Here is a 60,948-nt window from a genome sequence, read left to right on the forward strand (position 1 = left end):
GTTTTTTCAGCTTTCTGGTTGTCCTTGGAAAAGAGACAGATCTCACATGTTCAAAGTACATGGGGCCCCTTTTGTGCCATGGAACACAGAATATGCAAACGTTCTGGCAGCTGCAGACTCCCGCAAACAGTCACACCTCCCTTCATACCGAGAGGGGAAATAGCTGGAAGACACAAAGAAGCAGAGAGAACGAAGGGAACGGCTCCCGCAGAGCTGATAGGAAGATCAAGAAGGGGTGTGTGCAGATGTACCTTCATTTGAGCCCCCTCCCCGGGGGCCAGGGGGGTTGTCTTCGGATGTACAACTGTGTTCTGTTCAAATGCACCATTGTCTTTTCAGGATTAAACTTCAACACAGCAGTACTGTTGAGTCTGAAGCAAAAACCGGTTTTGCACAGCACTGATTGGCCGGTGCCTATTCCATCACGTATTCACCTCCCATCCACAGAACATCTTTTAAACTGTGCTTTTTCTTTTCTTTTCTTTAGCAATGAAATATAGCAACACGGGGAATTAACTTTTAAAAGACAATCACCTGGTGCCCACGTAACTGGCTTTCAGGGGCTTGGCCAAACTATTTTTTTGTCCGCTCAGGTTTTTACATGAATTTCATCTCCTTGCTCTGTTCTCACCCTGCTATCCTGAGGCTTTTAAACGGCTGGTTGTCGTTTTAAAACACCGATGATATGTTTTATTGACGCTGTTTTAGCTTAACTGAGTTGTTACACTTTTATTGTAAATTGCATTTTTATTGGTTTACTTTCATCGTTAGCTGCCTTGGGTACATTCTGCAGAACGGGATATAAATCTTTTAAGCAAACAAAAACAAACATGCAGGTTTGTTTGTTTTTAAGTGGACAGAGCTCAAAGCAGCATAAGCAGGAAGAGAAAGACTCAACCTGTGCTTAAGCTGGTGAATTCCATCGCAAAGATTAGAGGAACTGAAGCTTTCTGTGATTCTGATTTCAATCTCATGCCTGTATATTATGCAGATAAGCTGCCACTGGATCTGTTTTACTTTGCAAATCAGGAGTCTGCATTTAGAAGAAGAATTGGTTTTTATATGCCGACTTTCTCTACCGCAAGAATCAAACCAGCTTATAATCACCTCCCCTTCCCCTCCCCACAACAGACACCCTGTGAGGCAGGTGAGGCTGAGAGAGCTGTGACTAGCCCAAGGTCACCCCACTGGCTTCATGTGGCGGTGAGGGGAATCAAATCCAGTTCACCAAATTAGCCTCTGCCGCTCATGTGGAGGTGTGGGGAATCAAACCCGGTTCTCCAGATGAGAGTCCGCCACTCATGTGGAGGAATGGGGAATCGAACCTGGTTCTCCAGATTCGAGTCCACTGCTCCTAACCACAGCTCTTAACCACTACAGCAGTGTTGGTCTGGGACCGTATTAAATACACTACACCAGAGAGCGTTGCCTTTTTTCTCACCAGAAAATACGCTCACCTCGTCTCTGAAATAATCCATGTTTAGCCCATTTTTTAAAAGTCACAAGCCTGCCAGTTCCTAGTTCCAGACGGTCCCTTCCATTTCCGTTAAAAGGGTTCAGCGGGATTCGTTTTCATGCCGTCATATAGAAATTTCATTCCCGCACGGGGAATTTGCAATGGCTAATAGCTCCACCTGCCTTCTGTTCTCACAATGCTCATGTTAGGGTGGTTTTGTGTCAGCCTTCCTTCTGGCTGCCGACTCTCCTGTAGAGAGTAAATCTGATCACTGTTAGCATGCTGCCCTCTCCTGGTTTCTCCTCGGATCCGCTAGAATCTGTCCACAATATCAGCGGCAGTGAAGTTGTACCCTTTTTAAAATTCTGGCTATCTCCACTCCAGGTATTTGCTCCGGGTTCAATGCAGTTAGGAAGCAGTTCTTTCTTTCCTGCTTCCCCACAGCATCATTGTACATGACAGAGCCAGCATGGTGCAGTGGTTAAGAGCGGTGGACTCTAATCTGGAGAGCTGGGTTTGATTCCCCACTCCTCCACATGAGCGGCAGACTCTAATCTGGAGAACCGGGTTTGATTGAGGCAGTTAAGGGGAGACATGATAGAGGTCTATAAAATTATGCATGGTTTGGAGAGAGCGCCTAGTTGGCCGCTATGTGAACAGACTGCTGGACTTGCCTTGGTCTGATCCAGCATGGCTTTTCTTATGTTCTTTGAGACTCCTTAGAACACTGGTTCCCAACCGGGGGTCCGTGGACCCCCAGGGGTCTGCGAGAACGAAATTAAGGTCCGCGAAACAAAGTTATAAACCCATAATAAATTAATATTTTCAATTAAAAGTTCTCTATTATAAAAATATATATTCAAATATTATTCTAAGTTTAATGTTTAACTAACAGTTATGATTAAAGTTTATTTTCAAATTCTCAGAATGTTTATTTTGAACCTTGGGGTCCCTGCACCGAAAAAAAAGTCCTAGTGGTCCCTGGTCAAAAAAAGGTTGGGAACCGCTGCCTTAGAAGGTAGAGAAAGGCGGAGTATAAAGACCAACTCTTCTTCTTCTCCTCCTCCTCCTCCATGTGGAAAATATCTTAGAGACGCCTGCAACTGAACGGGTTCATTCTTGGGAGCTAGCGCACTGGAGTGGTTAGAGTGGGTATCACTCTGAAAATTTAAAGACAACATACATTGCCTTCATTGGCAAGCTTTGGTTTTCTTGGTCTGCATGAAAACCCTATGGGGTCGTCATAAGTCAGCTGTGACTTAACGGCACTTCCCACCACCAAAGAACGCTGAGCTAGGTGGACGATTATAATTAAAACACACTCACAGACTCACATTCCTTTTAACCTTTCGTATTTTAAAACAACCCAAGTGATCAGCTTTCGCATTCGTACGCGCATTACCTAATTATCGCTATCTTTCCTATCTTGTTTAATATCCAAAGCTCATTTAAACGAACCTAATTAGTTAATGGGCCCTTGCCCTCCCCACACTGAAAGGGCCCAAATCTCAGAGTGCAACCAATGCTGTGAATCATGGAGCTCCACCCGCTCCTGAGAAATCTAGTTCACACAGAGGCAGTCTAACATCCCCGATCGTGCCTTCGGCGCTTCTTGTGTGGGCTAGAAATGCAGTATTTGTCTCCACTGAGACAGGAGATGGCTGCACTCCACAAGCTCAACCCGGCTCTTTTGCTTGGCCGGCGCCAAGAAGCCACTCTGGAGAAACGAATTTTTGCCACAACCTACGTCCCGTTTGAACAGTGATGCTCAATGCCAGGTTCACATGTTTAGGAAAATCAATATGCATAACAGGACTGTCCTGATCCAGATGGCCCAGGCTGTTCCGATCTCGTCAGATCTTGGACTCTAGTTATTTATTGGTACAGTCAATCAGACCAGTAAAAACTATACAACAATAAACCTTGCATGAACAATATAAAAAAGCATTAAAAAAAAAATGAGACATATTTATCTAACTTTTAAGAACACTTGACATAAAAGTGGATGGAGTAGAAAAAAGTGCAACAAGTACCAATAACATCATTCTAGCAGAAGTCTAAGAAGCTTCATAGAGACAGCACAGAATTTGGCAACCTGAGTTGTAACCTGAGGGTTCTCGCCGCTTAACAATTTCGCAACCCTATCCGCTGAGTCCCGGCCTGGGAATCTTACCAACAATGGAGAAATCATTTCAGCACGAGCATTTTCATGAGGAGGGCAGAATAGTAAAATGTGTTCCGTGGTATCGACTTGCCCGCTGCCACACAGACAAAATCTTTGAGCCCTGGGGATTTTCTTATAACGACCCTCAAGTAAGGCTGAGGGCAAAGCTAGGCATCTGGCAAGTGTGAATGCTCTTCTATGTCTATTTGCTTCAAGGGAAAGCAAATATGTGGCTGGCGCCAACAGGTATCTAGTTGTGGCTGAGGCAATAAAGGATGGTGTTCTAGTCAAGTCTAATGGTCATCCAACGTCCTTAACTCTCTGTGTAACTGATGTTTTAGCCTAATCTAAGCTTAGATCTAATATAAAGTGGGTAGAAAAACCTAAACGTGCTAATTTACTTTGGACACTTACAAGCCATGACGACTGAAATTTGTCGTGTAGATCTTGGACTCTAAGCAGGGTCGGCCCTGGTCAGTCCTTGGATGGGAGACCAACGAGGAAGTCCGGGGTTGCTGCACTGAGGCAGGCGATGGCAAACTCCTTCTGTGTGGCCATTTACGCATGGGAGGTTTTCCTTGGATATGCTGCTCTCTAGATCCCAACAGAAATTGGTTTCAGGTAGCCGGCTTAAGGTTGACTCAGCCTTCCTTCCTTCCAAGGTGGGTAAAATGAGTACTCAGCTTGCTGGGGGTAAAGGGAAGATGACTGGGGAAGGCAATGGCAAACCACCCTGTAAACATAGTCTGCCTAGGACACGTCGGGATGTGACATCACCCCATGGGTCAGTAATGACCCAGTGCTTGCAGGGGATTACCTTTACCTAGATCAGTGGTTCCCAACCTTTTTTTGACCAGGGACCACTAGGACTTTTTTGTTCAGTGCAGGGACCCCAAGGTTCAAAATAAAAATTCCGAGAATTTGAAAATAAACTTTAATCATAACTGTTAAACATTAAGCTTAGAATAATATTTGAATATATATTTTTATAATAGAGAACTTTTAATTGAAAATATTAATTTATTATGGGTTTATAACTGTTTCGCGGACCTTAATTTAGTTCTCGCGGACTCCTGGGGGTCCACGGACCCCTGGTTGGGAACCAGTGACCTAGATGCACCTGCTTTGCTAGACTCCCACACCTCCGAAGCGGAACGTCTCCGTTTCTTGGCCCCCATTATCCAGAAATGTTGTTAAACAGCTGCTAGTAGCTGATGCCTTTGCCTTCCAAATTTCCAGTTTGAATTTTAAACAGCTTTGCCAGAACTGGGCAAAACAAAGTAATTACTTAGCACCAAGAATGGGCATGGCTGCAGCCACTCCCGTCTCAACCGGAAGTCCTCTAGATGCCCACTTTCCCCATCCGAATTCTCAGAACTCTGCATGGGGGCTGACTGTTGAGTTTTGAGAATCTGGATGAGGAGAATGTGCATCTAGAGAGCGGCAAAGCCAAGGCAAAACTGCCCATGCATAAATGGCCGATGTCTTTTGCCCTGACCTGGATGGTCCAAGTTAGCCGGATCTCATCCGATCTCGGAAGGTAACCAGGATCAGCCCTGGTCAGTATTTGGATGGGAGACCAATAAGGAAGTCCAAGGTCGCTATGCAGAGGAAGGCAATGGCTAACCACCTCTGAACGCCTCTTGCCCAGAAAACACCCTACGGGGTCGCCATAAGTCAGCTGTGACTTCACAGCACTTCCCACCAACAGCAACAGGACGGCTTCACTTCAGACTGCAGGTGGAAGGTCGCATTTCAGAATGTTGCCCTATAATTAAAAAATTAATAATTCCCTACATCTCGAGCCAGCATGGTGTGGTGGTTAAGAGTGGCAGACTCCAATTTGGAGAACCAGGTTTGTTTCCCTGCTGCTCTGCATGAAGCCTGCTGGGTGACCTCGGGCCAGTCACAGTTCTCTCTGAACTCTCTCAGGCCACGCGGAGGCAGGCGATGGCAAACCACCTCTGAACGTCTCTCGCCTTGAAAACCCTTCGGGGCCGCCAGAAGTCAGCTGTGACTTGACGACAAAAATTAATTAAGGCATCAGGCAGGCACAGATAAAAGGAAGAGATGTGATATTACATCGGTAGAAAGCCTTGCAGCAACAACAGGAGAAAAACACGATATCAATACATAAATAACGGCCTTTCAAAATAGGTATGACACTTGCAGTTTTTAAGTCAGCATGTACCAAAAGAAACCTTTATGACACGCAAAAGAGATCTTTCGGTATGTGCTGACATAAAACTGCAAGTGTCACACCTATTTCAAAGGGCCATTACAAATGTCATGTACTAAAAGATCTCTTTTGGTATGCGCTGACTTAAAAACTGCAAGTATCACGCCTATTTTGAAAGGCCGTTACAAATGTCACGGGTGCACCTATTGTTACCAGGCAATTCAGACCAAATCTTTCATTCATCCCTTTACTAAAAGGGCCTCTACTTTAAATCGTTTTTCCAATTGCTCACCATTTAATGTGGTTCACATTCTTATTTGCCCTTGGGATCTTTTATACGTGGGCGCTACCACACGTCCCTTGTGATACAGGCTCTCTGAACATCGCAGCAAAATCAGAAATTGCCACCTACAAGATTCTTTGGTAGCTCATTTCATGGAAAAACACCATTCACCATCTGATTTCAAGTTTTTAGTTATTGACAGGATATTACCCAAACCCTACCCAGCTAATAACATGGAAAAATTACTGTTACAAAGGGAAGCCCATTGGATTTCCACTTTAAATACATTGGCTCCATATGGCCTTAATGATCGATTGCTTGGACTTATCTCCTTTTTTATAAACTTTGCTCATGTTTGAGGTTTGCACGTGGAATCTCTCTCTGTTTGCTCCTGGCCCCTTTAAGGATGTATTTTCCTACATGCATATAAGCCTGGGTAATACAATGCACTGCCCTTCAGCCCATAGCCGTCTACACTGCGCATGTTAATTGAATTTATGGCTTCATTGTCCCATTTAAGTTTTCTTTCTTTCTTTTATTATAAAGGAAAAGGGTAAGGTAAATGCGGGAAAAGGGAACACACATAAACATTACATATCTGCATGAGTAAGGACAGTTACTCAACACAGAAATATGGTTTATAGAGATATCAGAATATTATTGATTCTAACCTTCTAACATCAGTTATTTTGCTACTGTGTTAAACCTTTACATGTTAATATACATTGCAAGAATCTGTCCGTTTCTTACAGAATAGCCTACACAAATCATTTGCTCTACGTGAATTTAAAAAAGGACAATTCTAACCTTCTAGCCTCTGTGCTCTTCTATCGTTAAACCTTTGCATATTGATAATAAAGTTTCCATTAAAAAAAAACAGCTCGTAGTGTTGATCTTTGTTTACTAAATTGGTCATTTTAGCCATGATTGCGTATTCAGACAGTTTCTCCCACTCTTCTATATCTGGAATTAGTGTCAACTTCCACTTCTCATATTGTAAGTTTTCAAACTGGCTTTGGGAGACTTTCCATTTTATCACTATGTACCTTTGTTTACTAATTGTTATGTATTTTATTTTACTCATTACAGACCTATGTGTCATAAAGGATAATTACCTGGTTTCTGATGGTAGTTACAGTAAGTCCCATGTAACCTGTTGCAAACAAGTTATATGTAATTATTGTGTGATATTTGTATCAGTTATACTTCTGTTTGTTGTTGAATTTCAACGTTACAGTCCGAAGAAAGATATCAAAACAGGATACTAGCTGGCCGACCTGTCAATGTTGTGGTTCTATGTTATATTATCAACACTTTTGCTTTTTGCATTTGCTCATTATCTGTATACTGTAACATATGTTTTGCAATTTATTTGATCCTTTGTTGTTACGAGTATTTTGAAATTTTTTGGAGTAGCTACAAGTTATTAGATAAGCGCCTTGTAACCTCTGCTGCTTTGAACATCTTTTTCCTCTAACCTCCAGGCAGTGCCTGGAGAGCTCCTGGAAATGCATCTGCTTGGCATGCAGAAGGTCCCAGGTTCAATCCCCGGCATCTCCAGTTCAAGGGACTAGGCAGGTAGGTGATGTGAAAGTTTCCTGCCTGGGTCCCTGGAGAGCCACTGCCGGTCTGAGCAGACAGTATTGACTTTGATGGACCAAGGGTCTGATTCAGTATAAGGCAGCTTCATGTGTACCAAGATCAGTTCCCCAGGAGAAAAGGGCAGCTTCAGAGGTTTGACTCTATAGCATCACATCTCTGCTGAGTGCCCTCCCCTCCTAAAGCTTCCCCTTCTTCAGGCTCCACCTCCCCACTGCAAATCTCCAGGAATTTCCCAACCAAAAATTGGCAACCCTAGTGATCAGCCCCGATGCCTTGAAAGGGAACCTCCATAGCCAGAGGCAGTCTACCTTCAAACGCTTTGACGGCTGCAGGGTGGGAAAGGGTTGCTGCCGTTCTCCCCTTGCTTGTGGCAGATGGAGGCCACAGGGGTCTCGGGTTGCCAACCTCCAGGTGGGGCCTGGCGATATCTTGCCGTTACAGACTGTAATATGATCTGCAGACTGCAAATATCAGTTCCCCTCCCAAACACAATTCACAGTGGGTCGCCGTGTTAATCTGTCTGCAGTAGTAGAAAAGAGCAAGAGTCCAGTAGCACCTTAAAGGCTAAAATAAAATAAAATAAATAAATATTTTTGTTAGTCTTTAAGGTGCTACTGGACTCTTGCTCTTTTCTACCCCTCCCAAAGCTTCACCTTCCTCAGGCTCCCCTCCCCGCAAAAAAAAATCTCTAGGACTTTCCCAACCAAGAGCTGGCTGTCAGGTCTATGTCTCAGTTAGTTTCGTTTTCCCACCAAGTAGCCTTCAAGGTTTGTTTTGCATTTTTGGACTCTTTGAAGCCGACAGTAACCCGTGTGAACCACGGCGCCTTTGTGCTGTTTGTAATCTGTAATCTCCTGAAGCTGTACTGTGCTGGTGAATGCCTTTCCCCCCCCCCCCCAATGCTTTTATATTATCAAGTGCAAGCCAATTTGCTCCATTGCTGTCTTCGTTTCTCTGTGCTCTGCTAACCTATATGACCAGTAAAACCAGCTTCTTTGGACAATTTCGTCTCCTGTTGTGGTTTGTGGTTCTTGTTAGGCCAAGTGCTCACATTAAGACAGCAATGGAGCAAATTGGCTTGCACTTGATAATATAAAAGCATTGGGGGGGAAAAGGCATTCACCAGCACAGTACAGCTTCAGGAGATTACAGATTACAAACAGCACAAAGGCGCCGTGGTTCACACGGGTTACTGTCGGCTTCAAAGAGTCCAAAAATGCAAAACAAACCTTGAAGGCTACTTGGTGGGAAAACGAAACTAACTGACGTGGGGGGAAAAGATTAGAAAATGGAAAGAAATTTCCAGGAGGAGATTTCCATTTGGTGGCCTTTGGCTAAAATCTCTCCTCTCTTTTATTTTTGCTGCAAAAAATAATTAAAAAATCTCTTGCTTTCAGTCCTGAGGTTGGGTTTCTTTTTATTCAGAACTTAAAATCTGTTTAAAGAAATAAATCTTTTTATTTCCAACACTGAGGCATAGACCTGACACTGGCAACCCTAGCGATCGGCCCCAACGCCTTAAAATGGAGCCGCCATAGCCAGAGGCAGTCTACCTTCACACACTTGGCAGGCTGGGAAAGGGGTTGCTGCCCTTCGGAGGGCGGCGCTCTGTGCCATGAGACCCCCACTGAAGCCCCTTCCCTTCCCCAAACTATGCCCTCCCCAGGCTGCACCCCTTCAACGCTCCCTGAACCCCCCAGCCTGGAGTTGGCAGCTGAGCCTCTCAAGCGACCCCGCCCCCCCACGACGACGGGCTGCTTCTGTGACGCCTTTGGGCGAGCCTACCTCACAGGGCTGTTGTTCCGGGGGGGAAAAACAGAACGGGGACGGAAGGTGGGGGGGACCCCCGTTCCAGCTTGGGACGGAGGGGAAGAGTCAGAAAACCTCCCGGGGAGGGAGCAAGGCGGCGGGACGGGCGCTCCCCGCCTTCCTTTCCCCGCCCGGCAGGCCGCGGCCTAGTCGTTGCCATGGCGACCGCCGCTGCGGCCTACCCGCGCCGCCGGCGCGGGTAGGCCGCAGCGGCGGTCGCCATGGCAACGACTAGGCCGCGGCCTGCCGGGCGGGCCTCTCCGCCGCGCCGCGCCGCTCCGCCCCGGAGCCGACGGGCAGGGCGGGAAGGCGGGGCGGCGCCAGACTGGGCGAAGGGCCCATCCGGGAGCGGCGCCGCTGGCCCGGCTTCTTCCCCCTTTCCTGCCTCCCGCCCTTCCTCGCCCGCGCCGCCATGGCTCCCGCCGGCGACCGGGCCGGCTACTGGGGGCCGCCGACCTCTACCCTCGACTGGTGCGAGGAGAATTACGCCGCCTCCTATTACATCGCCGAGTTTTGTGAGTGGGGGGAAAGCGTGTGTGTGTGGAGCGGGGGGGCGCGTCCCCACGTTCCCGGGTCACCCTCGCCGACGCGGGTTACGGGGGTCCCCCCTCCCACCCGGGAGATTGAGGACGGGGGTCGGGAGAAGGTCGCGCCCCCCCACCCAAGGCCCCCCCTTTGGGGGTGGAGGGGTGGGCCCTGGGGGTGCCCCTTTTGCAGGGGTGGCCCCGCGTCCCCACGTTCTCGCTGACACGGGTGTCTCAAAAAAGGAGACTTGGGATGGGGGTCGGGAGAGGGTCGCGCCCCACCACCCAAGGCCCCTCTATTTGGGGAATGGAGGGGTGGGCCCTGGGGGGTGCCCGTTTTGCAGGGGATGCCCCGTGCAAAAAAAGGAGGGTTTTTTTAAATTTAATTTTATCTTTTTCGTCTCGGCATCTCTGGAAAAAGAGCCCCCCCCCATTATCCATAATCCAATCCCCCCCCCCCCACTAGCCGAGTGACACCCAGTAAGCATGAAGGGCTTTAAAGGAGCATCCATAGAATCATAAGAGTATCCAAAGTTACTCCAGTAGATTTACACCCTTTTATTTCATTGGGGTTAGACTGGAGCAACTCTGCGAAGGATCGCACTGTTAGGGGCTGAGATGCTCTTCTGTAGGAAGGAGAGAATACCCTATGCAAAAATCTCTTTCCCCCCCAAAACCCCCCCCCATAGTATAGTATCAGCCTATACAAAGTTGCTCCGGTTTAAGCCCATTGATTTTGGTGGTCTTACGGTGGAATGACTCTGTCGAGGTTTGAGCTGTTAGGGGCTGAGATGCTCTTCTGTAGGAAGGAGAGAATACCCTATGCAAAAATCTCTTCCCCCCCCCCCCGCAATCCCCCCCATAGTATAGTATCAGCCTATACAAAGTTGCTCTGGTTTAAGCCCATTGATTTTGGTGGGCTTACGATAGAGTGACTCTGTCGAGGATTGAGCTGTTAGGGGCTGAGATGCTCTTCTGTAGGAAGGAGAGAATACCCTATGCAAAAATCTCTTCCCCCCCCCAACCCAACCCCCCATAGTATAGTATCAGCCTATACAAAGTTGCTCCGGTTTAAGCCCATTGATTTTGGTGGGCTTACGGTGGAGTGACTCTGTCGAGGATTGAGCTGTTAGGGGCTGAGATGCTCTTCTGTAGGAAGGAGAGAATACCCTATGCAAAAATCTCCCCCCAATCCCCCCCATATAGTATAGTATCAGCCTATACAAAGTTGCTCCGGTTTAAGCCCATTGATTTTGGTGGGCTTACGGTGGAGTGACTCTGTCGAGGATTGAGCTGTTAGGGGCTGAGATGCTGCTCTGTAGAAAGTGGAGCATATCCCATGCAACCCCCCACCCCCCGCCAAAAAAACACACACCCATAGAGTAACTGGTACCCAGTGGGCCAAAGGTGAGCCTATACAAAGTTGCCCTGGTCTGCACCCATTGATTTCAGCGGGCTTACAACAGAGTAACTCGGCAAAGGATTGAGTTGTTAGGGGCTGAGATGTTGCTCTGTGGGAAGCAGAGAACGTCCCATGCAAAAATCCCCCCCCCCAACACCCATAGAGTGACACCCAGTGGGATGGGGAGAACGAGATGAATGTGAGCGCTTTAGGAGGAGGTGTATGTTGGCCAGTCTGTAGTTGGGTGAAGTTGACAACGGATGCACCCTATCCAAAAATGCCAAATGAATTCTCCCCCCCCCCCCATTCCACCACCTCTCTGGAGAAGGGCACCCTACAATTCCCTAGGCATCCTCCACCTTTCCTAAAGCCATCGGCAGAATGACACCCAGTCGGTTCCCAGTAGTGACGTGGAATGAGGGCCCTGTAGCAGAAAGCATGTGGTTTGCTGCTTCTCTTATGGGTAGGACAACATCCAAGACCGGTAGCATATTTTAAAGACCGACAGAATTGCTTTCTTGAGTCAGATGCAAATGAGGAGGAAGTGTTGTTGGCGTCTGCCAAAAGTGAGCCTTGACTCACCAAAGCGTGCAGCCTGTAAATTTTTGTTGATCTCAAAGTTGATTCTGGACTGTAAATTTTATTCTGTGGCTACACATTGTGTACTGTGGCTCTATGGATAGTTTGGGGAAGGGTAGTATTTGATGAAACTTTCCTAATTAATCCTGTCTTCTTACTGTTTCCATTGCGCTCCCCCCCCCCCCATGATATTACATGGAGTGGAACAAATATTGTGCAAGGGACATGCTTTTTAAATTTCTTCTTCTGGGACTCTGTTTCGAGGCTGAAGTTGGTTCCGTGTTCCTTATGTGCAATCCCTAACTCTTTATTCGCTGACCCAGCCACACGTTGATAATATTTAGACGGCTCTGCGCTCCGAATAAGCTTTGGGCCACCACAAATGGGAGCCAGCGTGGTGTAGTGGTTAAGAGCAGTGGCTTGGAGCAGTGGACTCTGATCTGGAGAACCGGGTTCGATTCCCCGCTCCTCCACATGAGCGGCAGAGGCTAATCTGGTGGGCCAGGTTGGTTTCCCCACTCCTCCACATGAAGCCAGCTGGGTGATCTTGGGCTAGTCACAGTTCTATTAAGAGCTCTCTCAGCCCCATCTACCTCACAGGGTGTTTGTTGTGGGGAAGGGAAGGTGATTGTAAGACAGTTTGATTCTGCCTTAAGTGGTAAAGAAAGTCGGCATATAAAAACCAACTCTTCTTCGTCATCCTCAAATAGATTTAGAAGGATTGGTTCTCGTCACACACATGTAGACACTTTGGGACTGTATGACTAAGGAACCAATGTCAGCCTCCTGAATCATCAAATTTTTATTGTGCCTTTCTTCCAAGGACCTTGGTGCAGGACGTGTGGTCTATTTTGTCCTCTCAACAACCCTGTGAGGTAGATTAGGCTGTGAGAGAGAGAGTGATTGGCCCAGGTCACCCAGTAAGCTTCATGGCTGAATGTGGATTTGAACCCAGGTTATGGTTTGGATCCGCTATGCTAACACCACACTTCACACTGGCGCTAAACCTGTCGTGGTGCTGCCCTCCAGATTGTATTTTTGGGGAAAGAATAATTAGAAAAGGGAATCATTCCTGTTTAGAAATGCACCGAAATGTCGCTGCAATGTGTGTGGGCATAAGAGAGACCATTTGCCAGTTTTCGGTTTGCCACATCGTGCCTGGTTTCTGGGATTTTTCCAAAGAACACCACACTGGCTGAGATATTGCTCTTATCCTGCAAGACATAGTTTATAATCTAAAATGAGAGCGTCCTCTGGAATACTTGGCACAGATCAGTTATGGGTTCGCTGTTGAGAAATATGTCCTTGCTTTGTACATTGAACGCAGAGTTGTTGAACCAGAGCCTTTCTAGCTTAAAACAACAACATCTTTGCCCAGTAGCCAATCCTTAGAGAGCCAGTGTTAATGTAGTGGTTAAGAGAGGCGGACTCTGATCTGGAGAGCTGGGTTTGATTCCCCACTCCTCCACATGAGCTGCGGACTCTAGTCTGGAGAGCCAAGTTCTATTCCCCACTCCTTCACATGAGCTGCAGGCTCTAATTTGGAGAACCAGGGGTGATTCCCCGCTCCTCCACATGCAGCCTGCTGGGTGGCCTTGGGCTAGTCACAGTTCTCTCCGAACTCTCTCAGCCTCACCTACCTACCTGTTGTGGGATCTGCTATGCTTACTGGCTTGAAAACCTCCAATGTTTCAATTGCTCATATTAGGTTACTGGGGCTGACTTCTGCTAGCATTTACGTGTTGAGTGCAGAAGGTCCCATAAGAACATAAAAAAGTCATACTGGATCAGACCAAAGTCCAGCAGTCTGTTCACACAGTGGCCAACCAGGTGCCTCTAGGAAGCCCACAAATAAGACGACTGCAGCAGTATCCTGCATGTGTTCCACGGCACCTAAGATAATAGGCATGCTCCTCTGATACTAGAGAGAATAGGTATGCATCATGACTTCTGTTCATTTTGACAAGTAGCCATGGATGGGCCTATCCTCCACAGACAGGTCCACTCCCCTCTTCGAGCCTTCCAAGTCGGCGGCCATCACCACATCCTGGGGCAGAGAGTTCAACAATTTAACTGTGCATTGTGTGAAGAAATACAGTATTTTTGCGTGTATAAGATGACTCTTTTTTCTTAAAATATTTAGGAAAAAATTGGGGGTCATCTTATACACAGAAGGTTGCTCTCTTTGGCCGGGGAAGAGAGTGGGAGGGAAGAGACCGATCGCCCTGGCTGTCGGCGACTGGCCTTTCCAGGGTCCCCGCTCTCTTCCCGGCCCCTATTTTTCCATACGCCCCCATGTATAAGACGACCCCTTATTTCTTAATTTTGGGTTTAAAAATATAGGGGTCATCTTATACATGGGGGTGTCTTATACACGGAAAAATACAGTACTTTTGTCTGTTTTGAATCTCTCACCCTTCAGTTTCAGCAGATATCCCCACATTCTGGTAGTATGAGAGAGAGAGGGAGAAAAATTTGTCTCTGTCCACTCTCTCCATACCATGCATAATTTTATAGACCTCTGTCATGTCTCCCCTTACCCACCTTTTTTCTAGGCTAAACAGCCCTAAGCATTTTAACTGCTCCTCGTAGGGCAGTTGCTCTAGCCCCCTGATCCTTTTGGTTGCTCTTTTCTGCACCTTCTCAAGCTCTGCAATATCCTTTTTTAGGTGTGGTGACCAGAACTGTACACAGTATTCCAGGTGTGGTCTCAGCATAGATTTGTATAAGGGCAGTCTGATAGCAGTTTTATTCTCTATTCCTTGTCTAACTGTGGCCAGCATGGAATCGATGGGGTCCCGATTGGTGGGGTGAGCCAAATCATTTTTTACAGCCAGTGGGAAGACATTCCACTTCTCTGCTTTCTCTACAGAAAGAAATAAGTTTTCTGGAAATTTCTCTGTTGGAAATTTCCCCCAACTCTGTGTGTAGAGTTCAACATGCATTCTTTACCTGAGGCAGATGCCCTCCTGGCTGAGTTGTGTTTTCCAAAACACGGTTTGGGCATATCTTTCCCTCTTGCTTATGTACACCTTTTCCTCGTTCTTGGCTTGATGCAACATCGTTTGTTGTGGTATCTGACTTGGAAATGTGAATCCTGAACTAGAAATACAGAATGCTAATTTGGAGGCAGGGCTTGGTTAGCTCCAACTGTAGTATGCGCAGTTTGGATGCAAACTCTAGCCCTGTTCACAAGTTACAGTGAGCGCACGCACAACTGTGTACACTTGGTTTTTTTTCTTTATACAAGCATTGAGCAAGTCGCATGTTACGTTCAACACGTGTGCAGCTCAACGTGTTATTTAAGCCCCATTTTTATCCAGGTACCGGTCCCTGGTTTTGTTTTCCAAGTGGACCTGTGTTGGCTCTTCCTTATGAACAGAGTGATGCATGTACACGCAAGATGTAAAGTGTGTTCACTGTAACCCGTGACCAGGGCTCATGACTGGAGCAAACCAGGGACGAAGAAGAAGAGTTGGTTTTTATATGCTGACTTTCTATACCATTTAAGGAAGAATCAAACCGGCTTACAATCACCTTCCCTCCCCCTCCCCACAACAGACACCTTGTGAGGTGGGTGGGGCTGAGAGAGCTCTAAGAGAGCTGTGACTAGCCCAAGGTCACCCAGCTGGCTTCATGTGTAGGAGTGGGGAAACCAACCCGGTTCACTGGATTAGTGTCCGCTGCTTGTTTGGAGCAGTGGGGAATCGAACCCGGTTCTTCAGATCAGAATCCACCACTCCAAACCACTGCTCTTAACCACGCTGGCTCTCTGGACGAGGTGAGGGATTCCAAGTTCCAAGAGGCGAGGAGAGAGGCATTCTCAGGCGCCAGGCCATGGTTTCGACAATCACCTCTGGTGCCATCTGGACGGATCCATCATTGAGTTTATGAAGAGGGCAAGGCCCAAACAGCTTAAGAAAATGCAAGGAGAAATGTACAGGTAGAACAAGTTCATCTGATTGAAATTAAGACTGATGCTGAAAAACTAGAGTAGGTAGGAGGAAGGAAATTGTTCAGGAGAGGCAGGGTTATGAGATTCCAACAACCTGTGCTCCCCCCCCCCCCTTAGTTCTGAAACTAGATGTCCTATCAGAGGTGGGATGCATGTGTGTTCGGTCCTTTGAGCTTTATTAGAAAAGTGTCACAACTTGGGTGTGACCTCATAGGGAACGGCGAGTCGTCTTTTTAATGCAGTTGCATAATTTCTCTTGTCGCTGGCTCCCAGAGCCAGTGTTGCTCTCTGTAATCCCGAGGAACATGCAGTATCACAGACAGAGAGTCTTCTCCAGGGGGAAAAAATACCCAATGGGGGAAAGATAAGATATGATGAAGGCCAAGGATGCCGTGGGCAGAATACGCTGGTAACAGTCAGCACAGAATAAATTCTGCGGTAATTAGAGAACCTGTTTCTAGGCATCTGATGTAGTTGAGTTTCTGGACCTTGGTGGATCTGGGTCCGGCCAAGTAACCCCTGCATGAAGGTCCACTTGTGAAATAAGTGGGTGACCCGCCTGGACAAATCTGGTCCAACTCCAGGTGTTGCTTCCAAAAACATAGGTACCGGTACTAATCTCGTGCCCAAACTGTACTGATGCCCATTTGTAAGAAGTCTCAATAAAGCAGTCCCGTCGAAAGACTTAAAAATGCCTTTAATAAATAATGCAGAATACTTTAAGGTGATCGGCTGGTCTCACCAAGGTGTTTTGAAATGAAACACCTGTCACATTTCACAGGTATGTAAGGACACACGTGTAAGGTTCCTGTTTTCTTAACAGGAATATAAGAAAAGCCCTGCTGGATCATACGTGTGGTCCATCTAGTCCAGCATCCTCTCTCACACAGTAGCCAACCAGTTCCTCTGGAGGGCAAACAACAGGGCATAGAAGCCAAGGCCTTCCCCTGATATTGGTTCAGGCACTGGAATTCAGAGGTTGACTGCCCCTGAATGTGGAGGTTCCCTTTAGTCACAGGGATCGCTGCCTGTGTAGCCTCCTCCCCCTGGCAGTTATTATATTTTTGCCGGACATTTTATTCCAGTTGCTGTGCATTGTATTCGTTTATTCTTCCATAAATTGCTCTGCTCTGGCTTAAACAGCAAGAGCACATAAGTTCTTTTTTTAGGGGAAGATGTGCTAGAAAAACTCAGGTCCTGAGGTATGCAGGTGACCATTCAAAATTTGCCTCAGCAGCTACTCAAGTCCAGGAGTTGCTTCCAAAAACTTAGGTGCCAGCACTAATCTTGTGCCCGAATTGTACTGATGCCCATTTGTACAGCATGGGTAGGTCTGGATACTTTGGATACCTGATACAGTGTAATTTTTTTTCTTTCGTTCTTCATTCCCTACCCCATAGGTGCATTCATTTGCATTCACATTTATTTAGTTATATCCTGCTTTTTCTCCCCACTGGGAACTCGGTGACTTAGAACATCATCCTCCCCCCTCTCCATGCTATTCTCACAACAACCACCCTGTGGGGTAGGTCAGGGCGAGGGAACGTGGCTGGCCCAAGGTCACCCAGCGTACTTCCATGGTAGAATTGGGGATTTGAACCTGGGTCTTCCAGGATCCTAGCCAGACACTCCACTGCAGCACACCGTCTCTTCGAAATGTCATGTCTCTTGTGGGAGGCCAGGAGTGGGAAAATGAATTTTTAACAGGCCAAGGTCAAAGGTGTTAGTTCAGTGTGCTTTGTTAATGTTTCTGCAGTTCAGCTCTTTACTTCATGTGAACCCGGCATGAAAGTCCTTTACGCTGGGGTGGGGTTTTCAGCAGAGAAGGGAGGCTGCTTTGTATGGGAGCAGATCTCCCCAAACCCACACAAAAGTCCCGGCTGCAGAGGAACTGGCTAGTTGAGGATTTCTACCTCCATGTGTTTTCGTACCACTTTCTAGTTTCAGTACAGAACTTCTTAGAAGTTTCCGTTTTGTAAAGCATGCAAAAGATTTTGGACTCCTGCTCCTAAGGGCAAACCCACTTCTATCTAATCAAGAACATTAAACATTGAATGACTTCTCGATGGAGTACACTAGTTTCCCAGACTTTTTGAGTCACAGAGCGCTTTTCAGGAGAGGAATTCGTCATGGAGCACTAATTTTCACCTAGCACCTATAGCACTAAACTGAATGACAGTAGAAGAAGACGACGAGTTGGTTTTTATATGCCGACTTTCTCTACCACTTAAGGAACAAACTGACTTACAACCACCTTCCCTTCCCCGTCCCACAATAGACACCCTGTGAGGTAGGTGGAGCTGAGAGAGTTCTAACAGAGCTGTAACTTGTAGCTGGCTTTGTGTGGAGGAGTGGGGAAATAAATCCAGTTCACCAGATTTGCGTCCGCCGCTCATGTGGAGAAGTGAGGAATCAAACCTGATTCTCCAGATCAGAGTCCACCGCTCCAAAGCACCGTTCGTATCCACTGCACCATGCTGGTAGTGTAGTATTTTTCTTTCCAGTCTCTTCACGGAGCACTAGGAGATGTTTCGTGGAGCACCAAGTACTCCTTGGAGCACAGCGTGGGAACCTCTGGTGTACAGAATGTCTGGCTTTTGAAGAGAGATGCGCCTGTTTATTTATTTTTTTCCTTGCGCCTGTTCCCACAACTAGGCTTGACAAATTTATTTATTTAGCTCATTGATGCGATTACACAGAGTGAGTCAATATCATCAACAGGATGGGACGTTCAGTAAACAGCACAATAGAGATTAGGGTTGTAGAACCAATCAGAAATCTGAAAACAAGACTGAAGCAAAGCATAAGTCTCAGCGTGGTACATTAAATGATGCAAAAAATACATAGTAGGATCCCAGTTTCAGCAAGCTGAACACAGTCCCTAATCGTTTATCCCAAATAACCCTGTGAATCATTTAACACAGCGCAACTCTATTAAGGGTAAAGGTAAAGGTCCCCTGTGCAAACACCGGGTCATTCCTGACCCATGGGGTGACGTCGCATCCCATCGTTTCCTAGGCAGACTGTGTTTGCCAGTGCCTTCCCCAGTTGTCTTCCCTTTACCCCCAGCAAGCTGGGTACTCATTTTACCAACCTCGGAAGGATGGAAGGCTGAGTCAACCTTGAGCCCGCTATTTGCCTGCATAGGAAAACCCTCTTGATTAATTCAGTTTTGCATAGTTTGCGGAAAGCCAGGAGAGAGGGAGCTTCCCTGACCTCCTCAGGCTGGCCGTTCCACAAGGCTGTTCCATTCCACAGCAGAGACGGCACACAGACGGGCAGTTGTTGATCTTGCCCATTTGCAGGTTGGCACCTGGAGAAAACCTTGCTCAGGTGAGCAAAGCTGTCATATAATCATAGAGTTGGGACCACCAGGGTCATCCAGTCCAACCCCCTGCACAATGCAGGAAATTCACAACTACCTCCCCACACACACACCCCAGGGACCCCTACTCCATGCCCAGAAGATGCCTTCCCTCTCATGATCTGCCTACGGTCATAGAATCAGCATTGCTGACAGATGGCCATCTAGCCTTTGCTTAAAAACCTCCAGGGAAGGAGAGCTTACCACCTCCCAAGGAAGCCTGTTCCACTGAGGAACCGCTCTAACTGTCATAAAATTCTTCCTAATGTCTAGACGGAAACTCTTCTGATTTAATTTCAACCCATTGGTTCTGGTCCGAAACTGTGAGGGGTTTGTGCTAAGGAGCTGAGGGAGGCATTTCCTGGGTCAACTTTGCATGCTAAGATCGGTTTTGAGGTCAGGAGAATGACGTTTCCTATTTTGAAGCTATCTTTTTTGGGTTGTTTGTTTGTTTCCTGTCCTTCCCCTTCCAAAAACTCGGATCAGGCTGCAGCTGCTCCTTGGCCTCTTACTTTCTTTAATTATTCTGCTCGAACGACCAATAGATCGTAAGCAGGACCACACTAAAGCACAATGGCCAAAATATTTAATATCTAATATATCCCCCTTATCCTTTAAAATAAGCAACCAATATATATATATATGAGGAAAGGCTGAGGGACTTGGGAATGTTTAGTCTGGAGAAGAGGAGGTTAAGGGGGGACATGATTGCTCTCTTGAAGTATCTGAAGGGCCTTTGCTTAGAGGAGGGCAGGGAGCCGTTCCTGTTGGCAGCAAAGGATAGGACTCACAATAATGGGTTTAAATTGCAGGTGGAAAGGTACCGGCTGGATATTAGGAAAAAATTTTTTACAGTCAGAGTTGTTTGACAGTGGGATCAGCTACCTAAGGAGGTGGTGAGCTCCCCCTCCCTGGCAGTCTTTAAGCAGAGGCTGGACAGGCGTTTGTCTGGGGTGCTCTAGGCTGATCCTGCATTGAGCAGGGGGTTGGACTAGATGGCCTCTAGGGACCCTTCAAACTCTATGATTTTATATCTATATAAATTTTGAAATCTTTGCCATCTCCGATTTATTTGTTATTTTAAAAAAAATTCAGGAAGGGTGAGTGTCTTCTTTCCAGCTTTTATCTTTGAATCTTGACTGGAAGAAATGGACTTTGTTAGCTTGAGAGGCTGAGCTGAGCTCGATAGTAGTTAAAGGACTAGTTAGAAGGCTTCTCTCTCCTTCATTTAGCAAAGCTGCTGCTTGTGGTCTGTTAGAAGGAGGAGGAGGGGGAGGGGTTGGTTTTTATATGCCGACTTTCTCTACCACTTAAGGAAGAATCAAACCTGCTTACAATCACCTTCCCCTCCCCACAACAGACACCCTGGGAGGTAGGTGGGGCTGAGAGAGCTGTGACTAGCCCAAGGTCACCCAGCTGGCTTCGTGTGGAAGAGTGGGGAAGCAAATGTAGTCCACCAGGTTAGCCTCTGCTGCTCATGTGGAGGAGTGGGGAATCAAACCTGGTTCCCCAGGTCAGAGTCCGCCACTCCAAAACACCACTCTTAACCACTACACCACGCTGGCTCTCCATTTAGCAAAGCTGCTGCTTGTGGTCTGTTAGATAAATTTTCTCCCTTTCTCTTCTTTGTTTTATTTGGTTTCTTTGTTTGGTTTTGTTTTCAGATGGGGTTAATTAAATAAAACAACATATTTAGCTGTTCAGCTATTTTATCTAGTTATTTAATTGTTTTTTATAGATACTCTCCTATATTTGTCCCCGACCGTTTAGGAGGAGAGTGTTTGTGCTTTTATTAAAATGAAATGCAGTGAGATAAAGATAAACGTGTCTCTAGCTGTCCGGCTATGAAAGGGTATAGGCTGCTTGCGAACGGAGCTCTGAGTTACTCAAGCTTACGCCGGAATAAAGTTTGCAGACCCCTAAGCTGCTATCAGACTCCTGTTTAATTTTGTTGCTGGATATCCAGTCTGTTCCAGCGATAACCAGCGTCTGTTACTGATTACAGCGGCCCAGCTTTCTCGTTCGTTCGTTTCCTCCGTTCCCTTTGGCTGTCTAAAACCACGATAACAGAGGCGTGGGTAAAATAGGTGCCTCCATTTAGAGAAGGTGCAAACAAAGTCCGAAGGATGCTGGCAAAGTCAAGGCAGCCATAAAAGGCACGTGAAGGTTCTCAAAACATTTATGTAGATACTTATATCCTGCTTTTCTACCCAGTGGGGATCGAAAACACCTTACATCAGTCTTCTCTCCTCTCTGATATCCTCACACCAACCCTGTGAGGTAGCAGACAGAGAGAGACACCAACTGACCGAACCAGGTTCTGCATTTGGAGAACTCTTGGTCGGATCCAGTGCAGCTGTTCTTACAGGGGCTACGGCTCAGTGGTAGAGCATCTGTTTGGCGTGCCATACCACAAGGGCATAGAAAATCTGGTGTGCATTTTGAGGTCCGAGGGTTCCCAGTTGCCCAGTGTGGCTGAAACTGCTTGCCACCTGGGCGGGGGGAGGAAGAAGAAGAGTTGGTTTTTTTATGCTGACTTTCTATACCACTTAAGGGAGAATCAAACCGGTTTACAATCACCTTCCCTTCCTCTCCCCTCAACAGACACCCTGTGAGGCAAGTGGGGCTGAGAGAGCTCTAAGAGAGCTGTGACTAGCCCAAGATCACCCAGCAGGCTTCATGTGGAGGGGTGGGGAAACCAGTCCAGTTCACCAGATCAGGAGGGGCTAGTGGCTCAGTGGTAGAGCCATCTGCTTGGCATGCAGAAGGTCCCAGGTTCAATCCCTGGCATCTCCAGTTAAAGGGACTAGGTAAGTAGGCGATGTGAAAGACCTCCGCCTGAGACCCTGGAGAGTCACTGCTGGTCTGAGTAGACAATACTGACTTTGATGGACCAAGGGTCTGATTCAGTATAAGGCAGCTTCATGTGTTCATGTGCTCATGTGGAGGAGAAGGGAATCAAACCCGGTTCTCCAGATTAGAGTCCACCATTCCAAACCACCGCTCTTAACCACTACACCACACTGGCTCCTAGGAAAGGCTCTTTCTATGAGAAGTGGGAAGAAATTCTACCTTGAGCTAAGCAACCTAGTGGGTGCAGCTCCAGCTCCTTGGGCATCCATCTGGGAACGCTTCTCTGTGTCTCATTAAAAGAGCACCAGCTTTGGACTTGGGGGAGAGGCCATGGTTCAGAGGTAGAACATCTGCTTGGAGTGCTGAAGGTCCCAGGAGCGGTTAAAACGCTCAGGGCTGTTTAGCTTGGAAAGAAGGCGGTTAAGGGGAGACAGGATAGAGGTCTATAAAATTGGGCATGGTGTGGAGAGAGTGGACAGGGAGAAGAAGCTTTTCTCCCTCTCTCATAATACCAGAACGTGGGGTCATCTGCTGAAGCTGGAGGGTGAGAGATTCAAAACAGACAAAAGGAAGTATTTCTTCACACAACACATAGTTAAATTGTGGAACTCCCTGCCCCAGGATGCGGTGATGGCTGCCGACTTGGAAGGCTTTGAGAGGGGAGTGGACATGTTCATGGAGGAGAGGACTATCCATGGCTACTAGTTATGATGCATACCTATTCTCTCCAGGATCAGAGGAGCATGCCTGTAATATCAGGTGTTGTGGAACACAGGCAGGACAATGCTGCTGCAGTTGTCTTGTTTGTGGGCTTTCTAGAGGCACCTGGTTGGCCACTGTGTGAACAGACCGCTGGACTTGATGGGCCTTGGTTTGATCCAGCAGGGCCTTTATTGTGTTCTTACGTTATGTTCTTATGTTCAGTCCCCGGCACCGCCAGTTAAAAAAGAGCCAGGTAGTAGGTGATGTGGAAGACCTCTGCCTGATACCTTGGAGAGATGCTGCCAGTTGGAGTAGACAATACTGACATTAAGGAGTGATGGCCTGATTCAGTATGTGGCAGCTTCATGCGTGTAAACCTCATGTGTATAAACCTGCTGTCCTTTGATGACCGTTGGGAAGGGCAGTGTTAAGCTAGCTGCAAGCACGCTTCACTCCCCCACTAATTGCAGTTTAGGAGAATAGTCCAAACAGTCAAATGAGCGGTTGGCCAAATGACGGTCTTGCAGCATTTGTCAAGCGAACAAACTATACCCGAGCCAAACAGTAGGCAGGAGGCGGGCCTTTGGAGATAATGGTGCCCATTTTATTCCGTCATACGCGGTGGCGCTTGAGTGTGAATAACAAAAAAACAAAGGCGCTTTCCCAACAGACAGAAAACTGGATGGATACGGCTGGATTGCCACTGCTCTTTGAAGACAGGATGCTATGCTGTCTGTCGGCTGAAGCGCTTTGCATAGCCTGCCTCTCTCTCTCTCTCTCTCTCTAGGGACTAGGCAAGTAGGCGATGTGACAAGACCCCTGCCTGAGACCCTGGAGAGCCTCTGCCAGTCTGAGTAGACAATACTGACTTCGATGGACCAAGGGTCTGATTCAGAATAAGGTGGCTTCATGAGTCCCATTTCCCCAAATAAATCATCCACTGGTTCTTGTAGGTTATCCGGGCTGTGTAACCGTGGTCTTGGAATTTTCTTTCCTGACGTTTCGCCAGCAACTGTGGCAGGCCACAGTTGCTGGCGAAACGTCAGGAGAGAAAATTCCAAGACCACGGTTACACAGCCTGGATAACCTACAAGAACCAATGAACTCTGACCGTGAAAGCCTTCGACAATAAATCATCCACTGGTTGCCTATGTGCAGCAGGACACCTAGGTGGGACGCAGGAGCCCTATACCCCCTCTCTGTTCTTAACGCACTCCTAACCTACCTCACAGATCACTTCAGGATACAATGGTTCCACATTAACATGCCACACCCTCATTAGTACATTACCTTGATACTTACAGGACAATGGTTAGCACATTACCTTTAATACTTTGCAGGACAATGACTCAGCTCAAACCCAACCCCCTTCTGACTATATATTACTCTTCCTACACACTTGACACTGAGAGACACTGTCCTTCAGTGTTTCTCCTCTGAAGATGCCGGTCACAGCTGCTGGCGAAATGTCAGGAAAGAAAATACCAAGACCGCAGTCACACAGCCCGGATAACCTACAAGAACTGATAAATAAATACTGTTTTGTATTTTGGTTGGGATTTGTAACAATCATGGGAGCTGCTGCCAATCGCACAGTTATTATCTGTTTTATCTATCTATTTTGTGATTTATAGCCTGCCCTTTCCGGCTGAAGCTGGCTCAGGGCGGGTAACATCATACAAAAACATTAATACATCAATAATAAAATTAACCACAAAATTTAAATTTAAAACAATAAAATCCCAATTAAAACTTAAAAAATACAACATTATGTATGGCGCCTAACCATGACTCTTGTTGCCGGATATTCGCAGCAGGCCCACCCCTCCATTGACGTTAATAATATAACAGGAGGGGGGAGAATAGGGAGGCCAGCAGATGATATTTGTGGCTGTCCTCAGCCATAGGCCTGGCAGAAGAGCTGTGTCTCGCAGGCCCTGCAGAACTCTTTAAGGTCCCGCGGGGCCCTGATGTCACCAGACAGAGCATTCCACCAGGCCGGTGCCAGGGCCGGAAAGACCCTGGCTCTCATTGAGGACAGCCGCACACTCTTAGGGCCAGGGACCACCAGTAAGTTGTTGTATTATTTTATCGAAATAATAGATAAAATAAATAAATAAAAGAAATACCAAAGATGCCCGCAGGCTCAAAAAGCTTGGAGACCCGTGGTTTTGCACAATCAGAGAAGAGTAAGCTTAATTAATTGGGGAATTCAGGATCCACACAGTCCTGTGAAACATAGTAACATCTCTTAGCCAAGATAGCTAAAAAATAAAACCTCCTTCTCCCAAGACAGTCTGCCTGTGAGTACCAGAAGCAGGGTCCTAATAGTAGACGTTTTTGAATAGCGTTTGGCCGATAGGAAAAGACAGAATGGTGGAATGGATCTGATCCAGTATAGCAGTTCTAAAGAGAAGCATCGCCCTTAAAAAGCCATCTTAAGATCTTTTCTTTGTTTTTCCTTAAAATTCCCTGAACAACGCAAAGTTGCTTCATTGACTAGGTTTTTTTTAAAAAAAATTAAAAGTGCTTTAGAATTCCCTTGCCCTGCGCAGAACCCCTTTTGGTAGAAAGCGATTTTGTGCTCTTTCGGACACAGTGAAGTGGAGTCAGGAGCTCTAACAGAAAGTCCAGATGATGTTTTGCATAGCTGCTTGTTGTTGTTGTTTCTTCTGTCGGTGGGTGGCTGCCGCAGACAATGCCCATTCTTGTATCTCCTCCACATAGAGTAATTTGCTTCAGATGGGCGTGCTTGGATCCTGCAGCTCGCTGTTGTAATCGTATTCCGATTCCAAAATGCGCTCACTTTGCAAATTTGGCTAGGATACCAAGCAAGCTGTCAGATTCTCTGGTCTGATGTATTTGGCTAGCGCTTCCTACACTATACAATTCACATGTTGGAGGGCAAGGCGCTTATTTTTAAGTGAATGGTTTATTTGCAGTGCTATACAGGGTGCTAAATATTTTAAGAGAAGGGGTCCATTTATCTTTAACGTTTTTTAACAATTCAGCAGGTATATAATCTCTTCCTGGCACTTCGTTAATATTTAGCCTGGTAATTAATTTCTCCATTCGGGATGTTGAGGCTAGAGGCTTAACTGGGGTTGTAGCAGGTCTAACTTCTTTCATAGCTGTTGAAAATACGGCTGCAAAGTGTTGTTTCTATGTCTAAAGCTGTGTTGGTTGATTTTAAAAATACTGTTATCAGAGCAGAACACTCAAAATCTTGTTGGTAGAGGTTGACCAAAGAACTACTGTATTTCCGGCTAAGTTTCTGTTCTCTGTGATGAAAGTTTGGGCCAAGTTAACATACAGTGTATAATCTCCTTGGATTCCAATCCCTTAAACTGTTATTATTGTTGGCAGTGTGTGCTAAGTATTCACAAAATTGGGGGGGGGGGAGGGGGAAAAGAAACCCAACCTTAAAAAAACCAAAAGCTGGGTACCCAAGGTTGGGTGGAAAAGATGAAATAATATAATAGAGAAATATATTTTTTTATTTTAAGGCTAAATCAGGATTAAAAACATTAAAAATATTTCAGCCAACAGGCCTTCCTCGGTGGTCAAATAAAACCCATATAATGCACACACAAGTATTTACAAATATATCAACATATGCAGACAGCTATGTACCAGCCCAGGCATGTGTGTAGGGTGTATAATAAATTTCAAATTATAAAGCCCTCTAAGTTTAGTGCCTGCAATTTCTTCTACACTGGGCTGTATTGGTCTCCCATTCAAAATGTGTGTGCAAGTATCAACCTGGTCAAACGGAGGAAGGCCTGTGGGCTGAAACACATATGGCGTGTGATTCAAGTCTGTCAACCTTATGAGATGCCATTGTGCCATTTTTTTAGCATTTTTTAATGTTTTTAATCCTGATTTAAAATTTATCTTTACCACCAACCTTGGGTACCCAGAGTGTGCTAAGTATGCAGAGAAGTGTCAGACTCGCTGATTAAAGATAAAGTTGCTCTTTTTTGGGGGGAATTACAATTCAGATAGGAAAGCGGAGAGACAGAGCCTCTAGCTGTCTAACTAGCTATGGAGGGAGAGAGAGGGTAGAATGACTTCCGAGAAGAAGCAGGAAATTAGACCTAAGAATATCAGTGTAAGGACAGACAAGAGGTGTGAAAAGGGTGGAAAGGTCTTTACAGCCCTAACTAGCTGACCACTTGTCCTCCCCCTGTTAGGTATTCCGGGGGAGGGGCTATGGCTCAGTGGTAGAGCATCTGCTTGGCATGCAGAAGGTCCCTGGTTCAAAGCCCAGCATCTCCAGTTAAAGGGACTAGGCAAGTAGTTGATGTGAAAGACCTCTACCTGAGACCCTGGAGAGCTGCTGCCAGTCTGAGTAGACAATACTGACTTTGATGGACCAGGGGTCTGATTCAGTTTAAGGCAGCTTCATGTGTTCATGTGTGTCTTCTTTTCAATTCCTTTGCACTCTAGACATTGCTGCTTTCAACAATTATAAGATGTATGCTAAGATTTTACATAGGTAATTAATTTTCTAAAAGTTCTCCCCCACCCCCGTTTCTGAATGGCTTGCAGGCCATAATAAAAACTGAACTGAGCTATTTTATGAGAGAACAGTTATTCAAACGACTATGCAAATTCCAATTTTCTGTTTATAAGAGAATGTTTTGTGCGAAGATTGCCTTGAATGCAAATACGTACAGAGTAGTGGCTGTGCTCTCACATCACGCCAGACTGCCAGTAAGGAAGCTTAACCGCTCTGGCAGAGGTGACCAGAATTGACAACCAGTTGCTGTTGCTGTAGCAGTGCCTTTGGGGATGGCTTTGCCGCCGAGAAAAGGAGAGAACATCTGAACTGAAGGAGCCGAGCAGGAGGGAGTTCGAAGCAGGCAGGCAGCTCTAAACCATGGCTTGCTTGCTTGCTTGTCTGTCTGGGAGTTTAAACCGTGGCTTGGGTTTTGAAACCGTGGTTGGCACAAACCACGGTATGGGGTGATACCTTAGTTGAGTCAGTCTGTTCTGTTGTATAGTGGTGTAGCAGTTGTGTCATTCCCCCTTCTGGGTGCACACCTTAACGTGGTGAGGGGGTTTGTGTGTGTCAGGGAAGCTGAGAGCAATACCGTAAGGGGTCTAGACTCTATCAAAAGACTAAACTCCTAGCAGAGTCACTCAGGCGGAATGGTCACAGCTGAGACACCAGACGAAGGTGTATCCACCCCCTTAAGGGATCAATGGCCACATCCACAGAAGAGAACAGGCAGTTCCAATGGGGATGGGGGCAGAGAAATCCCTGAAGGTTAGCTACTGGGCAGCAGCAGTAGTGGAAGGTGACACTGGCGGAGGATCTTTCGTAGACAACGGCAATGCCACTATGGCTAACCCTGGTTAGTACTGCGCAGAAGAAGGCACTGGTATACCACTTCTGGCCAACCTTTACCTTGAAAACCCTATGATGAGACAATCCAAAATGAAAAAAGATATAGTGCTGGAAGATGGGACCCCCAGGTCGGATGGCACTCAATCTGCTACTGGGGTAGAGCAGAGGACAAGTACGAGTAGCGCTGTTCTTAATGATGCGATTGGACTAAAGCCGAAAGGACGTTCAGTGGTTGACATGAATAGATGCAAAAGGAAAGTCCGAAGCTGTTCGACGCATATAATAGGAACATGGAATGTGAGAAGCATGAATCAGGGTAAGCTTGAAATTGTTAAACAGGAAATGGAACATATGGACATTTCAGTCCTGGGGGTAAGTGAATTAAAGTGGACTGGATTAGGACATTTTCAATCAGAAAATTACAAAGTGTTTTATTCAGGGAATGACAAAAAGAGAAGAAACAGAGTTGCTTTAATATGGAGGCGAGATGTAGCAAAGGCAGTCAGGAGCTATAATGCAAAGTCTGACCGAATAATATCAATCAGACTTCAGGGAAAGCCTATCAACATAAGCATCATTCAAGTTTATGCCCCTACAGATGCTGAGGGGGAAGAAATTGAAAGTTTTTATGCCAGTGTTCAGGAAGAAATTGATCACACACCTAAACAAGATATGCTGATAATCATAGGTGATTGGAACTCAAAAGTAGGAAACAAAGCAGAATCAAATGTTGCTGGCAGATTTGGGCTAGGAGCACGGAATGAAGCAGGAGAACGCCTCGTAGAATTCTGTGAAGACAACAATCTGTTCATTGCAAGCACATGTTTCAGGCAACCAAACAGACGATTGTATACATGGACATCACCAGACAGCCAGTATAGAAATCAAATAGATTATATAATTGGAAGCAGAAGATGGAGAAGCTCTATTCTCTCGGCCAAAACAAGACCAGGAGCCGACTGCTGTACAGATCATGAATTGCTAATATCGAAAATCAAGATAAAGCTTAAGAAAAACACCAAAACATTCATAGCACCAACATACAATCTAAGCAATATTCTGGAAGAGTTTAAAGACCACGTAAGGAACAGAGTTGCATTACTGAGTTCAAGTGAATGTAAACCTGAAGAACTATGGGTGGAAACTAGAGATATTATCAAGGAAGAATGTGCAAAGACTATTCCTGTAGCCAAAAGAAAAGAAAAACCTTGATGGATGTCTGAGGAAACTCTTAAAATTGCCAGAGATAGATGAAAAGCTAAAGTAGAAGGTGACAGAAATAGAATCAAAAGTCTAAGTGCAACGTTCCAGCGACTCGCACGTAGAGACAAAGAGACCTATTATAATAACCAGTGTAAAGAAATAGAAGAGAACAACAAAAAGGAAGAACAAGAGATCTGTTCCACGAGATCCAAGAAATCAAAGGGAAATTTAAAGCACGGTTAGGCATGCTGAAAGATCAGCATGGAAATACATTAACTGAACAGGACAAAATAAAGAAAAGGTGGGAACAGTACACTGAAGAACTATACAGAAGAGATAAAAGGATAAAAGATTCTTTCCAAGAAGAATCTTTTGAAGAAGAACCTATAGTTTTAGAAAGTGAAGTGAAAGCTGCATTGAGAGCAATCGGGAAATACAAATCACCAGGAGCAGATGGGATATCAATAGAGCTATTCCAAGGCACAGAAACGGAGTCCATCAAAAATTTGACAAGAATATGCCAACAGATAATGGAAAACAAAACAATGGCCCACAGACTGGAAACGATCCATTTACATTCCAATTCCCAAGAAAGGAGACATCAAAGATTGCAGCAACTATTGGACCATTGCATTAATTTCTCATGCAAGTAAAGTGATGCTCAAAATCTTACAGCAAAGGCTGTTACCATATATGGAACGAGAAATGCCTGATGTTCAATCTGATTTCAGAAAAGGAAGAGGCACTAGAGATCATATTGCAAACATACGCTGGTTACTGGAGCATACGAGAGAATTTCAGAAGAAAATCAGCTTGTGTTTCATAGATTACAGCAAAGCTTTTGACTGTGTGGATCATGAAAAACTATGGCTGGTTTTAAAGGAAATGGGTGTGCCTCTACATCTGATCGTTTTGATGCGCAACCTGTACTCTGGACAAGAGGCCACAGTTAGAACAGAATATGGAGAAACGCAATGGTTTCCAATTGGCAAAGGTGTCAGACAAGGATGTATTTTATCTCCCTATCTCTTCAATCTATATGCAGAACATATAATTAGGAAAGCTGGATTAGATTTAGATGAAGGTGGAGTGAAAATTGGAGGAAGGAACATTAATAATTTGAGATATGCTGATGACACTGCATTATTGGCAGAAAATAGTGAAGATTTGAAACGACTGCTGCTGAAAGTTAAAAGAGAAAGTGCCAAAGCAGGACTACAGCTGAACATCAAGAGAACAAAAATAATGACTACAGGAGAATTACACAACTTTAAGGTTGACAATGAGAAAATTGAAATTGTTCAAGACTTTCTGTTCCTTGGCTCCACCATCAACCAAAAGGGAGACTGCAGCCAAGAAATCAGAAGGAGATTGAGACTGGGAAGGGCAGCCATGAAGGAGGTAGAAAAGATTTTGAAGTGTAAGGATGTGTCACTGGCCACCAAGACTAGATTAATTCATGCCATTGTATTCCCTATCACTATGTATGGGTGTGAAAGCTGGACAGTGAAGAAAGCTGATAGGAAGAAAATAGATTCCTTTGAAATGTGGTGTTGGAGGAGAGTGTTACGGATTCCATGGACTGCCAAAAAAAACAAATCAGTGGGTTCTAGATCAAATCAAGCCTGAACTGACCCTAGAAGCTAAAATTGACTAAACTGAGGCTATCGTATTTTGGTCGCATCATGAGACAACAAGAGTCACTGGAAAATACAGTCATGCTAAGGAAAAGTTGAGGGCAGCAGGAAAAGAGAAAGACCCAACAAGAGGTGGATTGACTCAATAAAGGAAGCCACAGCCTTCAGTTTGCAAGATCTGAGCAAGGCTGTCAAAGTTAGGACATTTTGGAGGACTTTCATTCATAGGGTCGCCATGAGTCGGAAGCGACTTGACGGCACTTAAACGCACACAGTTGTGTCATTCTCTGTGTTTGTGTGCTTGTTTCGGTTGAATTGTTTAACTATCGTGTGTGTGTAACGTACCATCAAGTGGCCACCAACTTATGGCGACCCCGTAGGGTTCTCAAGGCAAGAGACGTTCAGAGGTGGTTCGCCATTGCCGGCTTCCATGTAGCAACCCTGGACTTCCATGGTGGCCTTCCCATCTAAAGTACTAACCGAGGCCGAGCCTGCTTAGCTTCTGAGATCTGACGAGATCAGGTTAGCCTGGGCCATCTGCATCACGGAGTCCAGATCACAGTCGTCCACATCACCTACTGCCTGGTTCTTTTTAAACTTGCTATGCCAGGGATTGAAACTGGGACCTTCTGAGCACCAGGCAGATGCTCTACCACTGAGCCACGGCCCCTCCTTTCTCCAAGGAGCTCAGTGCAGTGTGCGGGGCTCTTCCATCTCCCCCTCACAACAACCATCTGAGCTTGGTTAGGCATCGAGAAAAAGAGACCCAAGGTAATCCACTGAGCTTCATGGTTTAGCGGGGATTTGAACCCAAGCCTAGAGTAAAACACCAACATTATACTAAGCTAACGCTACATCTCTGTTGCACAGCTAGTCTTTACCTGGAGTTGACAATTGGATCCGCTGCAGTAAAAATAGAAATGGGGAGGTGGGGTATGCAACTTTAAAGAGGTTTTTTTTAAGGTGTAGAAAAGGGTAGGAGTCCAGTAGCACCTTGAAGACTAACAAAATTTCTGGCAGGGCATGAGCTTTCGAGAGCCCTGGCAGGGCATGAGCTTTCGAGATGGTAGCTGTATCTGAAGCTGTATCTGAAGAAGCTCACTTCTAGCTGTATCTGAAGAAGCTCACTTCTTCAGATACAGCTAGAGTGTGATTCCATCTGTCCTTAAGTAGAGATGAGTGAATTAGACACACAATGGTAATGTAAATGTCAGAAGCAAGTAAATGACATTAGCCGGCGTGATTGGATTAGGTACGATATGCAGAGGGGTAGTAGGCATGGAGAAATCAGCATTGGTAATGAGACAGAAATCCCAGATATCTATGACCTTAGGCAGATGATGAGAGAAAGGGCACCTTGGCCATATTCTGGGCATGGAGTAGGGGTCACTGGGGGTGTGAAGGGGGGAGGGGGAGGTTGTTGTGAATTACCTGCATTGTGCAGGTTGGACTAGATGACCCTGGTGCTCCTTTCCAACTCTATGATTCTATGATCTCTATTAAGTCCCAGAGAATGCATAGTCTTGAGCTTCATTTTTAGTTGTAATTCAGCAGTCTCTCTTTCTAATCTCCCTTTGAAATTCCTTTGTAAGAGAACTGCTGCTCTTAAATCAGCAACTGAATGTCCTGGAAGGTTGAAATATTCCCCCATTTTTTTAAAACGGGTTGGTCAGAAGTGCAAGATTTGAGTCCAGTCGCACCTTAAAGACCGACAAGATTTCTCCAGTGTGAGCTTTCAAGAGCAGTTTGAAGAGCAAAAGTAATAGCTGGGATAATTTGGGCTTGGTGTTTTCCAGGCTGTCTTTCTTCTCGATGCAATCGCTGGGATTCTCTTTCTGTTTAATTTTTCCGCCTCCGTTAAGCAGCTGTGGAATTTGCTGGCCTAACTGCTATAATAGCCGCTGCGCGATAACATTGTTTTCTTGAATAAGGTTTCTTCCGTGAACTGTGTAGCCACAGGGTGTTACAAAGACTGTAACTTGGGGGTTGGTGTGGGGGAGTTGTGGGATGGGCTGACTATTGAACATTTTTCCAGCGCTGGGAATTCCTGGCAGTCAGGCATAGTGATTTTGCCGCCCGCTGTACACCACACTGGTCAGGCCGCACCTGGAGTATTGTGTGCAGTTCTGGAGGCCTCGCTTCAAAAAGGATGTGGGCAGAATGGAGCTGGTGCAGAGGAGAGCAACGAGGAGGGTCAGGGGCCTGAAGACCAAGCCCTGCGAGGAAAGGCTGAGGGAGTTGGGAATGTTTAGTCTGGAGAAGAGGAGGTTGAGGGGGTGACACAATTTCTCTCTTTAAATCATAGAATCATAGAGTTGGAAGGGACCACCAGGTTCATCTGGTCCAACCCCCTGCACAATGCAGGAAATTCACAACTACCTCCCCCCACACACCCCCAGTGACCCCTACTCCATACCCAGAAGATGCCCTCCCTCTCATGATCTGCCTACGGTCATAGAATCAGCATTGCTGACAGATGGCCATCTAACCTCTTCTTAAAAACCTCCAGGGAAGGAGAGCCCACCACCTCCCGAGGAAGTCTGTTCCACTGAGGAACCGCTCTAACTGTTAGAAAATTCTTCCTGATGTCTAGACAGAAACTCTTTGGATTTAATTTCAACCCGTTGTTTCTGGTCCGACCTTGGGCAACAGAAAACAACTTGCCGCCCTCCTCTATATGACAGCCCTTCAAGTACTTGAAGACGGTTCTCATATCCCCTCTCAGTCTTCTCCTCTCCAGGCTAAACATACCCAGCTCCTTCTACCTTTCCTCATAGGGCTGATTTGAAAGGCTGTCACTTAGAGGAGGGCAGGGAGCTGTTCCTGTTGGCAGCGGAGGAGAGGACTCACAATAATAAACTACGGGCAGAAAGGTACCGGCTGGATGTTGTGCCTTTGCAGGCAGACCCAGGACACAAATTCAACTTAAATGTGTGCTAACAATACACACAGGGCCTATTGGCACTGCAGATGTTTTGCTTTGGTTTATCTGTCACGGCACGCATATACCCTGAGAACCCTGGGATTTGTACTTTGGTTAGGGTGCTGAGAATTTTCTCCTGGAGACATTTGGCATCAGTTGCTTAAAGCAGCAAGAGTCCAGTTTACAGCTTGTTTTCCAAATACTATTCCCTGTAACTTTCAGTTGCATATTATGCAAGCCTCCAATGCAGTAGCTCTTCTCTTAGCCAAATAGCCCCTGGTTTCCCTTGGAATCTTCCTTTTGACGCATGCCTTGAGTGTTGATGGCTTTGGGGAATAACACTTGGCAAAATAATTTGTTCTCTTAGATCTGGTTCTCAGAACACCAGTTAGCCTTTTAAGGGGCTTTGATTGGGTTTTACGACTTCAGAATGGTTCCGAGTTGTGTGTGCGTGTGTTTGAATGTATTCAAGTAAGGAAGAAAAGTTTGCCACTGAGATAATGGGTGCTTGAAATAAATTTTTCTTACCATAACGGGGGGGGGGGAGTGTCCAGTTGGTCAGTTGGAATAATTAATGCTCTTTTATTTCTAACATCTGCTGAGAATTTTTTATTTGAGTCAGTTTCGAGAACCCCCTTTCGACCGTGTATGGTCCCCGTAAGAAATCTGTAAAAGATGAGAATTGCTGCTCTTGATCAGATCATTGATAGCCGATCTTAAATTGCTCTTCTCTCAGGTTTTAAGGGAAATATTGGCTAAAGATAACCGAATGCTATTTTGGGTCCTCCATGCTATAGAAACTTGGAAGCAGTAGTAGTAGTTGTTTATTGCTCATTAACAAAGTCATAAGCATATACATATAACACATAGATGCCTAAAATGTATAAAATACATGGAGTGTATAAAGCTTATAATAAAGTTATACATGTTCAACAAAATCTCTTAGGCTAAATGCCCGTGTCATTTACCGGGATAGTTACCATTACCTGGGTTAAATATTTGGTGACCTGATAAATTTTCTTGATATCCACCTCTAAATTTGATAGGAGAAAGGGAACAATCCAGGGTTCAGAGGAAAGATTGTACTTTGTTAAGATAGGTGTGTGCCACGTAGTTCTCTCCTTGATACAATTTTTGCAAAATAGAAGTAAGTGCCCTAAGGTTTCTGTTTTGCTGGTTCCACAATCACACAGGCGGTCGCTAAAGGGAGAAACTTGGAAGCACTGAATAGGTAATTTGAGTAATTCTTACTCAATCTCGAGTTAAACTTTTTTTTTCCAGAGGGTAAATCAAAACTCGGAATGAATTGGGGTGTGTGTGTGAGGTGCCACTGTATGTTCATCTCCTCTTGGACAGTTCGTTTTAGTTCATTTATAGTTTGCCTGGCGCTAATCCCTTTTTACTGTGGCTTCTTCCCGGTAGGGAACACCATTAGCAACCTGATTTTCATTCTACCTCCAATCTACGGTGCCATTCAGAGTTATAAAGATGGCCTTGAAAAACGGTACATCGCTGCTTATGCTGGCCTCACGGGTAAGTGGGAAAGACTTTATTATATCTTCAGGTGGATGGGGGGGTTCAGGCAGCCTCAGGGGTCAAGTGATGGACTGTTTGACCCCCCACCGTGACTCTCCCAGGCATTGGAGCCAGATGGCAAGGGCGCAGAACACTTGGGGTGCGTTTTGAGATCCAGGTGGACCAGTGTGGCTCAAACTGCGCTTGCCACCTGCGGGGAGGGGAATTATATTTCTAGGAGAAGTGGGGAGAAATTCTACCTTGAGCTAAGCAACCTAGTGGGTGTGGCTTCAGGTCCTTGGGCACCCACCTGGGAACGCTTTTGTGTGACTCATTAACAAATTCATGCATGCAGAAGCGCCAACTTTGGGCTTTGGGAGGGACCATAGCTCAGAGGTAGAGGATCTGCTTGGCATGCAGAAGGTCCCGGGTTCAACCCCAGCATCTCCAGTTAAAAGGACCAGGCAGTAGGTGATGTGAAAGACCTGTGCCTGAGACCCTGGAGAGCCGCTGCCAGTCTGGGTAGACAGTACTGACCTTGATGGACCGATGATCTAAGGCAGCTTTGCATGTTCACAATATGCATCACAGACTGATGAAAATGGAAGCCAGGCTAGTTGTATGATCTCGGAGGCTAAGCAGGCTCGGCACTGGTTAGTACTTTGATGGGAGGCCACCAAGAAAGTCCAGGATTGCTTCACAGAGTCAGGCAATGGGAAACCACCTTTTTCATCTCTTGGTCTGAAAACCCTGTGGGTTTGCCATAAGTTTGATGCAACTTGATGGCTCTTTCCACGACCAGTCCAGCCCTGTCTACTCCAGCCAGGGTAAGCCCTGCAGGGTCTCCCAGCCCTGAAATCTGAATTCCTTTTCACCAGAAGGACCAAGGATTGTGCCTGGGCCTCCATGTGCCTTTGGCCACTGGATAGAATCATAGAATCATAGAGTTGGAAGGTACCACCAGGGACATCTAGTCCAACCCCCTGCACAATGCAGGAAATTCACAACTACCTCCCCCCACATACACCCAGTGACCCCTACTCCATGCTCAGGAGATGGCTAAGATGCCCTCCTTCTCATCATCTGCCTAAGGTCATAGAATCAGCACTGCTGACAGATGGCCATCTAGCCTCTGCTTTAAAACCTCCAGGGAAGAAGAGCTCACCACCTCCCGAGGAAGCCTGTTCCACTGAGGAACCGCTCTCACTGTTACAAAATGCTTCCTAATGTCTAGACGGAAACTCTTTGGATTTAATTTCAACCCGTTGGTTCTGGTCCGACCTTCTGGGGCAACAGAAAACAACTCGGCACCCTCCTCTATATGACAGCCCTTCAGGTTCTTGAAGATGGTTATCGCATCACCTCTGCAGATGATTCTGCAGAGTAAAAGGGAGCTGGAAGGCCAAGTGTGTGCAGCGCATAGGAATGTAACTTGGTCGATCCCTTAGCCCACCCACAGGATGAGCTGTTTTCATCAACAGTGCATTTGTTATGGCATCACAAAGTAAAGGCCCACGGTGGGGCATTGGGGACAGGGGTGTTCAAGGTTGTTCCTCTCTGTAGCAAGGCTTCTTCCCTTCATGTTTTCTTTCTTGCCTTTCAGCTGTGGGTTTGGGATCGTGGTGCTTTCATATGACCCTGAAGTATGAAATGCAGGTCAGTTTTCCTTCCACATGCGTAGCTTTTTCAAGGTGGCCTTTGCTTGGGTACACCATTCTTGGTTTTGTTTGTGTGTGTATGTTTTTAATACTATCAGGTGAACATGAATAAGCAAATGCTTGGACATATGGGAAACAGTAATAGTAGCCGATGTTAAAGATGTATTTTATAGGAAATACTTTCAAGGTTCAGGCTTTTATAAACTAAGCTAGACTGACTGAGGATAGGTAAATCTGAAGATGAAGGCCATGTACAATTTGTGGGGGATGGGAGTGAGAATACCTTTGAAACTGGGACTTGAATGGGTGCAGATATGTTCAGGGTCTGACGGATAATAATGGCTAAGAGGCAGAGCTACAAATCTAGAAGTCCCTGATTCACATCTTGCTTTAGCCATGAAATCATTTGGTGGCCTGAAGTGAGCCAATATTCCTCAGCAACTTTCACACACGCACACATGCACGCATGCACCTGCAGTAAGGATAACAATACTTGTGAAACTTACAGGATGATTCACAGTATAAAAGTATGTGAAACACTACTGACGTTCATATTTTTTGTCTTGCCCTTCTTCAAGGAGCTCAGCATGGGATACTCAGTTCTCCTCTCCTCCGTTTCAGTCTTAGCAGATAGGTTAAGCTGGCTCAGGATCACCCAGTGAGCTTCATGGCTGAATAGGGACTTGAACTTCGATCCTAAAAGCCCTAGATCAGGGGTTTCGAACACAATTGTTACGAGGGCCGGATATGACATAAATGTCACTTGGTTGGGCCGGGCCATGCCTCACCATCCCATATTGTGTGAGGGGGGGCTGCCTCAGGTGGCTCACGGGCCGGATAAAAGCTCTCAAAGGGTCAGATCCGGTCCTCAGGCCTTATGTTTGACACCCTTGCCCTAGATCAACCGCTCTACACCTCACTGGCAGACCTGCATTATCATGGGTGCTGGCTCTCTAAAGGCTGGCCATAGATACCTTGTTGGGGATTATCAGGAAAGGGATTGAAAATAAAACAGCCAATATTATAATGCTCCTGTATAGATCTGTAGTGCAGCCTCGTTTAGAATACTGTGTGCAGTTCTAGTCACCGTCTCTCAAAAAAGACATCACGGTGCTAGAAAAAGTACCGAAGAGGGCAACCTGGATGATTACGGGGTCGCTCCTTCCCTACGAGGAGAGGCTGAAGAGTCTGAGATTTTTCAGTTTAGAAAAGAGATAACTAAGAACGGACATACTAGAGGTTTATAAAATCATGCACAGGGTGGAGAGAGTTGACAAAGAGAACTTTTTCTCCCGCTCTCAAAATTCTAGAACTGGAGGGCATCCAGTGAGGCTGACGGGCAGCAGATTCAGGACGGGCAAGAGGAAATACTTCTTTACACAGAGAGTGATTAAAATGTGGAATTCTCTGCCAGGGGATGTAGTGACGGCCACAGGCAAAGACGGCTTTAAAAGGAGATTAGGCAGATTCGTGGCGGACAGGTCTCTCAGTGGCTACTAGGTGCCAGGAGGCAACAAGGGGAAGGCCTTGGCCTCTGTGCCCTGTTGTTGGCCCTGCAGAGGAACTGGTTGGCCACTGTGTGAGACAGGATGATGGACTAGATGGACCCTCACTGATCTGATCCAGCAGGGCTCTTCTGATATTCTTACCTTCCTGGTTAAGAACATAAGAAAGGCCCTGCTGGATCAGACCAAGGCCCATCAAGTCCAGCAGTCTGTTCACACAGTGGCCAACCAGGTGCCTCTAGGAAGCCACTAACAAGACGAGTGCAGCAGCACCATCCTGCCTGTGTTCCACCGCACCCAAAATAATAGGCATGCTCCTCTGATACTAGAGAGAATAGGTATGTAGCATGACTAGTATCCATTCTAACTAACAGCCATGAATACCCCTCTCCATGAACATGTCCACTCCCCTCTTAAAGCCCTCCAAGCTGGCAGCCATTACCACATCCTGGGGCAGGGTGTTCCACAATTTAACTATGCGTTGTGTGAAAAAATACTTCCTTTTATCTGTTTTGAATCTCTCACCCTCCAGCTTTAGCAGATGACCCCGTGTTCTAGTATTATGGGAGAGGGAGAAAAACTTCTCCCTGTCCACTCTCTCCAAACCATGCATAATTTTATAGACCTCTATCATGTCTCCCCTTAGCCGCCGTCTTTCCAAGCTAAACAGCCCTAAGCGTCTTAACTGCTCCCCATAGGACAGTTGCTCTAGTCCCCTAATCATTTTGGTTGCTCTTTTCTGCACCTTCTCAAGCTCTGTAATATCCTTTTTTAGGTGTGGTGACCAGAACTGTACACAGTATTCCAAGTGTGGTCTCACCATAGATTTGTACAAGGGCAGTATGATATCAGCAGTTTTATTCTGTATTCCTCGTCTAATTATGGCCAGCATGGAATTTGCCTTTTTTACAGCAGCCACTGTAATCCTCCATAGATTTGTGAGCATTGATACATCCTGTGTCTTTTTTTTCTTCTGTAGCTGTTGGACGAGCTGCCCATGATATACGGTTGTTGCATGTTTCTCTACTGCCTGTAAGTATTTGCTGCAGTTCTTTTTTTTAAATGTCTGCATTTGCCATGAAGATGCCTTATCTCATTAAGATCAAAGTGAGGAAGGAAGGGAAGAGGAAAGAGTGGAAACTGCCATGAGAGAGACAGCCGCAAACAAGAGACCTTCCCAACAGTAGTACCAGACTAGGGGCTGTTTCCTGCTACTGCACATTACTGTAACCTGCCCATATGGAGAAAAGGGGAGGGCATTTGCCCCAACTTCATAACTTCCTTTTAACACAATGAAGGACAGGTTAATCCTTCCCCTGCTCACTCATTCTTCCTTGCGATCAGTCCATTCAGATGGCTGCTTGACATAATTTATACCTCTGAAAATGGGAGTGACAGCGTTTGCTAGGTGTTACTGGGAGAGAAGAGATCCGAAATTTGGAAGCATTGACCCTAAATAAGTAGCAGAGACTTCCGAAGCTGTGGATTGTGCAACCCGAATTCCCTTCCGGATTTTGCCCTGGATGACGTGGATTCTGCAAAGAAAATCTGCATAAGAACATAAGAAAAGCCCTGCTGGATCAGACCAAGGTCCGTCAAGTCCAGCAGTCTGTTGACACAGTGGCCAACCTGGTGCCTCTAGGAAGCTCACAAACAAGACGGCTGCAGCAGCATTATCCTGCCCATGTTCCACAGCACCTAATATATTAGGCATGCTCCTCTGATCCTGGAGAGATTGCTAGTTTTTTGCTTCGATTTGCTTTATTAGTTGTACGGCCATTCTTCGTGTTTTCACAGGCTCCAACCTTCCCTATAAAGAAAGAAGGTTGTGGGGCTTAGAGAGGGGGCTGGGAAATAGTCCTGTAGGGGATCGACATCGTGTACTGGAAACCCCACCCCGGTGTCAATTTAATTGTTCCTGTGCTTTGAGACCCCCCCTTCTTATACTCATCAGGTATTTCATGGTGCAAGCACAATTTCTGTCACCTCACTTGCCGCTGCTCTGGCCCAATAGGTTTGGCAGGCTTTAGAAAGAACACAGAACTAGAGATAGCCATTTGGCCAGAGGCAACTGGGGACGAGTGTCCAGCCAACAACTGGCAATCCTCTTTTGTGTGTATCTTTCCAAACCACCTTGAACTCTCTGGAGAAACCTTATGCCCATTTCTAGCCGTGCATGAGCACTAGAAACATTGCGCAGTCCCGAGCCAGCAGGTCTGCCCTTCTCAGTACTTGCAAATCCCCGTGAGAGAAGTGCGAAGGTGTTGATCTTCTTCCTCCACCTTTGCTTGGAGGGCTGACTGGGCACGCCTGATTTGTTTCTTTTGGATCTCATCACCTTTTGTCTTTCAGGTACGAGTGTTTCAAGTACAAGAACACCGTCAATTATCCGCTGCTATTTCTACTAGCGGCCTACAGCATCGGCGTCACCATAGTAAGCAGTTCTGTTCGGGGGAGGTGAAGTTCCCCTCGGGGTAGCGTGGGTGTCCTTGTTTCCCCGCAACGTCTGCAGATGAAAACATGGGAGTCCGCCTGTGGCCAGTCCCTCCTGTCTCTCCACGTGCGTGCGTGGGCCGTCAAGTCACAGCTGACTTACGGCAACGCAGAAGGTTGGACCAGAACCAACAGGTTGAAATTAAATCAAAAGAGTTTCTTTCTAGACATTAGGAAGAATTTTCTAACAGAGCGGTTCCTCAGTGGAACAGGCTTCCTCTGTAGGTAGTGAGCTCTCCTTCCCTGGAGGTTTTTAAGCAGAGGCTAGATGGCCATCTGTCAGCAATGCTGATTCTATGACCTTAGGCAGATGATGAGAGGGAGGAGGGCATCTTGGCCATCTTCTGGGCATGGAGTAGGGGTCACTGGGGGTGTGTGGGGGGAGGTAGTTGTGAATTTCCTGCATTGTGCAGGGGGTTGGACTAGATTACGCTGGTGGTCCCTTCCAACTTTATGATTCTATGACCCAATAGGGTTTTCAAGGCAAAAGACGTTCAGAGGTGGTTTGCCGTTGCCTGCCTCCACATGGGCTGAGAGAGTTCGGAGAGAACTATGACTGGCTCAAGGTCACCCAGCAGGCTTCATGTGGAGGAATGGGGAATCGAACCTGGTTCTCCAGATTAGAGTCCGCCGCCCTTCACCACTATGCCATGCCGGCTCTAGTCCTCTGAACCAGAGAAATGGAGAGTAAAGCGAGAGGCAAAAAAGAGCGTTGGCCTGACTTCTCCATAACCACTCCCTGGGCCTTCCTTTTCTGGGGTTTCACAGCCCCACGCTACCCATCTGGCCACTTAACTGCCCTCCTCCTGTAGTTCAGCCACCCCTGATTACAGCCAACAAGAGCCATTTCGAGCCTAACACCTCTGCTTTTTGCTTTTATTTACAGGTTTACCTTAATTGGAAACAGCCACTGTTTCATCAGGTAATTTACCTGTTTGCATGCCTATTTTGTGAGGGCGAAGCGCTTGCCGTCCTAACTTGCCTAAGACGGTTGCACGCGAGCAAAGCGCAGCAAAAGCATCAAAATGTCGACAAGAATCCTGAATTATTTTTTTAAATATATATTAAAAAAAATAAAGGTCCCCTGAGCAATTGGGATTGCGGTCATGTCTGATTATGCCCTCCCCCCAAATTAAACACGGAGGAAACAGAGGTAGGGTATTTTTCCCCACTCGCATGCTTCCAGGTAAGTTAATTATAGCCAGTTCAGAACACAGAGCCAGAGTCATAAAAACAGAGCTGCAGGCAAGGGTTGGAAGTAGCTTGGAATTCGCCAGGAGGAGTGGCTTCTAATTTTGGGTGGAAGCTCGGGGGCAAATTACTTACCAGCTTGCCAAATCTATCTTCTGTGATATTACTCACCAGGAATCCAATTCTGAGGCTTTCCTCTCACCCAGTGACAGTAAGGGAAGTTAATTCAAAATGAGTTACAAAAAGAGAAAGATGGGTTGTCTGTTCTCAGAGCAAGGGAAAATCCCTACCACTGGGTTTGCCATAGTTTTAAGACGGGGAGGGGGGGTAGCTCAATAGTAGAGCCTCGGCTTGGCATGCAGAAGGTCCCAGGTTCAATCCCCAGCATCTCCAGTTAAAGGGACCAGGCAGTGTGTGTGTTAAGTGCCATCAAGTCGCTTCCAACTCACGGCGACCCTATGAATGAAAGTCCTCCAAAATGTCCTATCTTTGACAGCCTTGCTCAGATCTTGCAAATTGAAGGCTGTGGCTTCCTTTATTGAGTCAATCCATCTCTTGTTGGGTCTTCCTCTTTTCCTGCTGCCCTCAACTTTTCCTATCATGCACTAGGTGATGTGAAAGACCTCTGCCTGAGACCCTGAGAGAGTGGGCAGGGAGAAGCTTTTCTCCCTCTCTCATAATACTAGAACACAGGGTCCATCTGCTGAACCTGGAGGGTGAGGGATTCAAAACAGATAAAAGGAAGTATTTCTTCACACAACGCATCAATGAAGTGTGGAACTCCCTGCCCCAGGATGTAGTGATGGCTCCCAACTTGGAAGGCTGTAAGAGGGGAGTGGACATGTTCACGGAGAGGGCTATCCATGGCTACTAGTCAAAATGGCTACTAGTCATGATGCATCTTTATTCTCTCCAGGATCAGAGGAGCATGCCTATTCTATCAGGTGCTGTGGAACACAGGCAGGATAATGCTGCTGCAGTCGTCTTGCTTGTGGGCTTCCTAAAGTCACCTAATTGGCCACTATGTGAACAGACTGCTGGACTCGATGGGCCTTGCTCTGATCCAGCATGGCCTTTCTTATGTTCTTATGGCTTTTGGTTAGGAGGATCAGTCAACAAGATTCTTTGGACCGGAAGATGATGTGTGGACAGCTCACCCTCTTCCGGGCGCAGGGGACCGCAGCCTCCACGTTTCCACATTGTCTTTCATTCCACCACCACCCCCCCATGTAAACCCATCTTCTCTGCCCCTATATCTCAACCTGGGGTGGCGGCAGGGGTGGGTGGGTCACAGATCATTCATTAGCAGCATTAAGATGCGTTTATGTTCAGCGCCCAGTGCTTTTCCTACAAGGAAGCATAGCGTTTACTGAATTTACTGAAAAAAGGGGCCTATTTTTCCCTCCATCCTACAGATCATGTACGGGATGTTGGTGATGGTGATAGTGCTGCGATCTGTATATATAGTGTTGTGGTAAGTAGGACTGATGCGACTGGCCACGCTTGCCTTTCATTGGCTGGCCTGTACTCGAAGGACCGACTCAACTCGTATTGTCCAGCCTGCCAGATAAGATCCTCTTCTGGGCACCAAACCTCAGAAGTTCGGCAGGGAGGCGACCAGATACAGGGCATTTTCAGTGCTGGCCCCTCACCTGTAGAAACTCCCTCCCCTTGAGGTGCGCCCAGTGCCTTCCTTACTTTCTTTTAGGCACCAAGCTAAAACATCCCTTTTTACCCAGCCTTTTAACTAAGGGTTTAAGAAAAATGTTTTAAACTTTTTATGGCCTGCTTCCAGCCCGAAGATCATTTTATTTACTTGGTTTTAGGCTTCTGAAATCTGATGAGATCAGGCTAACCTGGGCCATCCAGGTCAGGGCAAAAGACACACAGAGGTGGTTTGCCATCAGCTTCCTCTGCGTTGCGAACCTAGACTTCCTTTGTGGTCTCCCATCCAAGTACTAACCGGGGACGACCCTTCTTAGCTTCCGAGATCTGACGAGATCAGGCTAGCCTGGGCCATCCAGGTCAGGGCAACATTCAGAGGTGGTTTGCCATCCCTTGCCTCTGCATAGCAACCCTGGACTTCCTTGGTGGTCTCCCATCCAAGTACTAACCAGGGCTGACCCTGCTTAGCTTCCGAGATCTGACAGGATCAGGCTAGCCTGAGCTATCCAGATCAGAGTGGGACATATCAGTCCAGATGAACCGGAATTAGTTTAGAATCCCAGTTACATAGTTTGTGTGGGGAGATAACCAGCTAATGCTCAATGACTGCATTTCTATATATCACAGGGAGGAGTTTGTTTCTCACCAGGGCTCCATGAGAAGGGAAGAGTGAGGCCCCTGCATGAGTCCAATGTGGCAACGAGCTGAAATCATGTGTGTTTTAATTGACTAGTGAGGGGCTGTGGCTAAGAGCATCTGCTTGGCATGCAGAAAGTCCCAGGTTCAATCCTCGGCATCTCCAGTTAAAGGGACCAGGCAAGTAGGTGACGTGAAAGACCTCTGCCTGAGACCCTGGAGAGCGATGGGGAGGGGCTGTGGCTCAGTTTGTAGAGCATTTGCTTGGTATGCAGAAGGTCCCAGTTTCAATCCCCGGCATCTCCAGTTAAAGGGACTAGGCAAGTAGGTGATGTGAAAGACCTCAGCCTGAGACCCTGCTGCCTGTTTGAGTAGACAATATTGACCTTGGTGGACCAAGGGTCTGATTCAGTATACGGCAGCTGCATGTGTTCATGTGACACAACCCACTTTGGTGTACTTACAAGCTTCCCTTTGCTTCTCTCTCTCTCTAGGGTATACCCCTGGCTCAGGGGTTTGGGCTATACGTCCCTGACCTTATTTTTAGTCGGATTTTTTTTTTGGAACGTAGACAACATTTTCTGCGACAGACTGAGGTGAGTTGCATTTGCTGCCATGTGTGACTGGGACTTGCTTGTGGCTCTGCATTTTGGAGGCCAGGGTGGGGTGGGGGTTAACTCAAATGCCCTTTGAGAGCCAGAGTGGTGCAGTGGTTAAGAACAGCGGACTCTTATCTGGAGAACTGGGTTTGATTCCCTGCTCTGCCACATGAGTGGCGGACTCTAATCTGGAGAACCGGGTTGGTTTCCCCACTCTTCCACATGAAGCCACAGTTCTGTCCGAACTCTCTCAGCTCCACCTACCTCACAAGGTGTCTGTCGTGGGGAAGGGAAGGGAAGGTGATTGTAAGCTGCTTTGAGACTCCTTAAAGGTAGAGAAAATCGGGGTATAAAAACCAACTCTTCCTCGGTCCAAGAGGTCCACAGGAAGCCCTCAAGTTCCACTCCCTATTTCCTTCTGATCCTTTCCCCCTGCATCTGCTGCTGCTGCAGTGATTGCTAGAACCCCCTTTCCAGCAAGCCTGTCCTCATGAGAACACGGTGTCCTTGACCAGGGGTCCCCAGTGTGGTGCCTGTGGGTGCCATGACACCCACTGGCACCTTTCCTGGCACCCGCCAAGGGTTTTTAGAAATAGAAGAAGAGTTGGTTTTTATATGCCGACTTTCTCTACCACTTATGGGAGTCTCAAATCGGCTTACAATCACCTTCCCTTCCCCTCCCCACAACAGACACCCTGTGAGGTAGGTGGGGCTGAGAGAGCTGTGACTAGCCCAAGGTCACCCAGCTGGCTTCGTGTGGAGGAGTGAGGAAACAAATCCAGTTCACCAGATCAGACTCCACTGCTCCAAACCACTGCTCTTAACCACTACACCATGCTGGTGGGGCATTTGCCCAGCAAGGCTTCTGATTGGCCACTGCCCACCGGAGTTTTGGTTGGCTGTGCAGATTTTTAAAAAATGTTGCTTCGACAATAACTGCCAGAGTGGTGGAGCTCACCATGTTCTTCTTTGTCTCCACAGAGGGTTGCGCAATCGGCTGCCTCCGGGGGTGGGCGTCCTGACGCAGTTCCATGCGCTGTGGCACATCTTGACAGGCCTCGGCTCCTACCTTCATATCTTGTTCAGGTGGGACAGCTTTCTTTTCCCATTGGCCTCCTCCTTTGTGCCCTGCCGGCAACCCAACTGTCAAACTTTCCCTGCTTGAGAAAAGGGATTGTGTGTGTTAAGTGCCGTCAAGTCGCTTCTGACTCATGGCGGCCCTATGAATCAAAGTCCTCCAAAATGTCCTGTCTTTGACAGCCTCGCTCAGATTTTGCAAACTGAGGGCTGTGGCTTCCTGGATTGAGTCAATCCATCTCTTGTTGGGTCTTGTAAGCCACTTTGAGACTCCTTAGGGGTAGAGAAAATTGGTGTATAAAAACCAGCTCTTCTTCTTCGGTCCAAGAGGACCACAAGAGGCTGGAGAGCCATCATGGTATAGTGGTTAAGAGCAGTGGTTTGGAGCGGTGGACTCTGATCTGGAGAACCGGGTTTGATTCCCCACACCTCCACATGAGCGGCGGAGGCTAATGTGGTGAACTGGATTTGTTTCCCCACTCCTACACATGAAGCCAGCTGGGTGACCTTGGGCTTGTCACAGCTCTCTTAGAGCTCTTTCAGTCCCACCTACCTCATAGGGTGTCTGTTGTGGGGAGGGAAAGGGAAGGTGATTGTAAGCCGGTTTGATTCTTCCTTATATATTAAAACCAACTTTCTGCTGCCTTTTACTTTTCCTAGCATGATTGTCTTTTCAAGTGACTCTGGTCTTCTCATAATTGACCAAAGACTGATAGCCCCAGTTTAGTCATTTAAGTTTCTAGGGAGAGTTCAGGCTTGATTTGATCCAGAACCCACTTAGTTGTCTTTTTGGCCGTCCACCATATCCGTAACACTCTCCTCCAACATCACATTTCCAAGGAATCAATTTTCTTCCTGTCAGCTTTTTTCATTTCCCAACTTTCATACCTATACATAGTAATACGAGAACAAGAAATGCCTGATGTTCAAGCTGGTTTCAGAAAAGGAAGAGGCACTAGAGATCATATTACAAATATACACTGGTTACTGGAGTATACGAGAGAATTTCAGAAGAAAATCAGCTTGTGTTTCATAGATTACAGCAAAGCTTTTGACTGTGTGGATCACAAAAAGCTATGGCTGGTTTTAAAGGAAATGGGTGTGCCTCTACATCTGATTGTTTTGATGCGCAACCTGTACTCTGGACAAGAGGCCACAGTTAGAACAGAATATGGAGAAATTGAATGGTTTCCAATTGGCAAAGGTGTCAGATAAGGATGTATTTTATCTCCCTATCTCTTCAATCTATATGCAGAACATGTAATTAGGAAAGCTGGATTAGATTTAAATGAAGGTGGAGTGAAAATTGGAGGGAGGAACATTAATTATTTGAGATATGCCGATATAATTTGAGATATGCCAATGAGCTGGAAGCGACTTGACGGCTCTTAACACACACACACATAGTAATAGGGAATACTATGGCATAACTTAACTTGATCTAGGTGGCCAGCAACGCATCCTTACATTTAAGAATCTTTTCTAGCTCCTTTCTGGTTGCTCTTCCCAGTCTTTCTCTTTTTTTCTCTCAGAGATCTCTCGGCCCCACCTACTTCACAGTGTTCCTGGGGGTGGGGTCAGGGGCTCGCTGCCGTTTGGAGGGGGGAGGGGTTCATCAGGAGGGGGGGTACAGACTAATGCCTCTATGATCTTGAGGAGGGGCCGTGGCTCAGTTTGTAGAGTATCTGCTTGGCATGCAGAAGGTCCTACATTCAATCACCGGCATCTCTAGTGAAAGGGACTAGGCAAGGAGGTGATGGGAAAGACCTCTGCCTGAGACCCTGGAGAGCCGCTGCTGGTCTGAGTAGGCAATACAGACCTTGGTAGGCTAGAGGCCTGACTAAGTGTAAAGCAGCTTCACGTATTCATGTGGTGTGCCCCTGGCAGAGAGCCCAACAATATTGCCGGGTCTGTAGGCCTCCGTTACTTTTGTTGTGACTCAACAGATACCTGTGGTAACCTGCCAGGTTCTAGCAGTGCCCGCCAGGCAGGAAAAATAGTAGCGTTATCATCTTGCCAACTCTAAGCTTATCTACCCAAATTTTGAAACTTATCTTTTCCTCCTTCCCTTTCCAGCTTGTACTCAAGGACACTTTACCTGAAGTACCGGCCGAAGGTGAAGGTAAGCTGTCTGAAATTCCTCTAGAACAAGAAAGAAAGTGCACAGCACCAGGGGTTGCAAGGCCTTTATATGATAAATGGTAGCTACTACAAGAACATACCAAATAATTAAGTTCAAAGAAATTGTAAGACATGTATTGCAGTACACACATAATGAGCAAAAACAGAAGCGTTGAAAACTTTACACAAAACCACAACAGTGACGGTGTGCCGGCTAATGTCCTGTTTCAATATCTCTTCTTTGGACTGTAACCTTGGGATTCTACAACAAACAAAAATATATAGAATCATAGAGTTGGAAGGGACCACCAGGGTCATCTAGTCCAACCCCCTGCGCAAGGCAGGAAATTCACAACTACCTCCCAACTCCCCACAGCCCCAGTGACCCCTACTCCATGCCCAGAAGATGTCCAAATGCCCTCCCTCTCATGATATAACAAGTACAGCTTTCACATAATATTCCTCTAGAGCAAGGCTTCTTAAACATTTTCCGCTCACAACCCCTTTTCTCCTGAGAAATTTTTATGCCACCCCGGGTATGTAGGTATATAAAATAGGTACACAAATCAAACATTTACTGGTAATAAATCAAAGACATTTATTTTAAAACAATTCTTTTACTGTTGCCAAATTTTTCACAACCCCCACATTCAGTTACGTGACCCCATGTGGGGTCGCGACCCACAGTTTAAGAAGCTTTGCTCTATAGCAGGGGTCCCCAATATGGTGCCCTCTACGTGGTGCCCCTGGGCGCTGTGATGCCCGCCAACATCTTTCCTGGCGCCCATCAAGTATTTTTAAAAAGTGGGTCCAGGTGTGGCAGTTGCCCAGTAAGGCTTCTGATTGGCCACTGGAGATCCAATTGGCTGGGCAGATTAAAATAATGTTTGAGTGGCAGCTGCCACCACAGTGTTGGTTTTATTCTCTCTCTCTCTCTCTCCTCTGTCCCAGTGTATTTTTAAAATTACCCCCATCCTTCCCTGCCTTTAGGCATCCTCTGTGTGTGTGTGGCTCCGCCTCCTGTGGCAGCCATTTGGTGGTTCTGCCCACCATCCTGTGTCAGAACTCCACAGGTGCCCACAAGCTCAAAAAGGTTGGGGACCCCTGCTCTAGAAGCTCCATCATGGCAGATAGCTACATAACATTAAAAGCATAATCAGACCAGGGAGCCAGCATGGTGTAGTGGTTGAGCGGTGGTTTGGAGCAGTGGACTCTGATATGGAGAAGCGGGTTTGATTCCCCACTCCTACACATGAAGTCAGCTGGGTGACCTTGGGCTAGTCACAGTTCTCTTAGAGCTATCTCAGCCCCACCTACCTCACTGGGTGTCTGTTGTGGGAAGGGAAGGTGATTGTAAGCCGGTTTGATCCTTCCTTAAGTGAGAGGCAAAGTCGGCATATAAAAACCACCTCTTCTTCTTCTTAAAAGCATAATCAGATCAGTAATACAAGCGAAGGAGCTAGGAGTTTCATTTCGTGTTCAGTTCGGCATTCTAAGAAACATTTTCCCTCTCTCTCTCTCTGTTTCTCCCCACCCCCCTTCTCCTTGTCCATAGTTTGTCCTCGGAATTTGGCCCGTCCTTTTAGTGGAATTGCCCAAGAAGCAATGATGGAGACCTCTCCGTTTGGGCCAGAAGACACTTGGCCTCGGATGCATCGGGAGGTTGCACAATCGTTTTGACAGACATGTTCTCTTGGCACTGTCAAGAACTCTTTCTTTTTCTTCCCTCTGTTCCTGGAACGACAGAGAATCATGCAGAGCCAAGAGGCCATGGGTCAAGGAAGCCACGGCGGGGGTCTTTGGTTGCAAGGTGCAGAAAACAGACTTGGAGGGCAATATCTCTTGTGTCTTTGTACGACTGGGGAAGGCGAGCTAGTGTGCAGTGCTGGTCTCAGCCAGCGGACACCCTTCCTTTTGGAATCATGTGGCCAAGGTCCTCAGTCACCAGCTGGTTGAAAAGAATGTTTTGTCACCGAATCGTGAAAAGTGGCAGAGTCCCATGGGCGCCATCCATCCATTTGGGTTAATAAGAGAGACCTGGGTTTTCCAAGGGGCGTTCTGTCTGTCTGTTAGTAGATCTTAACAGTCTTCGTAACTTTGTTCTGCTACATGCTTGAAACGAGTTTCAGAGGGTAAGCCGTCTCGGCCTGCAGTAGAACAGTTAGATTCTAGTCCCATAGCTCTTTAGAGACCAGCATGTTTTTGGGGCTATGAGCTTTCGAGAGTCCAAGCTCTGACATCTGACGAAAGGAGCTTTGACTCTTGAAAGCTCATACCCTGAAAATCTTGTTGGTCTCTACTGCTGGACCCAAATCTAGATGCTCAAAACTGGAATTTTTAGTGATTTGGAAAAGGGGGACCTAGGGGGCAGACTTGCTAGTTAAATGGAGTGTGGGTCTTGTTTTCTGTTCAGAATGTAGTTGGGTAATTGGAGCCGTTCCTCTCTCAATCTTCCCAAACAGAGCATGTTCGCATAACGTCCCTTGGATTTTTTAAAGCACGTTTTTGCTCTGTTAAGGTTCAGAGGGTAACCGTGTTGGTCTGCAGTGGAAGTGCTGGATTCGGGTCCAGTAGCATCTTAGAGACCAACAAGATTTTCCAGGCACAAGCTTTCGAGAGTCAAAGCTCTCTTCGTTGGATTCCGGGCGGTATCTACGAAGTGAGCACTGATTCTCGAAAACTCGTACCCCAAAAATCTCGTCGGTCTGTAAGGTGCTGCTGGACTCGAACCTGGTCTAAGAGATTCTTTAAATGCAAGGCACTTGTCAAGGGTTTGCTGTGCAGTGCTGTTCCATAAGAGCACGGTTTTTCTGCTGGATCCGGATTCACCTAATCCTGCGCTCAGTTTTCCTCGTTGGCCAACCAGATCCGTTTGTCCCAGAAGAACTCCAGACCGTGAAAGCCCCCTGTTGGTCAGAGCTGCATTGCCTCTGTACACGGAGATCCCATTTTGCCGTCGTGGCTAAGATCCAGCGATAGACCTCCCCTCCTCTGATTTTGTCTAATTCCCTCTTAAAACCATCTACGCTCACGGCCCAATTGGACCAGCAATCCGAAGGACAACTTGAGAAATGCCAACAAAACTGTTTCCTTTGGAGGGAGTTGACCCAGGTTCCTTTTGAAGCCCCGCAAAGGATGTCCCCGTTCGATTTCACTGCGACTGTTACTATAGAGTGTCTTAGGCCAGCCTCGAAGCTGCATATCGGCGGGGAAGACCCCAGATTTGGTAATCGCCGCAGCCACTCCGTACAGAACTCCCAGAGAAATGAACCTACATTTGCCACGTTGACCTCTGAGGTGAGCTTTAGAATCAAGACTTTCATCCCAGACTCTGAATATTTAAGAACCTAAGAAAGGCCCTGCTGGATCAGACCAAGGCCCATCAAGTCCAGCAGTCTGATCACACAGCGGCCAACCAGGTGCCTCTTAGGAAGCCCACAAACAAGACAACTGCAGCAGCATTCTCCTGCCTGTGTTCTACAGCACCTACTATAATGGGCCTGCTCCTCTGATCCTGGAGAGAACAGGTACGCATCATGACTGGTATGTATTTTGACTAGTAGCCATGGACAGCCCTCTCCTCCATGAACATGTCCACTCCCCTCTTCAAGCCTTCCAAGTTGGCAGCCATCACCCCATCCTGGGGCGGGGAGTTCCACAATTTAACTATGCGTTGTATGAAGAAATACTTCCTTTTATCTGTTTTGAATCACCCTCCAGCTTCAGCAGATGATCCCCACGTTCTAGTATTATGTAGTTACTTGGAAGTGACCGAACGCCAATGCTCATTTTAGCTTTCTTTTAACTGGTGCAGTCTACCATCAGTCCGCCTGTTCAGATGAGTCTTTTTATTTAAAGACTGGTGCCCGATTCTGCAGTTATGCATCTGAGTTGCTGTGCTTGGGAAGCCATTCCCAAGTATGAGGAACGACATGGTAATCAGTCCTTTACAAGTGGGGACCTGTGATACCCGCAGGCGGATCCTTCTCCCCTTATCAGCATGCTTCTCCCCTCTTCTTTGTTACTTCCTTTAACTGGAAGGGTCTTAGAGTTTAGGACTCTTAATTTGGATTGTGTTTCACAAGAGCGGTGTGAATTGGCTCCCTCCAAAATCCCTCTTGGTTTCTCCAAGCTATGTCGAAGTTAGGCCTAGCTAGTGTTCCTGATGTTCTTTTGGCCAGTGCAAAGATAATCACAAGATCATTTGGACATACAAAACTTATACTAAGTCAGGCCTTTGCTCTGTCAAGGTCAGTCTTGTCTACTCTGACTGGCAACGGCTCTTGGGTTAAGAAGCACTTTCTGCATTACCACTTACCTGGTCCTTTCAACTGGTGATGCCGGGGATTGAACCCGGGACCTTCTGCATGCCAAGCAGATGCTCTACCACTGAGCCACAGCCCCTCTCCACGGCACTCGAGGATCTCAGGTGGAAGTCTTTCACGTCACTACTACCTGATCCTTTAAACTGGAGGTGCCGGAGATTGAACCTGGGACCTTCTGCATGCCAAGCAGATGCTCTAACCATTCCTCCTTACATTTCCACACATGAATTCTGGAGGGCAGGGGTGGTGCAGTTGCCTCACAGAGGTTTCTCCAGTTAAAAAGCAATGGTATGAATCAAGCTGCAATCTAGGCCCGAGAATTCCCCCCCCCCAAAAAAAAACACCCTGTTGTACACCCAACCTACTTTAGTTTCCAGCGCTATTTGATTGTAGTTATTTAAAGGATAATAATATCTATATTACTTTTTGTTATTTCCAAGAGCATGAGGGCTAGAGTCTTCTCTTCAAAAAAGAACTTCAAATGATGCACCAAATTGTATGCATTTGAGGAATCCCATAAGATCACTAAGGTGTATAAGATAAATGATTATATATATATATAAAATTATTTATTATTAAATATATATAATTATATATAATAATATATAATTATATATACACACTTATATATACACAATTATATATACACACTCTGTTTTGATTTTGTACCAGCTGGAAAGAACCAAAATTCCCTCTTGCCTGTCCTATTCGGCTTCTTGTGAGTTCTTATCTCACTTTTAAACTTACGTTTACATGTTCAGGGAATGAAATGAATCATCGATTCCTGCTGGCCAAGTCAAGGGCTCTTGACGTACCTCTCATACCACAATCGGTAATGTTTTAAAATATGAATGGTGTGGTTATCTTTGGTATGCAGAGGCTGGATTAGCTCAAGCGCTGGAGCAGCCTCTGTGGTTTCTTGGAATACCAATGGGGAGGAGCATCCTGTAGTGAAGCAGTTTGAGATCTGGAAATGCATCTGCCTTCTTTCTGACCACATGATGCTGCCGGGTACAGTAGCAGAGAGTTCCCCAGGCCAGCCAGTTCAGGTACAATTTGGAATTCCATAGCCCCTTTGTGAATTCCCCACAGTGCTATGGAAGGGAGCATGTGTGACTCGTGACACTTTTCCTCTGGAGCAAAGGATTCCAGGGTGTTGTCAGGCTTCAGCAAATGCACGGTGTTTCAGGCAATAGAACTCAAATCCAGGCAGAGTGGCGATTCAAAGATTTATTCCAAAAGTCAGTGATTTCAGTAAGGAGACAAGCAAGGCTGGAATACATGACTGGGGGGGAGAGGATACATATATAGGGCTGATACAATAGGGTTACAGGAACAAAGAGACAATGTAGTCGTTTCCTGTCGGTAACGACTTAGGTAAAACTGAAGCAGAAACAATTATGAGCAATCAGTGGAGGAGATGGCCGAGCTCTCGGCTTTGTGCCCGGGACCCGATATCAGATCGGAGATTTACACGGGCGGGTCCCAATACAATTGTAAATCCCTGGCCGGAGCTCGTGTGCAAAACGGGGGGGGGGAGTGCACGGAGAACTCCATCTTGTTCGCAGGGAAACCATCTTGTTTGGGAACGGAGCTGTCAGAAGCTCTATCTGACATTCCGCCTCTCCAAAGACCTATCTGACAGGTGTTTTCCCAGGATGACGACCCTCAATAAGTCTTAAATAGTATGTCGGTGCCAATGTGACGTGAGAAAACTAACAATAATACTAGTAGGTAAGCCACACCAACTGCATAAACAAAGTACAGAGTACAGGTGAATAGACCTAAAACTATTTACATCATCTGAGCAATGTATTAAGATATATTAGTAGCAATCTGCAAGATGGTAAAACAAAGATGTACATATATCACTAGTCCCCCAGAATTCAAAAGTCCTCCGTAGTAAAATAACTTACCAGGTGCTGTAAACCAGGGGTGTCAAACATAAGGCCCATGGGCCACATCCGGCCCTTTGAGAACTCTCTTCTGGCTCGCGAGGCAAGTCCCAATCTGGGATGGCGAGGCATGGCCCGGCCTGACCAAGTGACATTTATGTCATATCCGCCCCTCATAACAATTGAGTTTGACACCCCTGCTGTAAACTGTCATAATCCTTCCAGTGAAGGAGAACCACTGGGCAGTAACCAACTAAATCTCTAATCCTTCATTAGGATGAAGACGGGCTGCTGGCTCGATCCCCGTTTTGATGTTGTCTTCCTCAGTCTTAATCCTTGCATATCCAAGATAAGAGTAATCAGCGAGTTTTTGACATTCGAATAAGTAGTCATCACTGCCACTTAGAAATAAATAATTGAAGGTTAGTTTTGTTTTGGGAGGGAGGATTCTTAAGCTTTGTACATAGTGACATGTAGCCAAGTCTCTGGTGACTTTGTAGAGTGGGACTTCTCTGTTTCTTCCACCTGCTGCAGGCCTCCTGAGCTCTTTGGCATTTTGGTCTGGGTGTGTGTGTGTAGTGGATCTTCAGGAGCCACATAGGAGGCAAAGGGGGGGTTCTGAAATGTGGGGAGGGGTCGAGGGAAATCACTGCCCCCCTCTTCCGCCAATGGCAATGCAGTTCTGTCAAAGGAACTTTACGATTGGATACCTGCCAGTATCTTTGATGGGTGACTGTTTTTCTTTTAAGTATTCTTTTTCCAAAATCTTAACATGTTCCAGTCTTTGGCAAATGGCCAAGTGAGGCAACAAATGCCATGTTTAGTTTTTTCTCATTATTGACATCTGTATCACTGTTGACAAACCGTGACGAGTGTAAAGCAAATTATTTGGCTTAAAACCGTGTATCTTAGAAACTGAATGTTGAACAGTATTAAATTAGAGGCCTTCTTCTGATTGTAAGCGAAATAATACGTTCCTGTAAACATGCCGGAATTGCACAGGTGGGCTCAGCTGACCATTTCTAATTTATGCTGCCAGAAAACCCAAGCTATGAGTTTGAATACCTCCTGCTTCCGTTTGCTCTTTCCCTCCTTGTGCCGGAGGAGAGCGCCACTTTTAGCAGAGCGGATTTGTGAGGTCTAATCCCCAGCCAGCTGGTCTTCAAAAACTCAAGCGCAAATGCTGCCATATATTCTGACCGTGATAGAACCGTCGGAACGTTTTGCCAAGTTTTTCGCAAAGATTAAAGTTGTGTGCATGGGGAAGATGTTCAAGATACCCTGGATAGACATGGGGACTCCATGGAGAGGGGTTAGATGTGTGGAGGGCAGGAATTCTCCCGCGGGAATTGTCTTCCCACAAGAACTCCTCTTGGGTCTCATTCAGGCAAAAGGCAACAAGACAGCAGACCTGTTCTTGACCGTATCACTTCGGGCTACAGGTCCTTTGAACAGTGAAAATCTTCCTTTCTTCAGGAGAGCTTTCAGCAATGCACTTCCCCTCCTGTTTGAAGAGGTGCAATCCAAGGCTGAGGGAACCGCTTCCTGTTCTGGTCTCGGAGGGTAGCTTTGTTAGCCTGCTGTCAAAGAGCTAGATTTGAGTCCAGCAGCTCCTTAGAGACCAACCAGATTTTCAGGGTATGAGCTGTTGAGAGTCAAAGCTCTCTTTGCCAGATAGGGACCTCCAGTCCTACTTGTATCTGACGAAGGGAGCTTCGGCCCTCGAAAGCTCATACCTCGAAAATCTGGTTGGTCTCTGAGTTGCCCCCTGTGCCATTTGTGTGAAGTGGGACTCCATTCTGAGCTTTTTGCCAGTCACCACCTATTTGGTCTTAACTGTTTTGCCAGGAGCGTAACTTTCAGTTACGGGGGTTTTGGTCCTGAGGATTCTCAGCATTTAGGCCTTTTATGCAGGGATGTTTCCCCACGGTCACGCTTGCCAACTGCTTTGGGCATCCTTTTGATTATGCATGCCTTTTCCGCCCGTCAGAGGTCGCCTCACTCTCCCAGCTCGTTTTGCCTACATTTTCCAGATTCTGGCTAAATTAGCATCCGGAAAACATAGGCGAAACGCGTGGGAAGAACTAGACGACCTCTGACGGTCGGAAAAGGCATGCATAATCAAAAGGAAGCCCCGAAGCAGTCGGCAAGCGTGACAGGGAGAAACTTCCCTGCATACAAGGCCTTCATTAGCTTAGTTAGCTTTTCAGTTGCACTTTTTCATGTGCAGTGGACACCTCAAGTCTCTCTTTGGCCCCCAAACTTCCCATTTGGGGTCACCCCAAAATCTCCCCTCTGTGATTTTTTTTTGGTTGAGCTGTGCCAACGGTGAGGCTGCCAACTTTGCTCACCAACAGCCGGTTGCGCCCCCACATCGATCATCATCAGTGGAAGGTCTTCTAAAAAGGGTAATCGCCTTTCATCTGCCAAATGAATGGGGATTTCTCGGCCTCGTTCAATGCACTCATTTGTTGATGTTTTTTAACGTGCTGTTTACTGTCTCAAATGGAAACGGATCCAGCCGGGCGCAAGGGACGCGGACTAACTTAAGTAAAGTGACCAAATGTTGTTCTAACATCTTTATATTTGTTCTCAACCTTTTAGAATGTTTTCCCCCCTCTTACGGTGTCCATCACTGAGGCTGTTACCATGAAATAACGGCTACCTGTATATCAAGACCATTGTACTAAAGGTGGTTTAAGTGTTTTGATATACCGTATTGAGCTCTTTCTGTTGAGCCCATTGTCAAACTAATAAGCTTATAATACATATCTATCTTATTTTTATTTCGCAATAAAGTGGCTTTTTTGAGATTGGAATAATGTATTTAATCAGTTTATGCTTCCAGCGTTAATGATTACTTTATAGCTTATCGTTATTAAAGGATTTTTCTCCCCTCGTTTTAAATAAGATGACATTGTGATGTTTTGTTTTGTTTTTCTGGTGCACTTTGCAATATTTAGCTTGAGCCTAAGTAGAGTTGCAGTCTTCTAAATCCACTGACGTTAGTGAGCATGTAACTCTGTTTAGGATTGTGCTGGGAGATCTCCTTTTTGTATCCTTCTGCACAAATTCAGGGTAAGCGGGAAGAAGAAGAAGAAGAGTTGGTTTTTATACCCTGATTTTCTCTACCTTTAAGGAGTCTCAAAGTGGCTTACAATCTCCTTCCCTTCCTCTCCCCACAACAGACACCTTGTGAGGTCGGTGGGGCTGAGAGAGTCAGGTTTTAGGTCAATGCTGCCCCCTGCTGGAACAAAAATAGCATACTCAATGTCATGAATGACAGCAAATACCTTTTGGGTTTCTCTTAAACACTGTTCAGACATTTGGGTGCTGGACCTTCCCTTTCCACTCCTGACTGCTGCACACTCAGAGTCCCATCTGCCTAGGAACTCAAAGGTACATAGACTGTAGAATCATAGATTAGAATCATAGAGTTGGAAGGGACCATAGAGACTATCTAGTCCAACCCCTTGCTCAGTGCAGGATCAGCCTAGAGCATCCCTTACAAGTGTTTGTCCAGCCTCTGCTTAAAGACTGCAAGTGGGGGAGCTCACCACATCCCTAGGTATCTAATTCCACTGTCGAACAACTTGCTGTAAAAAAAAAAAAACTTTCTCCTAATATCCAGCTGGTACCTTTCTGCCCACAATTTCAACCTATTATTGCGAGTCCTCTCCTCTGCTGCCAATAGGAACCACCCTGCCCTCCTAAAAGTGGCAGCCCTTCAAATACTTCAAGAGGGCAATCGTGTCCCCCCTCAACCTCCTCTTCTCTGGACTAAACATTCCCAAGTCCCTCAGCCTTTCCTTATAGGGCTTGGTCTCCAGGCCCCTGACCATTCCCTATGAGGAAAGGCTGAGGGACCTGGGGATGTTCAATGTGGGAAAGAGGAGGTGGAGGGGGGGACATGATTCCTCTCTTTTAAGTATTTGAAGGGCTGTCACTTTTAGGAGACCAGGGAGCTGTACCTGTTGGCAGCAGAAGCGAGGACTCGCAATAATGGGTTTAAATTGAGGGCGGAAAGGTACCAGCTGTATATTAGGAAAAAGGTTTTTTACTGTAAGAGTTGTTTGACAGTGGAATTAGATACCTAGGGAGGCGGTGAGTTCCCCCTCCCTGGCAGTCTGTAAGCAGAGGCTGGACAAGCACTTGTCAGGGATGCTCTAGGCTGATCCTGCATTGAGCAGGGGGTTGGACTAGACGGCCCCTTCCAACTCTATGCTTCTATCTCCAGGAATGTCTCAGGCTGGAGTTGGCAACCTGAAGTGATACTGTACAGGTTCTGAGTAGAGAACCTCTAACAGGTAATGTTAGTTGGGAGGGCTGAAGTTGTCAGGAGTGTGGGAATCCCCACTTCTGATGGGGTCCAGCTACACTTGGGGATGTGGAATAGTATGGTATAGCTCAGAAGCTGGCCTGTGGCCGGCTGACCATGGCTACCAGTGGCCGCTAGATGGCACCAGATCTTTGAAATCTGGACACATAAAAAAGAGGTACTGATCCCAATTCAACGAAAGCTACCTGGCCCCAGAATAAGGGCCGGCTTAAGGTACCTCAGTGGTTTCCAAACTGCTCCACGGAGCACTTGGTGCTCCGCGAAACATCTCCTAGTGCTCCGTGAAGGGATTGGAAAGAAAAATACTGCTGTTGTTCGGTTGAGTATATAGGTGCTAGGTGAAAATTCGCGTTCCGTGATGAATTTCTCTCCTGAAATGTGCTCCATGACTCAAAAAAGTATAGGAACCACTGAGGTACCTGAAAACAGCGGAGGGGCTTTGGATCATATCTGTTTATTTCCAATTTGTGGGGGAATGAACAGAAGCCCTGAGCACGGAAATTTGTACATGGAAGTGTATTGTGATGGTCTTTTGTTTCTGTCTCCCCACCCACCCAGTCTGCTTGGTGTAGTGGTTAAAGAGCGGCAGACTCTAATCTGGAGAACCGGGTTTGATTTCCCCAGGCCTCCACATGAAGCCTGCTGGGTGACCTTGGGCCAGTCACAGTTCTCTCTGAACTCACTCAGCCTCCCGCACCTCACAAGGTGTCTGTTGTGGGGAGGGGAAGGTGATTGTAAGCTGCTTTGAGACTCCTTAAAGGTAGAGAAAAATGGGGTATAAAAATCAACTCCTCTCCAGACAAAACTCACATGAAGTTGCCTTGCACTGAGCCAGACCCTTGGTCCATCAAAGTCAGCATTGTCTACTCAGACTGTGGATTGCTTATGCTGTACCTGCGGCTCCTGAATAAACATTTACCTGCTTTAGATCTGCCTGTCTGAGCGAGTGACTGTTTGGGATTGCCGAGGTTGGCTGGAGAACCTCACACTCTCCCTCTTATGAAGAATGACCCGAGATCGATCCAGGCAGTGCCTTCCAGGTGTCAGCTGGCTCAGACACGGGGCAGATAGTTGCTGAGGATCGTATTCTTAAGTCTTGGAAAAAGCCTTTCGCTTCTCTTCTGGAACGCTGCGGTGGATAGTTGTTGCCGGTGCCAGATCTCCAAAAGGCCTCTTCTGCCTTACAGAACACCATAGGAAGATAAAATTGCATGTGGGGGGTGTCTTCTTCCATTCCTCTAGTATCCTGGTGGGATACCAGATTCCTCTCCCCGTGCTGAAAGATCTACCCTGGTTGCCCATTTGTTTCCAGGCACAATTCAACTTCCTGGTGATGGATGGAGATCTCCTGGGATTACAACAGATCTCCAGGCATCAGAGATCAGTTCCTCTGGGGGAAATGGCAGCTCTGGAGGGTGGACTCTATGGCATCACATCCCTGCTGAGCTCCTTCTCCTCACCTAATGCCACTCTCCCCAGGCTCCACCTCCAAATCTCCAGGAATTTCCAAAGCTGGAGTTAGCAACCATATTGGCAGATGGTCCCTTAGGTAACCTGGCCCCAAGCCAGGGGCATCAAACATAAGGCCCACAGGCTGGATTCAGCCCCTTGAGAGGTCTTATCCAGCTTGCGAGCCAGCCAGCCACCCACCCCACACTCAATCTGGGCTGGCAAGGCCTGGCCCAACCAAGTGACATTTATGTCATATCCGGCCCTTGCAACAATCAAGTTCAACACCCCTGGTTTAGGCCCTAGGGTTGCCTGCTCTGTAGGGTTGCCAACCTCCAGGTACTAGCCGGGGATCTCCTGCTACTACAACATCTCCAGCTGATAGGGATCAGTTCCCCTGGAGAAAATGGCCGCTTCGGCCATTGGACTCTATGGCACCGAAGTCCCTCCCCAAACCTCACCTTCCTCAGGCTCTGCCCCAAAAACCTCCTG

General features: G+C 46.6%; 1 protein-coding gene across 1 annotated transcript; it reads left to right on the top strand.

Annotated features, from left to right (window-relative positions):
* Window positions 1-9,905: 9,905 nt before the first annotated feature.
* On the top strand, window positions 9,906-50,057 carry ACER3 (alkaline ceramidase 3). Its single transcript, XM_056858268.1, has 11 exons — window positions 9,906-10,008; window positions 35,411-35,521; window positions 37,107-37,159; window positions 39,646-39,698; window positions 41,019-41,100; window positions 42,046-42,081; window positions 43,766-43,824; window positions 45,146-45,247; window positions 46,232-46,336; window positions 48,404-48,449; window positions 50,004-50,057. Exons 1-11 carry the CDS (start codon window positions 9,906-9,908, stop codon window positions 50,055-50,057), a joined length of 804 nt encoding a protein of 267 aa, XP_056714246.1.
* The last annotated feature ends 10,891 nt before the right edge of the window (window positions 50,058-60,948 follow it).

This window comes from Euleptes europaea, chromosome 12, assembly GCF_029931775.1.
Source record: "Euleptes europaea isolate rEulEur1 chromosome 12, rEulEur1.hap1, whole genome shotgun sequence".
NCBI classification, from domain to species: domain Eukaryota; kingdom Metazoa; phylum Chordata; class Lepidosauria; order Squamata; family Sphaerodactylidae; genus Euleptes; species Euleptes europaea.

Coding starts and splice junctions, on each gene's coding strand:
- ACER3 (XM_056858268.1), top strand. CDS start 9,906: ATGGCTCCCGCCGGCGACCGGGCCGGCTACTGGGGGCCGCCGACCTCT. Junction 10,009..35,410: donor CTATTACATCGCCGAGTTTT/GTGAGTGGGGGG, acceptor TCTTCCCGGTAG/GGAACACCATTAGCAACCTG. Junction 48,450..50,003: donor AGTACCGGCCGAAGGTGAAG/GTAAGCTGTCTG, acceptor CCTTGTCCATAG/TTTGTCCTCGGAATTTGGCC.